Consider the following 72,089-nt stretch of genomic DNA (forward strand, 5'->3'; position numbering starts at 1 on the left):
GGTGGGATGTAGTTGGTGCAACGTGTTATTGGTGGCGGTCGGTGGTGAGATATAGTGGGTGATGTGGTGCACTAAAGGAGTTAATAATGAGAATGGAGATGAAGATTAGGGATAAAAGAGTTTTATGTTAATTTATTTGTGACATTCGTCAATTTCGGGTCTCGATTTGTATTCGTTTTGTAACCTTTTATTATGTAAACCGACCCGTTTTGTAAACTGAAGCTTATGATATATAAAATATTGGATTTTTTATGTTACTAAATCATCCTCCTTGGTTCAATTTGAAAAACCCCTTTAACGGATTCGAAAACACCTTTAAAACGATCAAATTACATCAAAAACGAACTTCCGAGACGCATAACGAACTACACAAGACGAGCTGGGCCAACCCCCACCCCCCCTGGCACGCCGCTCCGCGTGGCCAGGGCAAGGGGTGAGTTCGCGCGGCGCCTAGTGCTAGCTGAAGCATATTACGGATTTTCTTTGTTATTTTGTGCTTTGCTTGTTTGTTTAACCAACCTATTTGCATGTAAACATGAAAGAGAACCTTTCAAAGAAGCTTTGACCCTTACCCTATATATACACACCCATCTTCTTCACTTTAACACTTGCTCATACTCCAAATTCTCTCTCAATTCTTAAGATTCAAAGGTTGTTTTCATATTCTTGGTAGTTTGACTTCCCAAGTCAAACTAACCATAGTCTTTCATTTTAATTAACTTGCTAACTCTTATTAATACTTGAAGCTTATGGCACAACATATATATATATAACATACACCCCTTGTTACCTTTGGTAGTTGCTTCTCCGATTCCGGTCGGTGAGGTTTCGGACCTTGTAAGGCAAGGCTTCAGGGAGAACTTCATGTTCTTGATATATATATATATATATATATATATACTTATATAAATTGTTTATACATACTAACCATGCTTAACTTCTGCTCATTTTAGTTTATTTACAAGTTCCATGGTTATGGGTTTTAAGAGTCTGCTTCGGTTTAACCGTAAATAGCTTTAAACCGTAAACCGAACTTTGCTTACTAGTTATTGTTAGATACTTGTTTAAACATGTTTAGTGTTAGATGTCAGTTTATAAAATCATTTTTATAAGTTCTATGGTTATGGATTTGTGGATTCTAAACTCGGTCTTAACCCGAAACTAGATCCGAACCGAAAACCAAACTTTTGTTTAAAGACTTTATTGTTAACTTTTTGGTTGTAAAACTTAAGTATTTTCATTTGTACATTATTATACAAGTTCTTGGATATTTGGGCATGTGAAAACCATCTACGAACTTATTGGATATGGAAACCGAACCAAACCGAACTAAACCGATTTTCACTCGCTTAAGACACACAAGTATGTTTTTAGCTAACAAGACTTGTATATTTCTTTAAATATAGTTTACAAACTTATTTTAATTATTTTCTTAAGTACATGGAAATGTTGGATCCAACTAGATCTCATAACAAAGTTTGGACCGACAAAACCGAACACTCGCTTAACGTACATTGTTAGTTCTAAAACAATAGATCTACATACTTGGTTAAGTATTATTGGATTTTTATGAGTTATCTCATAACATTTAATATTTTGGAAAGTTGACTTTGGGTTTGACCAATTGTCAAGACCCGAACACTCGTTAAAACCCGTTTTAGTATCTTTATTCCAAAGGGACTTGCATTCTTGCATTTTACCCACCTTATTACTTAACATATGTTGAGTAAATATTAAGGTTATATACTTTAACCCGGTTTCGAGCAAACTTACATTTTTAAAGGGATATTATTATAAATTCTTAAATAGTTACATTTTAAACCTTGAACTTTAATTGTTTACATTTCTCAACATTTATTTTATTTAAAGACTTTCAAAACAACCTTTCTAAATCTGAGACTTCTTTCCTTGTAGGCATTGTTCGATAAATCCGTCGTTCCGGCAAATCTCCAAATTATCATCTTTCAAGTTTATTACTTGAACGTGAGTATTTTCATACCCCGTTTTTCTGTCTTTTGTTTTGGGGGTGACATTTCATACTTATTCACTAAATGCTTTATACTTGAATCTTAAACCGCAAACGTTATTGTATATTTTACTTGAATAATTGCTCTATTTAGTGTTCTATGATTATATGCCTGATGTACATAAAATTATACATCTTTTTAGCATCAAATAATCTCTAAAAACTGCAATTTCTATCAAATAACACAGCACATAAGGCTACTTATCATAATAAAATGTAATTTCATGTGAAACCAAGCCCCAAACGAAGAAACAAGCGAAAAGATGAAGAAAAACGAAAGAAAACACAAGAAAAACAAGAAACACGCCCCCATACCTCAAGAAACACGCCCTCATGCTTCTGAACATCAGAAAAGACAAAAATTTACAAGAAAAGACAAAACTTGGGAACAAAAGCACGGGGTCGTGCCCCTTGCCCACGGGGCCGTGGTCATACATAAGAAACGACAAAACAAATATGGTACATGTCATAATAAAAACACGGGGGCGTGCCTACGTAAGCACGGGGCCGTGCTTCTCACTCCAGATCGCCTATAAATAGTGGCTCATGTTGCACTCAATTGGTGTGCCTTGAAGAGAGTTGTATACGATTTTCACTTATAAAACACCCACTAACACTCACATTGAAGATCTAGTGAAGAGTTTGAAGGCTTAGAGGTCATCATCATCAACCATCATCATCATCCATCATCATCATCATCATCATCATTAAGAAGGAAGATTCATCCACATTTGGTTAGATTGTTCTAGTTTAATCATGTGGTTGTTATCATCATCCATTCTAATGTTCATAACTATGTTCATTATGAAATAAACTCCATCTAGCATCTAAAATCTATAAAGAAGCTTTATTTTACTTGATAATAATATAAAACATGTGGTTTAGTATAGTAAAGTACATGGTTATCTTGCAATTATCTTTTCATGAGAAATGTTTCACCATCTTAAATCAACAATTCAAAGTTGGTGATTGTCAATTCTGTTGGCAATCATTCATGATCGATTCATGTTCTTGAAAGATAGAAATACTTTGATAAATTATCGAAACATGGATCCTTATATTGTATTTAGAAATGATGAGATATAAGTTATGATCTATTTCTCTAAGTCTTGGTAATCCGAAAATGGCATCGCTAACGCAATTGCTTAGGATATCATGCTAGTTAAAGAAATCATATGTTAATGGAATGTGTAATTATAACCTACTTAAATCAACCAAGGGGAGTTTGTGTGACTAAACTACAACCACCCGAAGTTGTTAGAATTGGTATTTGAGAAATCAAAGTCAATCCTAATTTTTCTACTTTACGAAACTATTTGCCAACTTAAATTGACATTCTCGAGGTAGCATGACATTAGGAAAGGGTCGACTTTAAAATGTGCATGCTACTCCCTTTTTGTCATAGATGTTCGCTTAGAAATGAGGAGCTATCTATCATATATTGTTACGGCAAATTTTACCACATGTTTACATATTAATTATCAATGATGAAATGGAGTGGATTCTTGATATTAGATGGTAACCTTTATATAATTGAACTACTTGTTTAGAATCTCTCGTCTTGGTCACCTATATATTATATATAATTATTTATATTTTTAAAAAGTTCAAAAATTAACCCCAAAATGATTAAAACCTCCGATTAAAGTAAAACAACGATTCATTATTAGAAACATCTGTGTCCACGGATCGATACTTGGTTCTTACCAATACTATTCTACATATACGATAGGTACACTTGTCTATTTTGTGTGTGTCTAGTCTTTATAGAAATCACTTTTATAAATTTAAAACACGATCTTGTGCAAAAGATTAAATCACCCATCTATCATATTTTTACAAGCTACACACAGCACGCATCAATGTCTATGTGTTTATCGCTTTTGGTTGGTGGAACTATAAAATCCTAGACTATTTGGCATCCCCTTATAGCAAGGTGTCGTTAACGTAATGCAATTAACGATAACTATTAAATCCTAGACTATTTGGCATCCTCTTATAGCTATGTGTCGCTAACATAATTCTATTAGTGATTTTATCCAAATTATTGCTTTTATTTATCCTTTCGTATACGAGTTTTGTAGATTTTCTTATTATATACTTATATGCTCAAACTTATGAAATGTTCACCAACCTTTGTGTTGATAAACTTTATTTTATGAAACGTTACAGGTTTGCATCTTGGTTGAGTCGAGCTTGTGGAGAAAACGTGTCAAGACCTTTAGGATATTAGCAAAAATGAACACTATTTATTTGTTATATTATGTGATATCTTGTTATGAATATTTTGTTTGTGACATTTTCGATGTTGTGAAATGAAATGAGTTTGTTAAATATTGTCGTTTTAATTAGTGTCATGTTCTTATGGGCAATCGTTACACCTCGGCATGTTCCGCCGCCTTTGGTCGGGGTGTGACATTATTCAAAGACCAAATTTTAAGCTAATAACAGAAATAACCCCTCAAGAGATAAAAAGGTTAAGTTTCCCTCACATGAGGTGCACATGATTGGATTTAACGAGAAAAATTAACGGGGTTAGTGCCAAAAGACATAACATGATAGAGATTTGAAACATAATGTATGTTTTCTGTCATTTCTTTTGCTAAAGGATGTCTATTGAAAAAACGTTCAAACGTAAAGGACGTCTTTTGCTATTCTGTCTAAACAAAAATAATGATGCTTAGTTGTTCTAACCACATTCAATCATAACATAAATCATCTAATCTCTCACCTCCTTAATTCATGGGTCATGGGTGAAATAGTTTGACCCATGAGTTACACAATTTCAATATATTTGAAGATATTATGCACACATTAATAACCATTTACAACAATTTAGTATCTACAATATAAATATACCTTATGTATACCTTAGTTTTTATTAAAGAAGTCAACATTTTTTAACAATAAGGACATTTAATATCTACAATATAAATATACATTATGTATACCTTAGTTTTTATAAAAGAAGTCAACATTTTTTCACAATAAGGACTTGTGAATTTAGTTTGAATTATACAAAATTTCTCACTTCATATATGTATAAAGTTTTAATTATGCTAATTTAAATTTTCAATTATGTGATTATTTAATTTTGAATACTAATTTAACATTCTAAACATAATCATTTATAAAAGAACTTTTAAACATTAAAACCATGATTAATTATAACTAAAAAAATTGGAGTCCTACGATTCATGATTTTTATTGAAAGTTTATAAATCCAAGTTGAAAACCGTCAATTCCCCCCCCCCCCTTTTTTTACTTCATAAACACCTATCACATAATCAATTTCAACAAAAGAAATATGATCCCATATGTGACATTCGTCAGTTTCAGGTCACTTTTGTTATGTAAACCCGACCCGTTTGTAACCCGAACATTTCAAATATATAAAATATTGGATCTTGTCATTTAAAATATATAAAATATATTTTTTTTATATTATGCATTGTTTGACCATTTAAACATACCCATTTTTATGCAAACCATAAAAGAATCTTTATACCCAACCCTTCACTCCTTCCCTATATATACACACCCATCTTCTTCATTTTACTCTTGCTACATCTCCAAAAACTCTCTCAAACTCCATAGATTCAAGGTTGTTATTTCTTATGTATTCTTGAAGTTTTGACTTCTCATGTCAAACTAACTATAGTCTTTCATTCTAACTTGTTCATCTAACATTACTAACTCTTGAATATGGTGGTACAACATATATATAATACACACCCCTTGTTTCCTTTATTTGTTACTTCACCGACTTTGGTTGGTTAAGTTTCGAATGTCATAAGGCAAGGCTTCATGGAGGACTTCGTGTTCTTGATATATATTTACACACACATAACTTATTATACATATCACTTATGACTAACTTCTAACCCTTTAGTTTGTTCATCTTATTTACAAGTTCCATGGTGTGGGTTTGTATAAAACTAACCTCGGTTTAACCGAAACTAGTCCTAACCAGAAACCGAACTTTTGTTTACTAGTTTTGTTAAAATAGTTGTTTAAACATGTTTATTGCTAGATTTGAGTTTCAAAAATCATTTTTACAAGTTCTTTGATATTAAGCATATGGAATCCATCTATGAACTCGTTGGGAGATGGAAACCGAACTAAACCGAAACTTTTGCTTAAAAGACTTGTAGTTAACTTTTTTTGTTGTAAAATTTAAGTTTTCTTCATTTATAAACCAATATACAAGTTCTATGATATTTGGGCATGTAGAAACCATCTATGAACTATTTGTGAGATGGAGACCGAACTATACCGACTTTTACTCGCTTAAGACACACAAGTGTGTTTTTAGTTATCAAGACTTGTATATTTCTTTAAAAAAATAGTTTACAAACTGATTTTAATTGTTTTCTTAAGTACTTGGAATAGTTGGATCCAACTTGATCTCATAACATAGCTTGGACCGACAAAACCGAACACTCGCTTAACGTGCGTTGTTAGTTCTAAACAATAGATCTACATACTTGGTTAAGTGTTAGTATGTTTTAATGAGTTATCTCATAACAATTAATATTTTGGAAAGTTGACTTTGGGTTTGACCATTTGTCAAGACCCGAACCGACAACCCGAACACTCGTTAAAAACCCGTTTTAGTATCTTTAGCCTAATGGAACTTGCATTTTAGCATTTTCCCCACCTTATTACTTAACATTGGTTAAGTAAATATTAATGTTAGATACTTTAACCCGGTTTTGAGCAAAGTTATATTTTTTAAAAGGGTTATTATTATAAATTCTTAAATAGTTACATTTTAAACCTTGAACTTTAATTGATTAGTTTTTGCAACAATTATTTTATTTAAAGATCTTCAAGACAACCTTTCTAAATCCAAGACTTTCTTTTATTTAGGCTTCATACGTTAAACTCGTCGTTCCGGCAAATCTCCAAATAATCAATCTTTCAAGTTTATTACTTGAATGTGAGTAACTTCATACCCCGTTTTCTATCTTTTATTTTGGGGGTGACATTTCAACTTATCTAAACTAAATGTTTTATACTTGGGTCTTAAAACACAAACGTTGTTGTATACCTTACTTGAATAATTGCTCGATTTGGTGTTCTATGCTTATTTGACTATGTGTTTATCGCTTTTGGATTGTGGAACTAAAAATCCTAGACCATTTGGCAACCCCTCATGGCAAGGTGTCGTTAACGTAACGCAATTAACGATAACTATAAAATCCTAAACTATTTGGCAACCCCTTATAGTTGGGTGTCGCTAACTTGTTAGCGATAACTATTTATCCAAGTTTATAGCTATTATTTATGGTTTTGTATACTAGTTTTGTGGCTTTTCATACTATATATCTATTGTTCAAACTTATGAATTGCTCACAAACCTTTGTGTTGATAAACTTTATTTTATGAAATGTTACAGGTTTGCATCTAGGTTGATTATGGAGTTCGGTGAAAAAAACGTCACAAATACCGTTAGGATATTAGCAAAACTGAACAATATTTGATTTGCTATATTTTGTTATATTTTGTTGTATTTGAGTTATGAATATTTGGTTATGTGACATTTTCGATGATGTGAAATGAAATGAGTTTGTTAAATATTGTCGCTTTAAATAGTGTCATGCGCTTTTGAGCAATCGTTGCACCCCGGCATGTTCCGCCGCCTTTGGTCGGGGTGTGACAGATTGGTATCAGAGCCATGATAATTAAGATAGGTGGTTAGACGTAACGACCTAGAATTGTTATGCTTAGGGTCATATACGTGTGTTCATACGTGTTTACTCTATCTAATTGTTCATATCGCATGTTTATTTATTAACTTGTTTAAAATTCACCAATATCCAAAATGATCACATACACACACTTTCATAGTATTTCCAAGGTATCCTTACCTTAAAACACAAAAAAGTAGATTTTCATTGTGTTTTATGGATTACAAGATTAACTTGGATCCCGTTGTTTCAAATCCCTTAAAGGTTGCGTTTATTTCGGGTTTGTAGCCATCATTGGAAACGAGAAATTATAAAATGACCATTTGACAAAAAGATTCCAAGAATCGAAGGTGATTTACTTACCTGGGATGGTTGAGTTATAATGATCGTTTTCTAGGCCATAAATCGTGTTATAAATGTCAATGCTTTAAGTAGTCGAATGCGAGCGTTCCGGTCGCCATCCTAATTTTCGGTGTTAAAACAATAGAACTACGGTGATTTCGTGGACTAGTGTTTTGACATGACGTTGTATCTCGATTTATTTTGTTATTATCGTTATTTGAGTCGAAAACATGAAAAAGTTTCGGTGGTTCGTACACATGTTTAGACTCCAATATGTTGTTTTATAAAACTTTTTAGTGTTAGAATATCAAGTCATGGTGGTTCATGCACGATTTTTTCAACTCTATAAATCTCAAAATCTCAAATTTTTAAGCTTTAAATTCTCAAAAAAAAAAAAAACCATTTACTATTGTTTTCGGTTTTGTTATTTATAAACAAAGTTTTATATTTTATCTAACACTAACATCTTCTCCATACTAACTCTAGGATTCACAAATCAAAAATCGAAATCTTATTTTATTTTTATACACCTTTATATTCATTTCCTTTTTACCCAAAAACTTATCCCATTTTCTTTATAATTTTTTAGCATGCCTCGGCTAAGACGCCAACCGCGCAAGAACTCCACTCGACGTATGGCCGCCATCATCGCCAAGCAAATGACCGCTGTGATTCCCGAACTAATAACCCAAATACAAGCAAACCAACCCGCACCCGTTGTTGCACCTATTGAGCCCAAACCCGCATCCTACCTGCTTAAACAATTTACTAGTGCCAACCGGTCCGAATTCTATGGAACCAACTGTGCGACTACGTTGTTGCAGTGGTTCGAATCTGTGGAGAATGTGTTTTTACACAGCGAATGCCCCGAAGCGAAAAAGATAAACTTCGCTTCAAGCATGCTTAGGGGAACCGCCCTAACATGGTGGGGTAGTGTCATGCACCTCCAAGGTACGGATGTGGCCATGGCTCTTCCATGGGCCGAGCTCAAGGCGCTGATGAAGAAGAAATTCTGTCCTAAACACGAGCTCCAAAAGCTTGAGGTAGAATTTTGGGACCTAAAACAAGAAGGTGGTGATAACGCCGCTTACTTGCTCAGTTTCCACGAGCTAAGTGTTCTTGTACCTCACTTGGTCACCCCAACCGAACGTGAAATTGACAAATATATTGGGGGTTTACCGATGAAAATCCGGGACTCAGTCATGAGTAGCAAACCCGCGAACCTTGAGGAAGCCATCACGTTAGCCGGTTGGCTATCGGAAAATCACGTGAAGGAGGGTACCTTAACCCTCAAGAAAACAATCGAGAAAGCCAAAAACGAGCCAGCTCCCCAAGCCAAGATTGAACCCGCACCACAAGCTATAAACTACTCCAACTCCTCCCGACACAACAACAACAACAAGAAGAAACCCAAGACTAATTACCGAAACTTTGCCGTCACCCAACCTCAACCACCACAACAAGCCCAAACTTTTCCCCAAAACCGAAAACCTTATATTGGTAACTCCCCACTATGTAACACTTGCCAACTTCACCACCCAACGAACTCGCTGTGTCGCCATTGTACAATTTGTAACCGATTTGGTCACTTCTCCAACACATGCCGATCCACCCAACGAAACCAACCCAACCAACCTAACCCACCAACCCAACCAAGAAACTTTCCCCAAAATGCCCAAAACCGCTATGCACCATACCCATCAAACCAACCCCAACAACCCCGAGCTTGCTTTAATTGTGGTGATCCCAACCATTTCCGCCAAAATTGCCCACGTTTAGCTTTTGCCAACCAAGCTCAAACCGTAACCATACCATACTACCAAACACAAGCTTACCAAGTTCAAACTTACCAACCCCAAATTCCCCAACTCAATGCACCACTCATCCAACCCATCCAAACAATCCAAGCACCACCTCCACCTCCACAACAAGCACATCAAGTCAACCATGGTAATCAAGGGCGGGCGTTTATGATGAATGCAAATCAAGCTCAAGTGGCAAACGATGTTGTGAACGGTATGTTTTTGGTGAACTATCATTTGGCTTCTATTTTATTTGATACCGGTGCCGATAGAAGTTTTATTTCTTTGAAATTTGAGTCGAAACTTGCGATGCCTCGAACTAAGCTTTCCCGACCGTTCTCTGTTGAAGTCGCCAATGGAAATTCTATTACCATCAATTCCGTCGTCCGTTGCTCTCTTATTCTTTCTAAGCATAAATTCTCCATCGATCTCATCCCGATGCAAATGGGTAGCTTCGATGTCATAGTAGGCATGGATTGGTTGTCTTTGCACCGTGCCGAAGTCGTTTGTTTTGATAAATTCATTCGCATTCCGCTTGTCAACGGCAAGGTTCTTAAGGTCTTTGGAAACACAACGTCTCGAAGGCTAAATCTCATGTCATTTGCTCAATCGCAAAAGTACTTACGCCAAAAGTACGTTCCGTTTTTAGCTCTCTCGGTGACAAAAGACAAAAAGGAAAGGAAGATCCAAGATATTCCTATTGTTCGTGATTTCCTTGATGTCTTTCCCGATGATGTTACCGGTCTTCCTCCCGTTCGTCCGATTGAATTCCAAATCGATCTTGTGCCCGGCGCGATGCCCGTGGCCAAGGCTCCTTATCGTCTAGCCCCGTCGGAAATGCAAGAACTATCAAACCAACTCGAAGATCTTTCCGATAAAGGCTTCATTCGTCCAAGCTCTTCTCCTTGGGGCGCTCATGTTCTCTTCGTGAAAAAGAAGGATGGTTCGTTTCGTATGTGCATCGATTATCGAGAACTCAACAAACTTACTATTAAAAATCGTTATCCATTGCCACGTATCGACGACTTATTCGACCAACTTCAAGGCGCAACTTGTTTCTCCAAAATTGATCTTCGATCGGGTTATCATCAATTGCGTGTTCGCGAAGAAGACATTCCAAAAACCGCTTTCCGTACTCGATATGGACATTTTGAATTTTTGGTTATGCCCTTCGGGTTAACAAATGCACCCGCGGTGTTTATGGACCTCATGAACCGCGTTTGTAAACCATTCCTTGATAAATTCGTTATTGTCTTTATTGATGACATCCTTATCTTCTCTAAATCCAAAGCCGAACATGAACATCATTTGCGTTCCATTCTCGAGCTCCTTAGAAACGAACAACTCTATGCCAAATTCTCCAAATGTGAATTTTGGCTCGAGGAAGTTCAAATTTTGGGACATATCGTAAACGACAAAAGTATTCATGTTGATCCCGCTAAAATTGAGGCTGTTAAGGATTGGAAAACTCCAACGACTCCCACGGAAATTCAATCCTTCCTCGGTTTGGCCAGATATTATCGGCGTTTTATTCGGAATTTTTTCAAGATCTCTTTGCCTCTTACATCTCTCTCCCATAAGGGACAACCCTTCGATTGGGGTTCGAAGCAAGAGGAAGCCTTTTGTACTCTTAAGGACATGCTTTGCAATGCTCCTATTCTAACTCTTCCCGATGGAAACGACGATTTTGTTGTATTTTGTGATGCATCCCATCAAGGACTTGGTTGTGTTCTCATGCAACGAGGTCAAGTCATCGCATACGCATCAAGGCAACTTAAGGTCAACGAGAAGAACTATACGACTCACGATCTCGAACTTGGTGTCGTCGTTTTCGCTCTCAAAATATGGAGACATTACCTTTATGGAACAAAATGTGTGGTTTTTACCGATCATAAAAGCCTTCAACACATTTTTGACCAAAAAGATCTCAACATGAGACAACGACGATGGGCCGAATTACTTAGTGATTACGACTGCGAGATTCGCTACCACCCCGGTAAAGCGAATGTTGTCGCCGACGCCCTAAGTCGAAAGGTTAATATTAAATCCGTTCTGCTTCTAAGTGTCATTGTTCAAACCGATCTTCAAATTCGTATCTTTTAAGCTCAACGCACCTCCGTTGAAGAAGGTAACATGTATGACGAAATGTCATGTGGAGCTGAACTTCAACTCGAAACCAAACCCGATGGTCTTTTGTATTTTCTCAATCGTTTGTGGGTTCCCGATCGCGATGACCTTCGTACTTGTATTCTCGATGAAGCTCATAATTCGCACTATTCCGTTCATCCCGGTGCGGATAAGATGTACTTCGATCTTCGTGCTACCTTTTGGTGGCCGGGTATGAAAAAGGACGTAGCGTTGTTTGTATCTAAATGTCTTACTTGCTTGAAAGTCAAAGCCGAACATCAAATACCTTTTGGTCTACTCGAGCAACCACCGATTCCCGTTTGGAAATGGGAAGACATTGCTATGGACTTTATCACCAAATTACCCAAAACCCAAAAAGGCAACGATAGCATTTGGGTGATCATCGATCGATTAACCAAATCTGCTCATTTCATTCCGATCCGCGAGAAGTATTCTGTCGAGCAGCTTGCTCAAATCTATGTTCGGGAAATCGTGTGCCGACACGGTTTGCCATTGTCTATCATCTCCGACCGCGATGCCCGTTTTACCTCTCATTTTTGGCGTTCACTTCAAGAAGCTTTGGGAACACGTCTCGATCTTAGCACCGCTTATCATCCTCAAACGGACGGTCAATCCGAACGTACAATCCAAACACTCGAGGATATACTACGAGCATGTGTTCTTGATTTCGGTGGGAATTGGGATTCTCATCTTCCGTTCATCGAATTCTCCTACAACAATAGCTACCACTCTAGCATTGATGTGGCTCCTTTTCAAGCTCTTTACGGTTGTAAATGTCGTTCCCCGATTTGTTGGAACGAAATCGATGAAGCTCAAATCACGGGACCCGAAATGGTCCAAGAAGCCACCGACGTCATTGATCAAATCCGTAAAAATCTCCTAACCGCTAGAAATCGTCAAAAGAGTTACGCCGACAAACGGCGAAAACCGATCGAATTTAATGTTGACGATCTTGTCCTTCTAAAAGTATCTCCTTGGAAGGGGGTAGTCCGTTTTGGAAAGAAGGGTAAACTAGCTCCTCGTTTCGTTGGTCCTTTTAAAATTCTTGAGCGTGTTGGGAAAGTAGCGTATCGACTTGAACTACCGCAAGAACTTGCCGGTGTTCATCCGACATTTCATGTTTCGAATCTCAAAAAGTGCCTAGCCGAGGGTAATCTTCATATACCCCTCGATGAAGTTCATGTTGATGAGTCTATGATTATGGTTGAACGACCCGTTGAGATTATGGATCGCAACGAGAAGAAAACCAAGCGTAGTCGTATTCGGTTAGTAAAAGTTCGTTCGGAATCACGGCGTGGCGCGGAGTTTACTTGGGAACGAGAAGACACAATGAAAGAGAAGTATCCACATTTGTTTGCATCGTCGTCTTCATCTTAATTTCGGGACGAAATTTCCTAAAGTAGGGAATACTGTGACATTCGTCAATTTCGGGTCACTTTTGTTATGTAAACCCAACCCGTTTGTAACCCGAACATTTCAAATATATAAAATATTGGATCTTGTCATTTAAAATATATAAAATATATATTTTTTATATTATGCATTGTTTGACCATTTAAACATACCCATTTTTATGCAAACCATAAAAGAATCTTTATACCCAACCCTTCACTCCTTCCGTATATATACACACCCATCTTCTTCATTTTACTCTTGCTACATCTCCAAAAACTATCTCAAACTCCATAGATTCAAGGTTGTTATTTCTTATGTATTCTTGAAGTTTTGACTTCTCAAGTCAAACTAACTATAGTCTTTCATTCTAACTTGTTCATCTAACATTACTAACTCTTGAATATGGTGGTACAACATATATATAATACACACCCCTTGTTTCCTTTATTTGTTACTTCACCGACTTTGGTTGGTTAAGTTTCGAATGTCATAAGGCAAGGCTTCATGGAGAACTTCGTGTTCTTGATATATATTTACACACACATAACTTATTATACATATCACTTATGACTAACTTCTAACCCTTTAGTTTGTTCATCTTATTTACAAGTTCCATGGTGTGGGTTTGTATAAGACAAACCTCGGTTTAACCGAAACTAGTCAAAACCGGAAACCAAACTTTTGTTTACTAGTTTTGTTAAAAGAGTTGTTTAAACATGTTTATTGCTAGATTTGAGTTTCAAAAATCATTTTTACAAGTTCTTTGATATTAAGCATATGGAATCCATCTATGAACTCGTTGGGAGATGGAAACCGAACTAAACTGAAACTTTTGCTTAAAAGACTTGTAGTTAACTTTTTTTGTTGTAAAATTTAAGTTTTCTTCATTTATAAACCAATATACAAGTTCTATGATATTTGGGCATGTAGAAACCATCTATGAACTATTTGTGAGATGGAGACCGAACTATACCGACTTTTACTCGCTTAAGACACACAAGTGTGTTTTTAGTTATCAAGACTTGTATATTTCTTTAAAAAAATAGTTTACAAACTGATTTTAATTGTTTTCTTAAGTACTTGGAATAGTTGGATCCAACTTGATCTCATAACATAGCTTGGACCGACAAAACCGAACACTCGCTTAACGTGCGTTGTTAGTTCTAAACAATAGATCTACATACTTGGTTAAGTGTTAGTATGTTTTAATGAGTTATCTCATAACAATTAATATTTTGGAAAGTTGACTTTGGGTTTGACCATTTGTCAAGACCCGAACCGACAACCCGAACACTCGTTAAAAACCCGTTTTAGTATCTTTAGCCTAATGGAACTTGCATTTTAGCATTTTCCCCACCTTATTACTTAACATTGGTTAAGTAAATATTAAGGTTAGATACTTTAACCCGGTTTTGAGCAAAGTTACATTTTTTAAAAGGGTTATTATTATAAATTCTTAAATAGTTACATTTTAAACCTTGAACTTTAATTGATTAGTTTTTGCAACAATTATTTTATTTAAAGATCTTCAAGACAACCTTTCTAAATCCAAGACTTTCTTTTATTTAGGCTTCATACGTTAAACTCGTCGTTCCGGCAAATCTCCAAATAATCAATCTTTCAAGTTTATTACTTGAATGTGAGTAACTTCATACCCCGTTTTCTAACTTTTATTTTGGGGGTGACATTTCAACTTATCTAAACTAAATGTTTTATACTTGGGTCTTAAACCACAAACGTTGTTGTATAACTTACTTGAATAATTGCTCGATTTGGTGTTCTATGCTTATTTGACTATGTGTTTATCGCTTTTGGATGGTGGAACTATAAATCCTAGACCATTTGGCAACCCCTCATGGCAAGGTGTCGTTAACGTAACGCAATTAACGATAACTATAAAATCCTAAACTATTTGGTAACCCCTTATAGTTGGGTGTCGCTAACTTGTTAGCGATAACTATTTATCCAAGTTTATAGCTATTATTTATGGTTTTGTATACTAGTTTTGTGGCTTTTCATACTATATATCTATTGTTCAAACTTATGAATTGCTCACCAACCTTTGTGTTGATAAACTTTATTTTATGAAATGTTACAGGTTTGCATCTAGGTTGATTATGGAGTTCGGTGAAGAAAACGTCACAAATACCGTTAGGATATTAGCGAAACTGAACAATATTTGATTTGCTATATTTTGTTATATTTTGTTGTATTTGAGTTATGAATATTTGGTTATGTGACATTTTCGATGATGTGAAATGAAATGAGTTTGTTAAATATTGTCGCTTTAAATAGTGTCATGCGCTTTTGAGCAATCGTTGCACCCCGGCATGTTTAGCCGCCTTTGGTCGGGGTGTGACACCATACAAAAACAACTTTAATCGATGATGAAGAAACATGGAATGGATCCGGGTCGGATCCATGTAGATGTTCCCCATGGCTAAGAGTTTTCCTCTTGTTTACAGACACAAAAATATGTTGGAGGCCAAGGGTCCAAGAGAATATCCTTCAAATGAATGATGAAGGCTCCTTATATAGGAACTTCATGGCTATCATCATGAAACCCTAACATTTATTGGGCCAGACCCGGTTAGAGCTCCCCCCTAGCCCAATGGGCCTAGTTAGTAGACAATAATAATGTGATCTTAACTTTTGTTTATGTTGTCAAGAGCGATTACGATAGCATAATCACTCTAAATTTACACTTGATGTTCACTCGACTTCTTTTTCTATAAAACGACAAATGAGTAAAGCCCGGTTATATCCGCGGTAACCCAATGGAAAACAGCAACATCATATACCCGCAATTGCAGACAACGCTGAGTAACCGAAGCCACCATCTCCTGTTCTGGGGAAAACCCACCACCTAAAGGGCTACTGCGGTAAACTCAGTTGAGATCGGATTTGAACTTAAGACCTTGCGGACTTTAGACAAAATCGTCACTTCCCCTCCAATGTCATGTGAGCTAAAGCTTATTGGCCACTCAATTTCCTTCACAATAATAATTATGAATTAAATGGAAAAACCTACTTGTTAAATATTGTCGCTTTAAATAGTGTCATGCGCTTTTGAGCAATCGTTGCACCCCGGCATGTTTAGCCGCCTTTGGTCGGGGTGTGACACCATACAAAAACAACTTTAATCGATGATGAAGAAACATGGAATGGATCCGGGTCGGATCCATGTAGATGTTCCCCATGGCTAAGAGTTTTCCTCTTGTTTACAGACACAAAAATATGTTGGAGGCCAAGGGTCCAAGAGAATATCCTTCAAATGAATGATGAAGGCTCCTTATATAGGAACTTCATGGCTATCATCATGAAACCCTAACATTTATTGGGCCAGACCCGGTTAGAGCTCCCCCCTAGCCCAATGGGCCTAGTTAGTAGACAATAATAATGTGATCTTAACTTTTGTTTATGTTGTCAAGAGCGATTACGATAGCATAATCACTCTAAATTTACACTTGATGTTCACTCGACTTCTTTTTCTATAAAACGACAAATGAGTAAAGCCCGGTTATATCCGCGGTAACCCAATGGAAAACAGCAACATCATATACCCGCAATTGCAGACAACGCTGAGTAACCGAAGCCACCATCTCCTGTTCTGGGGAAAACCCACCACCTAAAGGGCTACTGCGGTAAACTCAGTTGAGATCGGATTTGAACTTAAGACCTTGCGGACTTTAGACAAAATCGTCACTTCCCCTCCAATGTCATGTGAGCTAAAGCTTATTGGCCACTCAATTTCCTTCACAATAATAATTATGAATTAAATGGAAAAACCTACTTGTTAAATATTGTCGCTTTAAATAGTGTCATGCGCTTTTGAGCAATCGTTGCACCCCGGCATGTTTAGCCGCCTTTGGTCGGGGTGTGACACCATACAAAAACAACTTTAATCGATGATGAAGAAACATGGAATGGATCCGGGTCGGATCCATGTAGATGTTCCCCATGGCTAAGAGTTTTCCTCTTGTTTACAGACACAAAAATATGTTGGAGGCCAAGGGTCCAAGAGAATATCCTTCAAATGAATGATGAAGGCTCCTTATATAGGAACTTCATGGCTATCATCATGAAACCCTAACATTTATTGGGCCAGACCCGGTTAGAGCTCCCCCCTAGCCCAATGGGCCTAGTTAGTAGACAATAATAATGTGATCTTAACTTTTGTTTATGTTGTCAAGAGCGATTACGATAGCATAATCACTCTAAATTTACACTTGATGTTCACTCGACTTCTTTTTCTATAAAACGACAAATGAGTAAAGCCCGGTTATATCCGCGGTAACCCAATGGAAAACAGCAACCTCATATACCCGCAATTGCAGACAACGCTGAGTAACCGAAGCCACCATCTCCTGTTCTGGGGAAAACCCACCACCTAAAGGGCTACTGCGGTAAACTCAGTTGAGATCGGATTTGAACTTAAGACCTTGCGGACTTTAGACAAAATCGTCACTTCCCCTCCAATGTCATGTGAGCTAAAGCTTATTGGCCACTCAATTTCCTTCACAATAATAATTATGAATTAAATGGAAAAACCTACTTGTAAAATCGAATATAAACCATATGTAAATTGAGTGTAAAATATATGATGATTATGTTATCAGGATTGTTCTTGGCTACAAAATAAAAATTGAAATTATCATTGATCAACTCGTAACTATAAATTATTATCGACGAATAAGTAGTCGCTTGAAATATTAAAATTCATTTTTCAATAGAAATAGTTGTAAACATTTAAAAACATTTTTTCTCAAGGAGAAAAAGTGTGAGTTTATTAGAAGTCTTGGACAAATTTGTTAGAGGGTGTTTGGCCTAACTTTTATTTTTTGGTTTTTGCTTATATTTTTACACAAATAAGTTTTTTTAAATAAGCTGAAAAATCATCGTCAAACAAGCTTCTTCAAATTAATCTATATAAGCTAATAAGCTTAAACTTAAAAAAAAAAACTAAACTAAACACCAAATTAAACTTATTTTATGAAAAAAAAAACTATAAGTTTTGTTAAAAAACAAACACCCACCTAACATATTTTTTTAAGGGTATTGGTTTATAATACTCCTAACTTTCTCTCGTTGGTAGATAACACTTCCAACTTTCACTTTGTCTCCCACCACTCCCAACTTTCAACCTATTTGTTTTTATCACTCCCCCGTTAAGTTAAGGCTAACGCCGTTAACTGAGACGCTGGCGTGGCTTTGTTTATAATATTTTGTTATTTTACTCATCTGATGTGTCGGCATACGTGACTTTCATGAGCCACCAACATGACTTAGCCGCCATTCCGGTGACGGCCGCCGAAAAACCGCATGCCGGAGTTCACGGCCGCCAGCCACATCGATCATCTTCACCCAAGTCATCGGCAACCTACATCTTCATATACCTATTCATCACAGATTCGATACCCTACACATCACAACCATGATTCCGGCAACCTGAAAAACGCACGGCAAAATGACCTCCAGTAAGGCTGCCAGGAAAACGTCTTCTGGCCAACGGAGCACCCTCTAACATCATACACACAGTCACCGCTGCCACCCACACACCACACCATCCTCGGTCATTAATCTTTCACTTTATTATCGGCCACCGAAAAACAAATTTCGGTGACCACCGCCGTGCGCCGCCGTCACCACCACCCATGGTCACCGGCAGTGGTGTACCCCCAAAGCCTTCAGCACCAAACAATGACCGGAAAAGCAAGCACCGACCGACACCGTGGTTCAATCACCGGATAAACTTACACTACCGTCATAAGTGTTGTGTATGATCGATGTGGCCGGCGGCAGTGAACTCCGGCATTCGGTTTTTTCGGCGACCGTCACCGAAATGGCGGCTAGGTCTTGTTGGTGGCTCATGAGTTAAGTTTGAAGCCACGTAAGCTGACACAACAGCTGAGTAAAATAACAAAATATTATAAACAAAGTCACGTCAGCGTCTCAGTTAACGACTTAACCTTAACTTAACTGGGGAGTGATAAAAAAAATAGTTTGAAAGTTGAGAGTAACGAGAGACAAAATGAAAGTTGGGAGTAACCAATGAAAACTTGGGAGTATTATAAACGGATACTCCTTTTTTAATTTCTTTTTGGCATCCAAATCCAATCAATCGGAGAGTAAAAAAAACCCCCAAATCCAATTTCCGATCATCGCCGGCGATCATGTCAATGAATACGAGCTTCGCCGTCGGCATCGTCGCAATTACGATGCTATTACATGCTGCTTACTCAACTGTTCAATGTAAATAACTCTTAAATCTTCCTTATTATTATTAATCAATTGTAGCTGTAATTGTAATCAATAAAAAAACCTAATTTTTGTTCTGATGATAATTAGACAGAGCTATGCTCAAGATCACTGAGGACAAGTTTACCGGGCCTCCTTATGAAGTAACATCTATCTGTTTCTATGTGATTTGTTCATGTATGTAGTTTAGGGTTTTTATCAGTCTAATTTGGTATATAAGATATGATTTGCAGGTGCTGGTTGAGTTGGTGTTAGTATTGGTTTTGAGTCTGTTTGCTGGATTAACCGTGCCCGGGAATTTCCGTTCCATCCTCCCGGATTCGGACGAGAATAGGTAATTCTAAATAAATGCAGCTTATGATATTAACTTACATGAATTCAAGGCTTCAATTATATATCGCAATTGTTTACTCACGTGTAACACGCGCGTTATTTGATTAGCTAGTGTATTAAGCTAATGCTTAAGCTAAAGATGTGATTAAATAGGCTACTGCTATTGTAAATACACATCGACTAATTGATTGTAAAGTTTAAAGGCAAACAAAATGTTAGATCTTAATAAAATCTGCTTGCAGTTATCTGTTTTGACTAGCGTACATCTTAACAAGGTTTTCATTAGCAACATTATGCTTATGACTAGCATATGTCTAAAGTCTAAACAGTTTGCGCGTGAAAGGTGCGCTATCAGATGATGCTTTTGTGAAACCAAATGTTATTGTCAACTGTCTTATAAGCTGCTTACTTTGTAGATGTCAATTAATTTGGAATCACTCGTCCTTACAATATGTTTTCGTTTGGGCTTGTTTTTCCACTTGTATTCTCTACTGATCAAGTGTGATAGCCTAGTTCTTTTGGTATTATTGATGCTTCAATGGTGTTTGTTGTTTTCTGATTATGACATCTAGTGTTAATTTCTTTGCTTTTTTAAGTTACTGCTTACAAAATAATAATGTAAAAATGGTGCCAACCTTGATAACATTCACTTAACCGCACATTGTATGATATTGGGCATAATATGCACATGATATTCAGAAACATTGTATTTGTGAAATAAGTGAGATGTTTTTCTAAATTATATAATATATTTGGAATGCAGGGTGGTGTCTGTACCATCGAACATGAACTTTATGATCTTTAATCATCGAGGAAAGGCTTTTCCTGCAGAAACGGGCTTGAAGCTCAACTGAAAGAACCTGATATGTTCTTTTAACGGAACTCATCTTTTGTAGTATTCATTTTATCAACCATATTGGATTTAAGTAGATCATTGTGCTAGGCATACATTAGCTTAAAAATGTTTCATCATTTGTTGACATTTTTTAGATCTTTCTTTTTGGTTATTTATTTATAATAAGACACACATTCCAGTCGATTAGTGAAGAATACGACATAACAATTACCTGAAGGTAGACCATTGTGCTAGACATGTAATAGCTTGTAAATGTTTTTTATTTGTTGATGTTTTTGAACTCACCCATTTCGGCTATTTATTTATAATAACAAGACACATAAAAGTCAATGACAATGAAGGAAGTCTACGACATACAATAACAAGAAGGTATGGGTCAGAACTCAGAATTCATAGCACGTCTCAACGGTATTGCGATTGCTACTCCTCTAGTTGCCCCCGGTATGTTACCGCTTGGTGTCGTTTAAGGGTTCATGGAACTAAACCTTTTGAATTAGTCGTCTAGTTCAGTTTTTCATATCTTAGATATTTGATACATCAATTTCATGTTTTCTATTTATTTTTGTTTTGAACGGTAGACTTATGTTAGAAAACGGTCAGGAACAGCAAGGGGCTAACCAGACAAAAACACCACATTACAATGATCTAAATCAAAAAACAATAGTGTTATTAGATTTATGTAAATAAAAAACAATTAACTTCCCAAACATTTGAACTGAAGTAGCCTCTATAAGCTTAGAGCATCTGTGGTAGGAACATCGACCACAGTAAACACGGATGAGGAGAGGGTTGAAGGTTGATGCTGATGTGAAAAAGAGAGGAAGAGACGTAGTTCATTGCAGCATGTCTTCTTTGTGGGGAGTCCTTGCTAATTATAATTGATCAAAACAATTTAATTGACATAACAGCTTGGCTTACCATGTAAAAAGATGATCTACTATTAAAGTTAGAGAAATCCTTAAGATAAAATAAAAATGATTAAATAGTAAGCCAATCAAACAACTGTTCTCACTTAATAGGAAGTTATGCATCTGGCAAAACAGGTGAATCTGGTCATAATATTACTGCAAAATGGGTGAATCTGGTAACATTACAAAATAGATTGATAAGCATTTTTGAACAAAGCGGATTGATACGCCGTAACGCTAACATACTTTACTTTTGGGTTGATACATAAACTTTTTTTGTTCATTTTTATAAACATAATACACTTAATACAATTAAAGTCTGAAGGTTGTACACATTAAAATTGTACTTTGTACAACTTCCAACCCATTAGGCCCGTTTAACAATTTAACCTGCTAGGGTACCCATAAACCAATATGATATAAGTAACCAGGTCAAAAACTCAAAATTTTGATAGTAAACAATGATGCAGCACAATGCTCCAGCATAATTATCTGCACCCCACTTTAAAAACTAAGTATCCATTATGGCATTATGTCAGCTGAACCAGCTTCATGAAGAATTATGAGCTAAAATACAATATTATATACACAAGAAAATGAGAAATACATAAACTCAACATCAAGACACAAGTTACAACATTATATATAGCTATCACAAGCTTCATGCACAGAAAAATAAACATTTAACAACTCGTGTAAGCTGTAAAGTACAAACAGAAACAATAGTCATACTTCACAAGAATCGAAAATTATGAAAAACAACAAGATAATCACATAAATGACTTGTTCAATTGTCTAAATCATTTCTTTTCATGATAAAGCTACAATTCTATAACAAACATTAAAAAAACCTGATCGAGTTTCAAACCCTTGAAGAAACTGCTATCAAGATTCACACTGAGCACCTATATTGATCTAATTTTCACAAAGCTTCATACTTTATGAAAAAAGTTATATGTGTGCCATTAAGGGCGATTCAGTAATTTCATCTACAATTGAGGGAGATCCGTCGGGTTCTCCATAGATTGTCTTAAAATATACTGAGCTCTCCTCTTCTTGTCATCCATGACATCATCACGCCCAAACCAAGATGAAATTATACCCGTACCCCTGTTCCATAGCCTCAAATCCAAGGAATCACCAATCATTTTTCTACCATTATTGAAATTCAACCGAACCGAAGGCCTCCTATCTAAATAATCCCGTTCTCCATTCTCACCCGACTCTGAAACCCTACCATTCAGAGATTCTATAACGGGTCTAAAAGTCTCCAATATAGAAACATGATTTTCCGTATTGGTATCACTCAAAGCATGTTTGACCACCTTCTCGTCTTCTGTTGACTGTTTGCCCGTTTGACCATCACTAACCGCAAGAAACCTGCTTTTTTTACTAACTTCAGAAGTGGATGTTACATCCGAGCCACCAGACAATAACCGTTTTGTTAAGTTTAACAACGAGCTTTCCGCTTTCCTTCTTTGTCTAGCGAGTTCTACTTTATCCGACCGAGGGTCCGATGTCCTCTCGTTCCAAACAGGCGAGTAAATATACGTATGAGGATCTGGAAACGCAGGCAGCCATTCGGGCACGTGCTTAAACTCAGGCGTTTCACCCATTTGCACAAAACTGGGTGTCAGTTTCCTATCTCTAACAACTGGAAAGCTAGCAACCGGTTGAGCAAAAGGCACTTCCTCAATCACTTCAGCATACTCCATTATCTCCTTAACCGCACCCGACCCTAATAAGCTAGTGCACGGTTCTGACCCACCCGGAAACCCGACAGATGAGCCCAAATCCTCCAAGCTCTGAATTATATCAAACACATTGCATTCGGTTCTATTGGCTACATTAGCATAAAACTTTGCAGTTTTACCCAAATCCCTAATATACCTAACAACAATATCCGAAAGAGCCTCTAAAGCAGAATCATTAGAGCTATGAAAACCTACCCCTTCGCATATCTGACCGATGGCTACTTTCGCTATTGACCTACCGAATTCATCAGCTGCTACCCTATTATTAATAATATTATTACTTGCCTCGAATTCATCGTCATCTAGTCTACCTCCATTGCTCATATTCAAACCCTTGGATCATTAAGGCTTTCTCAATAACAAAATTGAACTCATTCGAATCAATTGTTCGAATAACTGAAACCCTAATATCGCAATTTGTTATGTACAGAACAAAAATGAATGTTACAGCGTACCGTTTGGTTCGTGTGAAATTGAAATGAAATTGACGGTGGATCTGTATAAAGTTGAGGTTGAATTCGTGAATTGTGATGGAATTAGCGTGTTGAAGATCTTATAATGAGCGATTTGGTACCGTCATTCATGCGTTTGATTGATTTTGAATGTTGTGATAAACCCTAGAATGACCCGAGTCGGATTGATCAACAACCCGGATGGGTGGTATTTATAGAGGGGGAGAAATTACGAGTAAGGGTAAGAAATGACAATACAACCCTTGCACACTTCGAGATTTCACGTTACTTGCAGTATTTTTTATTTTTTTTTAGATTTTACTAAAATAAAACAACGGGTCGGGCTAGCAAGAAGCGCGACCATAATATCAATTACCCCCTACTAGAGCTGTAATCGAGTCGAGTTGAGCCAGGGTGTGCTGGAGCTCGAACTTAATCAAGTTAGCTCTAGCTCGACTTGTTTTCTTTATCGAGCTGAAACACCGAGCTTTAGCTCGGCTCGTTTAAAGCTCGAGCTTGTCGATCCGGGCTCCTTCAGTTTTTTTTTTAAATTTGTATTTATTGTTTTTTTGTATTTTTTATTTTGCAAATTTTGATATATAAAAGACAAAATTTAAAATTTTAACATACATATTTTATAAAATTTATAAAGTAGAGAATTTATAACTTATATGTTTTACTTTTGTTTTTTATAAGGTTTTAAGGATCAAGTGACATAATATATGTATAATTTTATTTATTATTTTTTGGTATGCTATGATTATATATAAATATTAAAATTTAGGGTTTAATCTAAACAAGCCGAGCCAAGACCGAGCCATGAGCTGAGTTGACCCAGGCTCAAGCTAGGCTCGTTTAGAAGCCGAGTCGAGCTCATTAAGAATCAAGCTTTTTTTGAGCGATCTTCAAGCAAGTCGCGGACTTTTTGAACAACCCTACCCCCTACAACCAATTACAACAATTCGAAGTTAAAATTACACCACCTTTCCCACGAAACACCCACTTGTTTCGATCTACTTCAGCAGGGCCGGACCAAGGGCCGTGCAGCCCGTGCAACCGCACAAGGCCCAAAAATTTTTAGGGCTAAAATTAAAGAATTCAGTATATGCAATAGATAAATTAGATACAAACAAAAATTAACTAAAAATGTCTTGTAGCTCAAATGGTATACTCCATTGTTTGCATGGTTGATGTTGGACTCAGGTTCAATACCCGTAACTGCACTCTTTTTTCTAGTTTTTCCATAACTTGTATAACATATTTTATAGGCTACAATATTATTTTCTTTTCTTTTTATTGTTTGGGTCAATTTCTTTGGTTGTATTAAGATCTTTTATCTTATTTGCATATCTAATAATAGCTTTTTAAGGCAAAAGCCCATAACTAGAGTTATAAAATTCCAATTTCGTGTAATTCAAAGAACAAAAAGTATTAGTCTTTTTTTCAATAGACTAATCCGAGCATTTTTTGGTTTATCTTCAAAAATAATTTCAATATATAGGGGCTAATATTTTTTCCTTGCAAGGGCCCTTGAGGTACCCTGCATCCTCAGAGACGGCACTGTACTTCAGACCCATAAAAAGCTTACGCTTTGAGTTTTATACCACACCAAACAACATGCAGGTTTATTTTTTTAATACCACTAAATTCCGTGTATTTCATATATATCATATTGTTGTTAAAGAAATTGCATGAAAAACTTTCGCTTCGTTAAATGGCAAGGCGGTATACTGATACAACTCTAATACGTTGCGAACCGAAAATGCAAAAACCCCGCCACTCTTTCCAAAATTGCATGTGATAAACACGTATTCCGTGTTAGGTTAATTCGTATCCATCTCCACAAGTTGGGTAAATAACCGAGTCTACCGATATGCTTCCGCCTCGCAAGTGACACAAGTGACGGAATTCTTTTCATTTTCGCCCTCCAAACAAGAATACTCACCCTTCTTTTAAACATAATGATTCTATCTAAACTGATAATTTGCTTCATAGTTTTGGCCTTCTTTCAACCTGACTTTTATACTAATGACCTACCCCCCCCCCTTAAATTTTAATATATATATATATAGAGTATCATTACAGAACTCTTAAATTATTTAAGAACTTGAAGGAACATTTAAAAATTAACCTTTTTTATGTTATTATTAATTGAGTGTAGTTTTATCATTTTTTACATCTATATTTACAATTAGATTTATGAAAATTAGTTTTTACACATATATAAACTTTTTTCTGCACATATGTAAATTTGTTATTACATAAATTTTACACATATGTAAACTTGTGATTTATATATGTAAAAAAAATTTATATATATAATATGGTAAAACTAGTCTCAAACAATGTTAATATATGAAAAAATTAAAAAATATTTGTTTTTTATGAGTTTCTAGAAGTTCTTAACTTTTTTGGAGTTCTCATTTGATATTAACCATATATATATATACATACATATATATATACATACATATATATATATATAAGTAAAAATTTAGTTTTTTTACTTATATCTTAAATATATATAAACGAAATCTTCCTAAATTCTCTCAAGCCACCAGATTACTTTATTTGTAAATGAAGACTTCTCGTGCATTTGACCCAAATTCACGGATATGGGTCTCACCAAACCCATATAGTCCTTAAACGGGTTATAACATCTCATTATATTAAAATTTAATTTCATAAAAAAAATCCTATAAATGGGGATATAATAAAGATTAATAAATGTTTTTTAAGATATTATTTATAATTATGGAACAATTTTATAGTAAAATAAAAGCGGGTCATGAGTCTCACCAAACCCATATAGCTTTTAAACATAGTTATAACAACTCATTTATTTGTGCAATCTTTCCATCATCAAATCTTAAGAATATTATTAACTTCATTCAATAAATAAAATTAAAATCCTAAAATATATATAAATATTATACGAATAATGTAAAACAGTCCCGTAATACGAGACATAAAAGCTAGTTATATATATAAAAGTCTAAATATACAGTTTTTTTTCCCTTTCCTATCGAGATGTACAACATTATTTATGTTTAATATAACTTAGTTTGCAATGAAACTTATAACAAAAATATGAACACCACCACAATTGTTTGATTTATATTAAGTAGTGTAGATCATTATTTGAAAACTAATCTATATGTTAAAAAAAACATGTATTCTAAATGGATAAAATCATAAGATAGTAATCAAGTATAACTTTTTTTTTTGGATAAATTATGTTTTTTTACTAAAAAATTCACATAAGTTCTAGTGTTGTTTGACATTTCTGCTTAAGTTGAATTGGCTAAATGAACTAGTTATGAAACTTGTTAGTATTCAATAACCTTAATTTTTTCACAATTTCCTCTTAATTTAAATAAACTTTAAAAAAAAATAATTAATTCTAGTCGGGTCATTTAATTAGAATTCGAAATGAAGATCACATTGTTAGATGACCGATCTCATTACTAATCAAGCGTAATCAATTTGTTGTTTTATTTGGCTTAAACTATGCGATCAGTCATTTCCCGGTCATCACAAATTCACAATAGTTTCCTAATTGTAGAAGTGATTGAATCTATCAATAAGTTTTTTTTATGGCATTAGTGTCAGAAACACGTAATCAAAAGCTTCTTCCAATAATCAAACAAAAAGAAATTCATACAGATTATAAGATGATCCTAAGAAGTAACAATAAAAGACAAAAGACTAGAGAGACTACATCGTTGATTGTTGTGTTTGTTAAATCATTGATGCTTTTAACAAGCATGATGTGAAGGGTAATTTATACGTGACTCGACTTCAAGGAGCGTCCTCTAGCAACGATAATTATCAATCACTAGTGCGAGTAAATAAGGCAATGATCAATCAACCAATTAGCAGTCGCACACTCCAAGGGATTCATTCCATCTTTAACAAGAATCGTATTGGAAATAAGATACATAATTTAACAATTACTTTTGATTACTTTATGGTACGTGTTAACAACTAAAAGAGACTAACCATTGAACTATATGATGTTCCTGCTTTATGTTTAATGAACTTCACCTCTAGTTTTAACATTGTTTGTTTACATTTCAATGCTCTGTTTTTAGTTGGCATGATCATGCGATGTTTGAGCAATACCGTTAGAAGAAGGCATTGTGGAAGAAACAATAATACAAAAATTCTCGGTACGTTTGGAGGGACACACACATAGAGGGTCGTTCATTGTTCAATACAAAATCAATAGAAAGTATAACTGTGAGAACCACAAAAACATTTATTGTTTTACTGTGATATACAAAATGGTTATGTAACCGTATAACTGCTAATAAGAAGTGTGTACAACTACTTATGCGGTTCTATACTGCAAATTGGTTTGTATTAAGCGTGTTTGTATAAATATGTATGTTGATACGCACATGTGTGTATTTATGACTATTTTGGTGGCTTTTGATTATTTTTGGTTGGCTATAGTTAAATAATATATAGTTGATAGATGTAACAGAGCAGCACGTGATTTGTATTACAATTTACCATTGATACATACAACCACAGGTGAAAAAAAAATGTTCCATGAAAATTTAATTTTGAAAACTTACAATTTTAAAGTTTGTGATTAACTAATAAAATGTTGAACTAATTTACTATTTCGTGTTTAAAATATGTAACTTGAAATAAATAAAATATAGAAGATAAAAAATGTGTCTTGTAATATTTCTTATAAGAGAAAAAAAAGTAGCTAAACTAGAAAAAAAATCTAATTATGAAATAAAAATTGAAATAAATAATATTGAAATCCAGTTCAATCATCTACTTGACTTTTTGGTTTTCTAAACAAAGATGGTACAAATGAGGTTAAGTAAACTGGTTATGTAACATGTTCAAGCTCAGACCATCTCGTTAGGTTTGATTATAAATATCGTGGTCGATTGTATGAATACACAAAATGCTATAATTTGATATGTTTGCTATAATATATGTGGTATAGTTTCTTTATGCATGGTAGTCACATTATAGATTTCAATTAGTTAACTGGTATGGAAATTTTAATAGGGTGGAAAATATAGAAATGAGAGAGGATAAGGACATGAGGTGGCTTGTAAGAGTTGAGTAGCATACATCTATTTTTGGCTGGTATTATATATTTGTAACACATGAATTTTCATCCTATTTGCCTGTTGTCAGCATGTCACATTGAACAATCTTATCAAGTAGGTGATAAGGAACATGCATATTTTCATACAATTAGACGTGGATAGAGCCTTACGGAGACGTTTGCGTCATATGATGTCAAATCACCATAGGGATATTTTACAACAAAATTGCATCATGTGATCTGATTATTATTTTTATTTTTAACTTTTTTTTATTAAAACTAAACCAAATAAAGCCACCCGCCAATCATTGACCAAGATCCTTCCCCATCCGGCATTTTGTAGAAGGCACCACCCACCCATCCACTAGAAGTTAAAACGTGATAACTTAAGTTGCTTATTAATTATAATAAGATAACGTATGCATGTATTGTAACCATATCCGCATTTACATTTAAAAATTTTAAATACAAATTAATACAGAAAAGAATGGGTCGTTGTTGATAGCATACAAAGTATTTCGGTACAATTTAGGATTAATACCTAACTAGTCATTCTTGATAGTATACACACTGTTTTGTATATAATTACTGACCTACTTATCGCTCGTAAAAATGGTTAAATCATCAATATAATCCATGATATTTACGTGGACAAATGAATATAAATGAATGAGAATAATATTAACTGAATAGACGTAACACACTTTCTTTAAAGTTATTTATAACATCAAGCCTTCGGTTTGTCTGTTGTTCCGTAACCATGGTTAAGGGATTCACTCATTGAAAATTTTTTCTCATAGCCTAACAATATCAAAAAGTGTAAAAAAATTACTTAAATAAACCGAATCAAACCAAACGAAACCAATTTAAGAGGTTAATTTTTTTTCTATTTTTTTTTTTCATTCCTAAAATCACAAATCAATATCTTAACTTGTCCTGGCCATGTCAGCTATCTTCCTCTTCGTCTCCTATTTAAGGCATAGGCTGCATACTTTCTCAAAATCGCAGCAACAAACTTGTGTTGTGATATCCGTGATGATGTTCATCGAACTGGTGGTACTGCTTGTGGTTCTTTTGGTGAAGATCACCGATTCTAGCAGCAATTGGTAAAGATATCTCTTATTAATCACCATTCATATGTTCATTTATATTACTTTTTAATTCACATTTTCATTCTATTCAGACCAATCACTATCCATATCTTACTACTCTAATCGTCTTAACACATCCTCTCTTTTTAGGGCTTCTGCTTTCAATTTTGTTTTCCCCAATTTTTAGACTCTCAGTTATAACCTAATTAAACTATAATTATATTATTATACACTTTATTTTATTATAATATACATAGATAGCCTGCCTACAACTTTATTCAGGAAACACACTCATTAGTTTGGGGCGGATATACCGACATGTCCACCCCCTACAACAAAGAAAGCACATGATTGCAGTAACAGATATACATACATATTATCCTTCCCATATATCATGTCATAGCAAGCTATATACGCCAGGCACAGTCCCATTATCAACTCCGCAAAGTGAAGCCTGTTTGTCATTTCAAATTGTTATCATTTTTATTATTATTATTAAAACGTAATCAAGGTCTGTTCATAGTGACTTAATTACCTTTTCTCCAAGACGTGACCGAGCTGTTCTGGTAGTAGTACTAGGTGGTGGTCTGCTGATACTGCTTTGAGATTTAGTTGAATTTCCAAGTTTTTCGGTCACGACCCCATTCGTCGACTCGGTTGGCGCCTAGAAGTCCTATAATTGCTGCTTTGGACCGATGAAACGAGCTCCTTTAGGCTCAAGCTCTGCTCGTTTAACTTATTAGAACTTGAGATTGGCTCGTTTCGAACTCTATCTAGTGCTTGAGTTTGGTTTGTGAGTGGTTTTCAAGTTCGAGCTCAGCTCGTTTAATTTTTATTAATTAATTTATATACATTTTTTAACTATATATATATGTGTGTGTGTGTGTATTTATAACATAATATATATTATTTTGTTATTTTTATCATAAGTTTATATATCATTATAATTATTATATAAACATATATTTAATATATTTAATAAAATATATATAAAAAAAGGCTTGTTTAGGCTCGCGAGCCAGAAGCTCGGGCTTTTTTTTTATTAAACATGCTTGCTTTTAGGCTCGAGCTCGTTTAAGCCTGGATCGATTTGAGCTTTTAGCAAGCCAATCTCAGATATCTCACGAGGCATATGGCTCGTTTGCACCCCTATGTGTAAGCCGACTTCGGAATTCTGTCTTACCATTGAAGCTGAAAAAATGACAAGTTGAAGAGCCCACTTCTTGCTCAACAGCAAAATGATAGGAGAGTGACATCTCTTGGAGCCGAGTCATGATTCATTCATTAGCATTTACTAAACAAAACATGTGTTAGTTATAGTATAATCTAAAATAACCGTGATAAGTGAGTGTATATCCCAATTGGGTAGGGGTAAAATAGGGAATATGAGGAATTAGTAAAGCTTTACCGAATTTTTATCTTGCCTGTACCAAAGCCAGTTCTGGATTTTCAAGATAAGGTACACTTCTCCAAAGAAAATCTTTATCTGGTTCGAAATCTGCATCGAATATGACTGCAAATTCGCACTCGGTCACATAATCTATATTTAAACCTTCACAAAGAGCACCGGCTTTGTATCCATTTCTGTTGTTTCTGGTTTCATATTTCACATTCACTCCTCTCTCTATCCACCTTTTGCATTCTGATTCCACCATTTTCTGCATATAATTACTAATTCACTTAGCAAATAGATAATTTCATCTTTCAGTGTTATTAAGTGTAGAGAGGGGGAGGGTACTCTTAGGAATTGACTGGTGGAGTCATCAAGAACCTGAACAATGAGACGATTTGATGGCCATGTAAGTGAACACACAGATCCGATGGAGAGTTTGTAGACCTGATAAGAATGTAAGTTAGACGGTGTATTGGAAGGAAGTAAGCTAAATCTTATTATTAAGATATTTTTCACAAACATAAAAATATTAACTGTAAATAACAGTATATTATGTAGTGCTTTTTAGGGGAATTCTAGATATTCATTGCTAAGCCATCTTTCTTATGTTGTTTGCCACTGTCAAAATCATCCATAAAGCATTTTACAATAAAATGATGACATAATTTCCTGCCTTTTGATTTCTCTTATTATTCTATGAAGTATATGCACCGAGCAGACATAATCCAGATATTAAATTAAATATGTGTACCTCTTTTTCATTGTACACCAGTATTTGAACCAGACCCATGGGGTAACGTTAACGTCCGTTCTGCTCTAAATCTTCTTTCAGGGCTTCCAACTTATACCGAGTGTATCTTTTCTTGCCCATGATTTTAACCAACATAACCACAACAGTCATGTAGACTCGCTCGATGAACATCATTACGAACATCACCACACAAATATAGAGAGCAACCGTCAATGGTGGAATTACCATCGAAACCCTCATATCTCGCCATATATCAGTGAAACTTCCTGCAAAGTTATCGATCGATTTAACCTTAGGCATGACCAGAAACCAGTTTCTCATGGTGAAGTGTAAAGGAAGAGTTCAGGGGAGGATACTCAGGTACATTGAAGCTATGGCTTATATAGGAATATGGTGAGCTTTAGCTGAAGATTCTGACGTGGCTCTAGGTGGTGGAAGACAGTGGTGCATTTAATGATCTGCTAAAATGAGCCTCTGGCAAACCCACCGACAATGCCGTCTCAGTTATTTCTGATTAAGGTAATCTCTTTTATCAATTGATTTTTCAATTCCATATTTTTGTTAATACAGTATATTTCCTTTGTGCATGGTAGTCACATAGATTTTAATTAGTTTAATGGTGTGTTAAATGGTAATATTACTGAAGTGGAAAATCATGAAAGGGAAGAGGGATATGATGCTGACTCTGAGAGTGAAATATAATTACAAAAGCTTAAAATGATTTGCTGTAATTTTATCGTAATTGCAAAGTTTGTTGCACTATTTCAACGCTCACATAAGGGGTGAGTTGAATACATCTATTTTTGTTTGATATTAATGCGTAACACATGATTATTTTGCGTTCACATTGTAAAACGCCATCAAAGGTTTGATTTTTCATCTTGTTTGCCAGCTGTCTCGTTGAGTAATGCGATCGTTAACGTCTTAGACACGTAAGTGTTTTTGAATATGTTCTAGTGTTTTTGAATTTTTCATTATGCAAGTGTTAGTCAAAGTACTGGAAGCAAGTACTTTTAAATAGAAGATCTGCAAGGCATCTTAACTAGCAATAGTAAAAGAGCCTTTGTTTCTCAAAGTATTAGGTCTCTTCCTCATGTTTGACTTAGTTTTGTTTAAATCTACTTCTTTAGGAACATTCCTTCTGAATTTTGAATTTTCTTTGTTTATTTATATAAACATGTTTTGAGTTCTTTTAAAAAAACCGTTAGTTGTTTCTAAAATCTTTTATGAGCTTTTATATATTAATCAAGAGTGACTAATTACTTTTGTGATACCCTTGAACTTTTCTTGGTTTTTTCATATCTTGAATGCTGCTTGACAAGGAGAGTCTTACCTATTCATAGGGGACTTTGAATACCAATGATGCACTAACTAATCCTCACAAATACTAATAAACTAACTAATAGTAGTTCTGTTGCATCAACTGTAATCTTCTGTCCATGTTTCCCAATTTATTTATTTTTTTGAATGTTGTTGATTGGAGGATTTGATTATGAACATATGTGCATTTAACACATTTAACATTGTTGCTATTATTAAAATATGGATAGTGTTTCCAACACTATTTTGTGGACAGTCTATGAAAAACATTGTTACAATTTCTACGTGATAAAGAGAGGATTATAGTAAATCTACAAAAATAACAAGATTACTATTTGTTTCTCTTCTTAAAGAGAGGTGATTGCGATGAAAGGAAGTGTTTATAAAATCGCATGTTTAATCTTAAAAAAAGATGCTTTTGACATTGGTGATAACTATTTGACCCATTTTCTTATTAGCTAGGTATTTGAGCTCCACTTCAGTGACAAAACATAACCCAACCCACTTTTGTGAATATCTAATAAACAAGACTGAGGTCAATTGACTCGCTAAAAGCTAGATATTTATCCAGATTTGACTTTCTAAAAGCTTGAATCAAGAAACTGGAGCGTATCTAATAAACGAGATTGACTAGGCTTGCAAGTCTACATTAGCCTTTATATATATAAATGTAGTAATTTTATACATCTAATTACATAAAATTATAACAAAAATAACTAAGTAATATATATTTTATTATATGATTATATCCATACATTTTGAATATGTGTTTTACATATTTGGGTTTAGCCTCTTCAGAAATGAGTATGAAATGAGAAATATATACCCCTAAGGATTTACTGGGTACGGTTGTTGTAGAAATGAGTATGAAATGAGAAAAATGAGGCAGGCATGTACTGATTATTCAGTTATCCTGTTTATCTGTGTTAAGTTGGGTAACGGGTAAAATGGTTTATTTTGTGCAGAGTTGACCCAAAACTCATCTGAGTTTCATGTGAAACATGGAATACCACTGAGACTTGGGCACACTGTTAATCAGGTGATTAAGTTAACTGTAGTTTTTCTTTTTTGTGACAACTGAGGTCGGCAGGAACTTCTGTATTATATTACTGTGTAATTCTTGGAATTGCAGTGATACAGGAGTATCCGGCTCACTAAGTTGACCCGACCCGAATGACGACCCGTTGAAGAAACGACCCAACTGACGGCCTCGAGTAGGAATCCTTGGAGTATGGACCACGGTAGGTAATTTAAATTCAAATTCAAATTCAGATTGTGTCTATTTTTTATTATTATTATTTCAAATTTCATATTTCAATTTCCTACTTTAAATGTTTCCTAAGTTTGGGTATTTAGGATCTTTTGTACAAAGTGATGGGAAGTTAGATAGTGAAGTAGCCCACTGCATCCAAGCTGGCTGGTGTAAGTGAAAGCAGCCTCTGGGTTTTGTGTGACAAGAGATTTCCAACAAAATTAAAGGGAAAGTTTTATAGGGCCGCAGTTAGACCGGCTATACTATATGGGATACTCACTGGGATAGACTGTTGAGCCATCAAGAAGACATAAGCACGCAAGATGGAGGTAGCAGAGGTGAGGATGCTAAGGTGGATGTGTGGGAACACAATGTTACACAGGATAAGAACTAATGTTTTTAGGGAAAGGCTAGGAGTGGCTAGTATATCAGATAAGATTAAAGAGGTGAGATTGAGATCGTTTGGGCATGTGAGGAGGCAGACTGATGCAGGAGCATTTATTTTTAGTTAGAATGTTTTATTTTGTTAGTTTATATTCTATTATTTTGTGTTTATCTTGTTTCTAAGTTTATCTCTTTTTCATTTAGTATAAATAGGATGTTAGGGTTTATTGTTTAGACAGTTTTAGATTGAATTTTAGTTCTTAGAACATTTGGTTCGATTTTATGGTCTTTGTTAATCATGAGTTTCTTGAGCCATTGATCGCTTTTGTAGCTGTAACACAGACAATAAATCCCGTTAGAGTAGTGGAAACCCTTACTGTGGAGGGGAGGAGGAAGAATAAAGGCAGACCCAAATTGACTTGGATGAGCGGATTCGACATGACTTAGTAGATTTGCACCTCTCTGAGGATATGGTCCAAGATAGGGGTTCGTGGAGGCATAGGATTAAGGTCAACAACTTTTCAGAGAGGGTATAGGTATGTTTTAGCTAGGACTTAGAGGCTTTGTTTTATTTATTTAATTATTTATTTTCTAGATTTTATATGGACTTTACGTGCGATTGCGTGCTTGTATTTATGTCTAGCGTGTGTGATTCCCTATTTTATAATTTATTTTATTTTAAATGTTTTCTCCTTCACTTATTTCTTTTATTGGTAGCTTTTTGTTTATATATTTTGGTTCTTGGCCTGTTGTGTTTTTCTTTTTTATTTTTTTTGAGCTAAGGGTCTTTCTGGAAGCAGTCTCTCTATCCTCATGATAGAGGCTCGCCTACATCCCACCCTCCCTAGACCTTATCAATAGCTAGCTATTGGTGAGATTTACCAGGTATGGTTGTTGTCTTGTTCATCTATTTGGAAGCAGCCTGTCTATTCCTACGGGGTAGAGGTAAGGCTGTCTACATCTTACCCTCATACCCTACCATAACTTTGCTATTGGTGGGATATAATGAGTACGATGATGATGATTTCATTGTCAGGTAGACTTTTATTTTGATCAAACAATTTTAATCGAGATCCTTGAGGCTCAAGACAGCTAACATCCGGCCGGAACCATTTGGTACGGCTATCCCTTTCAATAGCCATTGATATGCTCATTAGTGTTACTTTAATTCACATTTTGGTTGTATTCAGAGCAATTACTATCCATACCTTACTCTAATCTGACCTAATTAATCCAACTTATGCTACTTCTAGGGCAATAATCCTCATAACACATCTGTTTTTAGGGCTTCTTCTTTGAATTTAGTTTCTGTGTTTTGTTTTCCCCAATTATTAGACTCTGAATTATAACCTAATTAAACTATAATGTTATACACTTTTTTGATAAAATACATAATTAGTTTGGGGTGGATATACCTACATATCCAACTCCTACAACAAAGAAAGCACACGATTGCAGTAACAGATATATAAACATATTATCCTTCCCAAATATCATATCATAGCAAGCTATATATGCCAGGCACAGTCCCATTATCAGCTCCGCAAAGTGAAGCCTGTTTGTCATTACAAATTGTTAGCATTATTATTATTATTATTATTATTATTATTATTATTAAAACGCTATCAAGGTTTGTTGATAGTGACTTAATTACCTTTCTCCAAGACGTGACCGAGTTCTAGTTGTACCAGGCGGTGGTCTGCTGATACCGCTTTGTGGTTTACTTGAATTTCCAAGCTTTTCAGTCACGACCCATTCGTTCACTCGGTTGGCGCCTAGAAGTCCTATAATTGCTGCTTTGGATCGATGAAAGGACATCACGTTTTCAAACAGGATCCAGGGGACAATAAGATGCAATGACCTTATGGTGCACACCGAGTTCAGGATGGTGATTGTGGCGGGAATATATATAGCTATCGGTTTTGGAAGTTTGACTTCCGGGACCATGATGGTTATTGGGATGACCACACAGTAAAAGAAAAAGGTGACCCAGTGTGCTATTATCTTCCTTACAAAGAAAAATGCGTACAGGACATGAAACTTCTTATATAAGGACACTCTCTGCATAATAGAGTAGACACATTTAATCATTTTTAAATGCTATTAGGAAAAAGAAAAGGTTCATTAATTAGTTATATGATTATACCTCACACAAGATGATTTCTTTGAACATTTTTTTGAACAGATTAGCAGGTCCACATGACCAACGATGCTGTTGATATCGGTAGGCTTTGAAGGTACTTGGGAGCTTTTTTTGACCTATAGATTAGAATATTAGTTTGAAGAAAATAGTTTCATATTCGACACCACAACTCACCTCTAGGTCTCCAACAAAGAGAAACTTCCACCCCTTGAGGCTGGCCCGAACTGCAAGATCCATGTCCTCCACAGTGGTTCTATCTTTCCAGCTACCAGCATCTTCAATTGCTTTTATACGCCATACACCAGCTGTCCCTAATGTCATATAAATTCCATTTACGTCCTTAAAAGAATCTCTTAGAATCTATTTGAGTAGGGGTGTTAGGTGTAAACAAGCTAAGTCGGGTCGAGCTTGAGCTTGGCTCATTTCGAGCTTTGTTTCTAAAGCTCGAGCTTGACTCGTGAGTAGCTTTTAAGCTTGAACTCGGCTCGTGAGTAGTTTTCAAGCTTGAGCTCGAATCGTTTATTATTTTTTATTTAGCGTATACACTTGTGTATTTATTTTATGTGTATATATATGTATTTATTTATAGTTAAAATTTTTTTACATAACAAAATATGTTATTTAGTTATTTTTATAACAGTTTTTTTTCTATAATAATTATCATTATATAAATTTATATTAAATAAAAACTGTATAAAAAAAGGTTTGTTTAGGCTTGTGAGCCAGCTCTAGCTTGATAAGTGAAGCTCGGGCTCACTTATTTTTAGGATTGAGCTCGATAAATTCTTAGAATCAATGTGTGTAGGCCAATAGGGGTGTAAGTTTTAGGTGTGAACGAGCCAAGCCGAGCCGAGCCAAGCGTGAGCTTGGCTTGTTTTGAGCTCCATTTCTAAAGCTTGAGTTCGACTTGTGAGTAGTTTTCAAGCTCGAGCTTGTCTCGTCTTTGTTAATTAATTAATTTATATAAATATTTATTTCTTTATGTATATTTATTGTTTTATTTAGTTTAGTTTTATTTTTATCATACTTTTATATATAATAATTAATATTGTATAAAAATATATTTGATTAATTTAATAAATTTATATAATATAGGGATGTATAGGCTCGCGAGCCAGCTCGAGCTTGTTAAGCGAAGCTTCGGCTCGTTTATTAAACATGCTTATTTTTAGGCTTGAGCTCGTCTCGATTTGAGCTTTTAGCAAGCCAATCTCGACTAATTCACGTGCGTCTTGGCTTATATACATCCCTGTATGTGAGCAAACTTTCAAATTCTGTCTTACCATTGAAACCGAAAAATTGGCAAGTTGAAGATCCCACTTCTTGCTCAACAGCAAAATGATAGGCGAGTGACATCTCTTGGAGGCGAGTCATGATGCATTCATTAGCATTTACTAAAAAAAACATGAGTTAGTTAAAGTATAATCTAAAATAACTGTGAACTTTTGGGTAGGGGTAAAACAGTGTATATGAGAGAAATGAGTAGGCTTTACCGAATTTCCATCTTGCTTGTACCAAAGCCAGTTCTTGATTTTCAAGAAGATAAGGCACACTTCTCCAAAGAAAGTCTTCATCCGGTTGGAAATCTGCATCAAATATGACTACGAATTCGCAGTCGGTCACATAATCTTTTTTTAGACCTTCACGAAGAGCACCAGCTTTGTATCCGTTTTTGTTGTTTCTGGTTTCATATTTCACATTCACTCCTCTCTCTATCCACCTTTTGCACTCTGTTTCCACCATTTTCTGCATATAAGTACTGATTTACTTAGTATATATATCATTTATTTTTGAGTTTTTAAGTGTGTGTGTGTGGTGGGGGTACCCTTAGGTACTGGTTGGTGGAGTCATCAAGAACTTGAACAACAAGGCGGTCGGATGGCCATGTAAGGGAACACACGGATCCAATAGAGAGTTTGTAGACCTGATAAGAATGTAAGTTAGTATATTTCACAAACATAAAACATTTACTGTAAGTATTTGTGTGTTTTGTAGTACTTAATATGGGATTTCTAGATATTCATTTAATTTCTCCAATTATGATATGAAGTATATGCACCGAGCAGATATTAAACTAAACATGTGTACCTCTTTTTCATTAAACATAGGTATCTGGACCAACACCATGGGGTGACGTCTGTTTTGCTCCAGGTCTTCTTTCAGGGCTTCCAACTTATACTGAGTGTATCTCTTCCTACCCGTAATCTTCACCAAAATGACCACAACTGTCATGTACACCCGTTCTATGAACATCATAATAGACATCGCTACACATGTATAGTGCAGCGGTCAGTGGTGGAATCACCATTTTAAACCTTATTTCTCGCCACATATCTGTGAAACTCCCTGCAAAATCATTGACCGACTTCACCTCAGGCTCGGCTAGAAACCAGTTTCTCATGGTGAAAGTGTACAGAAAGAGTTGAGATGAGGATACTCAGATACATTGAAGCCATGCCTTAAATAGAAGGTGGAAGCTTTAGGTGAAGATGCTGACGTGGCTTTAGCGGTGGAAGATAGTGGTGCATGAATTGAACTCGCTAAAAAACGGGCCACTTGGCAATTCGACCGACAACGAAGTTGACGACATTCAAACCACTTATTTCTGATTAAGGTAATAAATCTTGAATCTCTTTTACTAATTGATTTTTAAATACATATTTTTGGTAATGTAATATTGTTTCTTGTGTATGCTAGTCACATATAGATTTTAATCAGGTTAATGGTGTGTTAATACTAATGGTGATGAATCTGAGAGTCAGATTTTAATAGAAATGTTTAAAATGACTCGCTGGAATCTTGTCATAATTGACAAGTTTCATTGCGTTTTTTCAACGCTCACGTAAGGGGTGAGTAACATACATCTATTTTTGGGTGATATTATTAATTAATGGACATATTGGATTTTACTAATCCCACCTTTTTGTAGTTGGCCGGTAATAATCCCACCTCAAAAAATTCTTGCCACAAGTCCCATCTTTCGCCATATTTTTTCTCATGGGACCCCGTTAAAAAAAACTTAACCCCGTCATGTTTTTTTTTGAATTTCAAACCGATGTTTTAGGGCTTTTGATCGGAAGGAGGATATGTGTCGATTGTTGTATAAGTTACCTCGAAATAGTGCTCTAAACGACGAGCCGGTGCTTCAATTAAGGTGTTTAAACTTCCAATTATCAAAAATCAAACCGCTTGGAGCACCGTTTTGAGATAAGTTTACATGAATCCACTTGTATCCTCCTTATCAAAAGTTTTTGAGGTGGGATTATTAAAATCATAATGGAGTTGAGTTTTTTTGAGGTGGGATTATTATCGGCCAACTACAAAAAGGTGGGATTATTAAAATCTAATTTACCTTTGTAACACATGAATTTTGCGTTCACGTTGTATAACACCATCAAAGGTTTGATTTTTCATATTGTTTGCCAGTTGTCACTTCGAGCGATCTTATCATCAACGACTTAGACACGTAAGTAGGTGATAAGGAATGCTACATAAATCTCTCTCATACCATCAGAAATTTTATGTAATTATGGGACTATGTGTATGCTTGATACTGGAATGTGAACCATTTTTCTAATGAATATGTACTTAATAGATATTCTTCATGATTAATAGTAGACATAAATAGATTCATACTAAAAAGATTGTAAATTCAAATTATATATGAATTTAAGTTGTTTCAGTCTACTTTCTACACCTCTGCTCGTTTGAATATAATTTTATGTAAAGCTTCCATCTTTTTGGGTAATTTCATACTTTTGTTTCCTTGAGCCTTTTCTCTTTGCTGTTTGATATTGGTTTAGGTTCCTTCTATATGTTCTTTATTCTACGCAGAATTTTATTGTATGATTTTCACTTAGTATAATAACATACTTTGATGTGAATTAGATTTTTTAAAAGCATCTCAATGGTTACCTTGTGGACTAACTGACTAAGATCAATCCCGTTAGCAAACAGGCAACATTAGCTTGATAAACTAAAAAATACATCTGATTGGGTTAAATAATTGCTTAAATGTGTATGGTTAATGATTGACGTTATTAGTAACATGAGCTTAAAAGTGCCCAAATAAAAAAAAGTATTGCTATCCGTAGGAATAGGGGGTAAATGGGTTGAGTTGACGGAAACTTATATCAAGATTTTGCTTGATTGCTTAATGTTTGATGTTTGCCATAAAGCTAAGGTACAATTTACTATTCCATACTGCTTGAAACATGTCAGGTTATTTAATATATTTAATGTGCTAAATATGTTTAAGAAAACTCTATTATCATGATACTCAATTATTCGTCCAACTTTATGTATCAGAACACGTTAGGAAGGTTATATGCAGTTGAGATCATTCGAGATGTTCAATACTTCAATTCACTCGGCTCATTTTCTCTTTAGCTAGAAATTTTTTTATGCCTAACTTATTAGTGATGAAACATAACCCAACCTATTTTTGTGTAATCGGGTTGCAATTTACAAATACTTTGGTAGTTTAGCTTTGGCAAAGAAGGTGGAGTAATGTTGCCACTGGTGTGCCAAAACATTAGATAACATTTCTCTAATGTTGTTATCTGTTACACTCACTTTTTCAATATACTGCTGCAGCGTTGCTTCAACAGACCATTTTGTTATCATATCATATACAGTTGCTCTAAGGATGTAAATGAGTCAAGCCACTTGTGAACTAATTGAGGTAAACTCACTAAAAGCTCAAATCGTGCCAAGCTTAAATGAGCCCGAGCCTGAGCATCAAATATTGAGCTTGACTGGTATCGCGAGTGTAAACAAATCTTTATTTAATATATATAAATATAAATATAGTATTTCTTTATATAATTACATGAAATTATGATAAAAATAACTAAATATATATTATGTAACATATAAATTTATATAAAAATAATATATACGACTATACGTATATAAATTAATTTATTAATTATATAATAAACGAGGTCGATTTTTAGGCATGAACCTTGGAATGAATCGAGCTAAAGCTCGAACTCTCAGCTCAGCTTGGCTCGTATGCATCCCTATGTTGTCCCGGTGTACTATCTGCTTATGTTTTAACAATGTTTATAGTGGTAGCCAACCTTTATAAGATATTGTAGGTTCCTGGACGGATCGTACACGGGATATTCTCTAACAACGCAGGTGCGGAATCCCTGCGTAGGTAGGTTACGAGTGTAGATATAGAAGAACACGAGCAATGAATCAAACACGTTATATTAATAACCAAACACGTGACTCGTAGTCACTAATACAGACTCTGGAACTAGCAAACACGTCTGCTTAAACTCGAACACTTGACTGAAACCCTAAACGAACAACTTCTTTGCGTTTCGGCTGAAACAGTGAATATATACACGACAACTTCGCCACAGGCGAAGTTGTCTGTAACTTCGCATATTCAACAAGTTCGCCTGAGCGAACTTGTTGACAACTTCGCTTGTTCAACAAGTTCGCCTGAGCAAACTTGTTGACAACTTTGCTAGTTACACAATCTAAAACATAATCAAATACACAATTACAATACAGACTCGATTACAATTACAAGACTATGAACTACTGACAAACATGCACCAACAGACTCCCCCTTGGCAGTAGCTTCATATCTTGATCTTCAAATCTCGAATCTTGTAATCTGCATCTCTAAGCGTGCGCCCCTTCTCTCACACATACTGTCACTACACTTTGATATCTCCTAGCTTGATCCTTCCAAGCAGGAATGTAGAAGATCTTCTTGTTGTTGAGTACTTCCAGATCAGCTTGCGACAGGTTAACAAGATGCATCGGGTCGTAAACCCGAAGCAGTTCTTGTTCATCCTCGTCCTCCATTACTGCCTCTGCAGTCTCACAATCCACAAACCACCATTTCAAATCTTTCAGCACATCTCGAGGCATAGCTTTCATGGGTACCTCCTTGATACATCGGACTGGTTTGTACTTCATTACCATCCACGGTTTACCATCTGCTCTCATACCTCTCTCTGTATCCTTCACTAATTTTCCCTTTTGTGGCTTTAGCAACTCAAACTTCTTTTCTTTTACTCCTTCTTTCCACATTATCTTCTCAATCATTCTAGCCATATTGTCGTTGTTTCGGTTTATCAGGCCCAACCTGGCCAAATCTTTTACTTCGCATTCAGGCAATGTGTTGAACGATCTCAACATCTTCTTGAAATATTGAACGCCATCATAACGCTTCACCACAAACAACTTGAGCTGTGCATCATAGATCCAACAAATAATCCCCTTTTTCGCCTCTGCATACCCTTTAATATTGTAGCTCTTTCTGAACATGGTTGGAACAGCAGGCTTCTTGGTCTTGACAAACCAATGAGCATATTCTTCCTTCCATCTAGGCTGCTCTTCCCACATCGTCTCATCCAACACCGTTTCATCACCAACACCCGACTTTTCCACTTCGGGAATGTCATGCTCAACATCATCATCCATTATCTCACCTTCTTCTAACACATTTTCCACATTAATCTTTTCCCCAATCCTCTCTATCTCATCCACGGGCAACACGTCGTCATCATCCATAAACTCATCGTCTTCCTCATCATCCAACTCCTTTAAAGCATCGATAACGTCCTCAACATCAGCATCATCACCCATACCAACAACAACATCACCAGCTACATCTGTAGACTCCCCCTCAGTTGTGGAAGCCCCAAGAGCCTGAGAGGTTCTTGGCAGCTCACCACCTGCACCCGAAGGTGCATTGGGATCATCGTCATGATCTTCTCGTCTTTTCGTTCTCAACTCATCGCCCCTACACGTCTTCTCCCCCTGAGATGCCAAGTAATCCTTGAAGGCATCAATTATTCGGCCATGTTCTACCAGGAGGGCAGCTTGTAGTCGATTGGATTCCACTAGGCGTTCAATAGTCTTAGTCTGTTCGGCAACAATACGCTCTAGTGATGTAATCCGTTCAGCATCTGAAGTAGGCAATGGAGTTGGTGGAACATCAGTAGCAGAAGTGACCGCAGGTGGTACACTTGGTAACCCTGCAGTTGTTGTGATAGTCGAATCAACGAAGCGTGCGACTACCACCGGTGGATCAAACGGTTGTGGTGGTAGAGACACCACTGCTGGAGCTGACGCTTCGACAGTCGTAACCTGTGCAGTAGTAGGAAGCAGTGACATACCTGACAAGACAGGCGGAGCAAAACGTACATGCCTTGAAGTCTCCCCCGCTCCAGTAGCCATACCTAGTTGTTCTCGTCGCGAACGTCTCATCACAAGTTGTACCGCTTCTTCCTCATCTCCTTCCTCTTCCTCAACTCTCGGCCTCTTACCCGAAATCCTTTCACGAGTCACCATTAGCCGTCTGGCCTCAGCAAACGTTTCATCTAACTCGGATTCAGCTACCGAAGTAGCTGCTGTTGAAGCATCCATAACTTGAGGACCCGAGATTTCCATATCAAACAAACCGTGTCCACTGAAAGCAGCATCCAGATCAACGTTTTCAGCCGTGGACATAGTCTGTGCAATAGTAGCTGGCACAGCAGCAGAAGATACAACAGGCGCAGCTGATACAGCATGAGGTGCTGCCGCCTGATGTGGTTGGGGATCCCTGAACTCGTCCCCTCCTGCAGGAACATACTCCGGGTTGATGAGATACCCGAAAAGTGGAGTATGCCTTGGACAGCGTTCAGGGTTGCTACGAGTGCTCGACGTCCTACATTGAGCAAAAATACGCTTTGTAACACACTCAACATATCGAATAGGACGCCGTTGCGGTAGAGACGGAGCGACATGATTAATAATCATTTGAAGAAATCGCGGATACATGATAAATCGTTCTCGCGCCGTCGCCCGTCTCTGACGATCAATCTCATAGAAAATCATCTGACTAAAAGAGTAACGACGATTGTAAGTCAGGGCCGTCATGGCAGATTGCATCGTCGCACCCATCCCGTCTGTTCCTGCTTTCCTGCCGGACATGCACACAATTAACACGTGCATCAGAAAACGCCATTGGTCCAGCAGAAAGCCTTTCCTCCTCTGCGAGTCCCCCAGCGGACCCGAATAACCCATTCTCAAGTATGCTCCGTCACGGAAAGGAGCTACGAACTCCGTTGGGTCGTCTCGTGTCTCATTGCCGAACTGCAGAGCCAACCGAATGTCTTCCGAAGAAAACTGTATGTTTTGACCATTGACGGTTGCTCGCATCACCGGAGGCTCAGGTCTGCAATCATAATACACCGTCTGCCAGAAATCTTGTATGTTAGGCAGAGATATGGGTAGTGTATTAGTGATCGCGTGAAACACCCTTGATCTCTGGAGAAAAGTGATAATCTCCCTGTAGTCGTCAACGCCTCGTGCGTCAGGATCCAAAGTAATGTATTGGTTATGAGCTGGAAAGAATTGTCGTTGCTCATCACCATCATCACCACCAGTTCCTCCAACTGCAGCCATATCTGCACAGAACAAATCAAGTTAGAGACGTTTTATGTAACTCACAAGTTCGCAGTGTAGCAAGTGCGAAGTTGTGATGTAAGATACACAGGCGAAATTAAAGTTGAGGCGAAGTTGGGAACAACTTCGCTTCATCAGTAAATTCGTCTACAAAACAGTTAAAATAAAAGGATATAGGCGAAGATAAGGATAACTTCGCCAAGGCGAAGTTACAGTTAAGTTCGCCAAGGCGAAGTTGTGGATAACTTCGCCAAGGCGAAGTTGATGATAACTTCGCCACGGCGAAGTTGTGGTTAACTTCGCCAGGCGAAGTTGTGGATAACTTCGGCCTAGGCGAACTTAAGCGTCTGGCGAAGTTGAGATTAACTTCGCCAAAACCATAACTTCGCCTGAAACAGAATCGGCGACTGTTCGGATTCAGAGGTCGAAATCCGATGTTTTCGGACCGATTTGACGATATAAACATGAAGAACAACATATTTCAATGGTGTATGGACGAAAAGGTCGTCCATGAACACGTAACGTGAGGTCGAAAACCTTGGTTTCGAGGATTCTTCGAGTGTTCGACGACCCGAAGTAAAAATATAAAGAGAATGAAAGGATGAAATCGACAACACATACCACTCAGTATAGTAGAAACAAAGAACAAAAGATCGAAATCGAAAGTGTATATAAGAGATGTTAACCGGAATTAAGGTTAAGTTCGCCGGAAAAAGTTAATAATAAAAAATTTACTGTTTAAAACCCCTTTTATAGGGCTGAGTTGGTTCAGGCGAAGTTATTCTTAACTTCGCCTAAGCGAAGTTAAGTACAACTTCGCCGATTCAACAACTTCGCCCGATATTTACAAAAACAGCCCTTTCAGTTTGAAAAATCTTGAATATATCCTTATAAGTTACCAAAAAAAGTTAAACAAAAATGATCAAGACCCAGTAACCAACAATAAAAATATAACTACAAAAACAGAAAATACTTATAAAATTTTAACGAAATAAGGGATCAAATTTCAGTCTAGCCAGGGACCACTACGTTTTAGAAAAGATCCGAACAGGAATCATACTAACTATGTGACTGTCACTTGGATCCGTGTTTGGCTGTATTATGACATAGAGAAACAGGTTATAAGCATGTAATAACTTAAATGGTTTTCATTGTTTCTGTGATACGGATTAAGGTTCAGTTAAGCTCAAAAATTTAAGTTGGCAACAACTCAGAGGTAATGATGCCTTCTATCTATTCTCAAAGCGTATTTGGCTATACCCAAGTCACCCCGAATTGACTTCGACCCATAGTGTCTGATTAACTTGTAGATACTCGTTGTCTGCTTCCCGTTTTCTTCTTACTCCAAACTTGAGAAATCTTGAGACGTTTTGGTTCTCGTGTTTATTGTCACTATTTCTCATAAGTACAAAAATTATACATGTATTTTTTTTTTTTTTTTTTTTTTTTTTTTTTTTTTTTTTTTGAATCAAACATAAGAATTTTCATCGGAGTACTAAACTACTGCAAGTCCCGAATCTGGATCACTGCAGTGTCTTGAAATGCTTTCTTCACGGGAATCAGAACACTCACGGGCTCGTGTATGACTGGGTAGTCGCTTTTCTGCCTATCCTTCGAAAAGATATGTATGAAGACATACAAAACTCTTAAGGAGTTTCCACGTAAATTCGAGTAAAATATAAGTTAGTATCACATCTACTTTTACGCACCATTAAAATTACCATGACATACAATGACTGTTCTAAAGCCTTTTAAGCTTAATAACTTCACTAGTTAGGCACACATAGTCAGTATATATATCATTTTTCAAGGTTGGATCAATTTTCTTTTAAACACAGCAAAGAACTTCTTACGAAGTAATAGACTTGAAAAGTAATTTCATTTCCCGAAATAAAGTTTTGAATTCAATTGCCCCAATCATGTCAAAGTCATCAGGTAAACGGCTATCCTGAAGATCCATTGGATCAGCTGGACCGACCACATGCAAGTATGTGTCCTTCTTACTAAGAATGACCGACTAATTTTCAGCAACTGAAAGAAAAACATGTCAACACTGCCCCAGTTACTTTCAGTCTTCCGGTTAATGGCTATCCTCATTTCCTAAGTCGAAAACAAGGACCAAAACATATCCGAGGAGATGTCCATCAAACCGAGGTAACCGACTAATTTTAAGCAATAAAGACTCATTTTTTTTTTTTTTTTTTTTTTTTTTTTTTTTTTTTTTTTAAATCAAAAACAAAGACATGGTTACTCGGGATTGATCATCCCATTTAGCTCAATTAGGTTTTGAAATCTGGATTTATCAAACGCTTTTGTAAACAAGTCAGCAAAATTTTCAAGTGTATCAACTTTTTCGATCTTGATCAGTTTCTTCTCAGCACAATCCCGTATGAAGTGATGACGAATGTCAATATGCTTAGTTTTACTGTGCTTCACGGGATTGTTAATTACTGAGATGGCGGCAGTGTTATCAATTAAAATAGGAGTGAGTAAGAAATTCAGACCATAGTCGCGCAATTGTTGCTGAATCCATAAAACCTGAGAGCAGCAGTTGGATGCTGCCATGTATTCAGCTTCGCAAGTTGAAATTGCAACTGATGTCTGTTTCTTGCACTGCCAGGAAACTAATCTTCCTCCAAGAAACTGACAGCCTCCTGTTGTTGACTTCCGACTCTGATTACAACCTCCATAATCAGAATCAGTATATGCCACCAGTTCAACGTCTCCTCCCTTTGGGTACCACAATCCTAGTTTCGGCTTGCCCTTGAGATACCGCAAAATCCTCTTCACACCTTTCATGTGAGATTCCTTTGGGTTTGCCTGAAAGCGAGCACAAAGACAAACAGAAAACATTATATCAGGCCTAGAAGCAGTTAAATACATTAAAGAACCTATTATCGCCCGATACAGAGTAGGGTCCACATCTGCGTCACCATCTGATTCAGCTCCCAATTTGTGATTGACGCAGATTGGAGTGTCATATGGAGAACTGTCCTCCATCTTGAATCTTTTCAGCACATCATGAACATACTTTGTTTGATGAATGAACATCCCATCTTTCTTCTGATCAACCTGCAATCCTAGAAAGAAAGTTAGTTCACCCATAGCACTCATCTCGAAACGTTTCTTCATGACAGCCTCAAAATCTTGACACATGGATACTCTTGATGCAGCAAAAATGATGTCATCCACGTAGACTTGAACCAGTAAGAAGTCACATCCTTCTCTCTTCACAAACAGCGTACTGTCGATCAAACCCCTTTCAAAACCATTTTCCAGCAAGTAGTCCGATAACGTTGAATACCAGGCACGAGGTGCCTGATGTAAACCATATAACGCCTTGCTCAACCTGTATACATGATCAGGAAAGTCTGGGTCAGGAAAACCCGGTGGTTGCTCAACATACACAACCTCGTCAACTTTCCCGTTAAGAAACGCACTCTTTACATCCAACTGAAACACCTTCATCTTTTTGAAAGCAGCAAACGCCAAAAACAATCGAATCGCTTCTAACCGGGCAACAGGAGCGAAAACCTCATTGTAGTCAATACCCTCTTGCTGATTAAAACCTTTAACAACCAGCCTCGCCTTATTTCTCACAATAATCCCTTTTTCATCTCTCTTGCACTTGAACACCCATTTCGTGCCTATAGCATGCACATTCTTTGGTTTTTCGACCAAAGTCCAAACTTCCATTTTCTCGAACTGAGCCAACTCTTCTTGCATAGCTTCGACCCACGAGCTGTCCTTCAAAGCCATTTGATAATTCTTTGGTTCAATTTGGCTTATGAAGCAAGAGTACAGACATTCATTCATAATACCTGTATCTTTAATGCTTGTATAAACACAGGTGTGCTCATTCAAACTACTTCTGGTTTGTACACTAGAGGACACATCACCTATAACATTCTCCAAAGGGTGATCTTTGTGAATTCTCGTGGTCGGAACAGCACCGACATGTAAATTGTCTTCCAAGTTTGAAGAGATCTCATCTATGGTAGTTTCAGGCCGAGAGTGAAAAGGATTAATAAACTCATCTTCAGTTGAGGCCGCAGAGGTATCGATAGGGTTTGATGTGGAAGGTTGAGATTTTTCTATCATCTGATGTTGCACTAGCTCCTCTTCCTCATCAAATATCATCTTCGTCACAACTCTTTCGTCTTCTTCAGCAATTTCCAAATTAGGTACGTTAAACGACTTAAACAGTTTAACATAGTCAAAAAGCTCAGCAGGTCCATTGCTTGGTTTTGGCGGTTGATAACTAGTAATGTCGGTGTTACAAACCACCTCCACCTTGCAAGTTGTCGTATTGAAGACCCGTCTGTTGGGAGTCCCAACAACATAACCGACTAGGATTCCCTCATCGGCTACTTCACCAAATTTCGAGTTAGTCTTCAAAATCGAACAAGGAGACCCAAAAGGTTCAAGACCGCACAAGTTGGGCTTCCTTCCATGCATAAGCTCGTAACAAGTTTTTCCAAGTCTCTTAACTGTTAACACCCGATTCAGAACATAGCAGGCTGTAGCAACTGCTTCAGCCCAGAACATCACAGGAAGCTTTGAGTCGGCCAGCATAGTTCTGGCTCCTTCAATCAACGTTCGGTTCTTCCTTTCAGCTACTCCGTTCTGTTGTGGAGTATACGGAGCGCTATATTGATGCTCAATACCCTTCTGAAGACAAAAGATTTCCATCTCAAAGTTCTTGAACTCTGTCCCATTGTCGCTTCTGATGAATTTAACTGATTTACTCATGACGTTCTCGACTTTTGTAATGAGATTCTTTACCATCTGAGTCGTCTCGTCTTTCGTTTTCAGAAAATATACCCACGAGTATCGCGAGTAATCATCAGTTATCACCAAGCAGTAAGAAGTACCGCCTAAACTTTGTACATTCACCGGACCGAAGAGATCCATATGAAGTAGTTCTAGAGTACCATCAATTGAGTTGATCGTCTTGGTGAGATGGCTTTTCTTGTGTTGTTTTCCCTTCTTGCACGCTATGCATTTATCTTCAAAGTTAAAACTCTTTAAGGGAACGCCCATCACAAGCCCATTTTTGACAATGAAGTTCATCTTACGAAGATGAATATGTCCCATTCTCCTGTGCCATAACTCTGATTCTGATTCGCTTGCCTTTGTCATTAAACATGATTCTCTGGTGGCCATTTCAGTAGACCTCATATCCATCACGTATGTATTCGTTTCACGTGGAGCTTTCATTACTATCCATTCTTCTGGTATATGAAAACCAGGCTTCAATACAATCGCTTCATTCTTAGTGAAATGGACAGTGTATTCTTTATCACAGATCTGCGACACACTCAGCAGATTGTGCTTTAATTCCTCCACAAAGTTTACATTTTCAAGTGTCATTCTCCCATTTGACACAGTTCCTCTCCCAGTTATTCTTCCTCCGCTTTCACCAGCAAAACTAACTCTAGCTCCCTGAACAGGTTTTAAATCTTGCAACAAGTGTTTGTTGCCAGTCATGTGCCGGGAACAGCCGCTATCTACAATCCACAGATTGTTGGCAGCCCTGTTCAACTGTTCCTGCACAATAAAACAATGAGTTAGAATCTTGGGACCCAAGACCAATTGGTCTTGGATCGATACATCCCGTATCCTGGCTTTCTCAAGTTAGCATCAGGATAATTTCTGTACGTCCTGTTAGGGAATCTCCCTGCAGATTGAGTGTAATGCCTTCCAAACCTTTGAGAATAGAAAGTGTTATTTCTTGTGGTTTGGTTGTAAAAATGAGGTTGGTTTTTATGAAAACTTGAATTCGTTACATTTTGGCATTTTTTAAAGTTTTCATTTTTAGCAGGAACAAAATGACGCTTATCCTCATTTTTATTTGGCTTCACATCTCTAAATCTCGGTTTCAAAGGACAATCTGCAACAAGATGTCCTAACTTGTTACATCTAAAGCAACATCTACCCTCCATTTTCTTGTCAAATGTTGGTTTGGATGTAGAGGCAGTGTTACCAGCCGTTCGTCTCACATAAGGTGGGACGTACGGATTGAGTGGAGAACTCTTTTTAGAAACTTCATTTTTATCTCCATCGGTGGGTAAACCTACCTTCTCTTTTGTCTGACCAGATTCGGACAACATATCCGAATCTGATGAGACTGGACTTGATACAGAAATATTCACACTAGAAACAGGCGTACTTGTTTCGCCACAGCTAACATTTGGTTTTGTAATCTTGATTGGAGTTGTCTGAGGAACTTCGAAATCGACAGATTTCTGAACACTCGGATTATAAGTATAGTTGTGGTTAAAGGGTGGTGGAACTTCATTATATCCGATTCCTCCCCTCTTTGCAGAGGTACCTGGATCACTCACGAGGTGATCAAGGATGGCTGAGGAATTCCTGAACTGCTCAAGTTTGCGGTTCAGTTCCACCACCTTTACCTGGTGGTCAGCAATCTGTTTATCCCGATCAGCAATCACTTTAGTTTTTTCCTCCAAAACTTCATAACTAAGATCAATTATTTCAATTTTCTCAGCAAGTTTAATTTTTAAGCTTTGAACGTCTTTTTCACATGCTTTTATTTTAATTTTATAACTCGTTTCTCTTGCTTTCGTAAAATGGTGATCTTCTTTAACAGTTTTAAAGTCAGCATCTAAATGGACATACTGATCAGTTATTGTTTTAAGTTGCTCAGACAAATTCTCACAACTAGTACAAATAGTTTTAGGACTTACCTCGGAGCGATTATCTTTGTCATTTGCCATGAAGGCGGTTTCTTCTTCATTCGCTTTCTCTGTTTCTTCAACCTTCTCACATTCTTCAGCTTCAGTCTCAGCCATGTTAGCCTGTTCACCAGAACCACTTGGGCGTTGATTCCAGTTGTACTCTCCTGCCTCTCTGGTCAACATGGCATTTATCTCTCTGTTAACTCCTGAGTGTTGTGTAGGTCGACCTTGTCCACGTTCAACCCTCTCATTTCTGCATTCCTTGGCAAAGTGCCCGTACTGTTGACAATTGTAGCACCTTACCTTGGACTTGTCGAACCCGGGCCGACCACCAACGAACTTTCTCCCCGTTTTATTCATGAAACGCTTGACTCGCCTTACTATCATGGCCATTTGCCATTGCAAGTCCATCTCCTCCAGATCATCAGCATCGATCTGGTCATAATCCTCATCCAGAACAGCAGGGTCCACAATCTTCCCCTGGATGTAGTTTTCGTAGGAAGCAATAAATGAAGCATAGACTGCAAACTGCTCTTCAGCAGATTTTACACTCATAGGCATCTTGGTATAATTATTGCTTGATGCATTTACAGAAAAACTACTTGTGGATGCTTGAGGCTTTGAAGTACTAGATCCTCCAGCAACGAAACATACATCACCATTCGTGTTTACAGAAACGTTTCCATCATGAGGAGAGTCGGGACCTGACTCCCCTTTTGAGTAAAAAGCTGCAGATTCAGGTCTCGAGCTTGAGCCTGAGTTAATCTTTGCACCATACATACCAGGGTCTTGTATCTGGTCTGTTGGTGTTTCTTTTCGAACCATATTGAGCTCATAAGTTCTGAGCTTGTTTACTGCAGTTTCCAAATCACAGTTAGGAAAGTCTCTGTCTTCCCTCATAAGGACGGTGTACATTTCCCACTTCGGTGGGAGAGCATCGAGAAGCTTTTCGACGATCTCTTCTTCTCGGTAGGCAATCGAATAATTGCTAAGCTCTGTCATTAGATGATAGTATCTGGTGATAATATCATCCAAAGATTCATTCTTCAAATATTTGAAGACGGAGAACTGGGTCTTCAAGAGTTTAATCTTTGAGGCACGGATACCTACGTTCCCCTCGAATCTGTTTTCCAGAGCATCCCAAAGCTCTCTTGCAGAAGTGTACTTTCGGAACGTATGGAGAACTTCTTGAGGAAGTGCCATTGTTATCGCTGCATGGGCCTTGCTCTCGGCCTCATACATTTTCTTTTCTTCGTCCTCCATTTTACTGTACTTCTTCACCACGTCACGTCCTTCGTATTGCGCAGTTGGAGGGATATATCCATCCTGGATGCACACCCACATTTTGGCATCCTGATATTTGATGTATTGGATGAATCTGTCCTTCCATGCCACGAAGTCTGTTCCCTTCATCAACCTCGGAGCCTTAGTGGCTGACCCTGCCTCAACTTCCATCTTGACCAAATCGGAGATGTTGATAGACGACATCCTTGTAAAAACCTGAAAAACCTGAAAAAAAAAAGAAAATATTAAAACAGCTCAGTAGGCGAAGTTAAGGATAACTTCGCTTGAAGGTCAACTTCGCTGAATAGAGAACTTCGCTGAGGTCTTTAATTCGCTGAGGTCTTAACTTCGCTTCGCTCAGGCGAACTTATGAGTTGAGCGAACTTGGGTAGTAAGCGAAGTTGTGGATAACTTCGCTAAGGCGAACTTATGAAATCTGCGAACTTAAGTGTGAAGCGAAGTTGCGGATAACTTCGCTAAGGCGAACTTATGAGTTGAGCGAAGTTGTGGTTAACTTCGCCAAACCTTATATCTTCGCCAAAAACCCTAACTCCAGTGACGGCAACTTCGCCAGAATTTAACAACTTCGCCTGAATATCAGCAAGTTCGCCCGATGAACCTGGAAGTTTTTCCAGATCTGTTTTCTTCAAACCAGAAGCTCCCGATCAATGCTAAGGCTTGAAAATGACTGTCAAGCACTATTAGAACACAATCCCAACAAAAATACGTCTCGCGAATAGGTCAAACGAGACGAAACTACACTCGCGTGAAATCCCGAACCTCACAATCGAGCCAATCGGCTCTGATACCAATTGTAGGTTCCTGGACGGATCGTACACGGGATATTCTCTAACAACGCAGGTGCGGAATCCCTGCGTAGGTAGGTTACGAGTGTAGATATAGAAGAACACGAGCAATGAATCAAACACGTTATATTAATAACCAAACACGTGACTCGTAGTCACTAATACAGACTCTGGAACTAGCAAACACGTCTGCTTAAACTCGAACACTTGACTGAAACCCTAAACGAACAACTTCTTTGCGTTTCGGCTGAAACAGTGAATATATACACGACAACTTCGCCACAGGCGAAGTTGTCTGTAACTTCGCATATTCAACAAGTTCGCCTGAGCGAACTTGTTGACAACTTCGCTTGTTCAACAAGTTCGCCTGAGCAAACTTGTTGACAACTTTGCTAGTTACACAATCTAAAACATAATCAAATACACAATTACAATACAGACTCGATTACAATTACAAGACTATGAACTACTGACAAACATGCACCAACAGATATCTGTTCTTATTTCTGCATGCATGTTGATGAAATTTATCTATTTCGCCTTTGGAAACACTTAATTACCACTCGCGATTGACGAGAGGCCACATTTGTTTCTCATGCATCTTTTAATGGTCTAGCAAACTCCCTTGATTTTTTAGAGGATTTACAAACTCCCTTCATTTATTTGGGCTCTTTTCAGTTTTGTAATCCATTGTTTAACCTTGTTTCTTGTCTTTGCATATCGGGCCGTCGAGTTCTGGACTTCAACGCTTCATGGATGGGCTACCACTTGTTTGATCAACCCGTTACTCTTCCCTCAATCGAAGGAACTTATTTGGATACAACTGTCAAGCCATGTCTTCCTCATCTCGTCCCCTTCATCCACGGCTCCTCAATTGGCACCATGTCTGATTGACTCGGCACTAAAATGGAACTTATTTGTATACCGTTGTCGCCTGCCTGTATATAGTCGGCTCCTCCTAGGTTCATCATCACCGTTCATCACAATCGAATTTATTCTTCTTGTTCGTATTCATCGTTAATCAGTCCGTTGAGAGTCGTCTACTCGTCTATGATTATATGTAATGTACTTCTATTTCGAGTAGTTTGTAATCTTTTGGTTTGTTTTTATCAGTTCAATCATTTGATTTTTCTTCAATGAATTGATCCTTAGAATAAAATCAAATACCACGTTTTCTGACACATTCCTATGACCATGTTTTGCGTAAATGATGGTGTTTTGCAGTTTTATGTTTTCTGATATTCCTTAAGATCTGAGTCTAGATCTTCTCTAGTTCGGGTTTGTGTGTGCGCCCGTGTGGTATCAGATATAAGCAAATAAGACGCATTCAAAGGTTGATTGATAAGTGTGTTCGAAGTTGGTTGCTAAATGAAATAAGAGGTCATTCCATTAGTTTATGTTTGTAAAATGATTTTATTTTATATATTAATTAGTGTTTTCACCGGCACGTTACGCCGGGGAGGTTGGTAAAACTCGGGCGGTGGTAAAACCCAAACGTTGATAGGGTAAGTCGACACGAATTCAGTCGATTTCGGTTACGTGCGTTATTGTATCGGAACTAACGCAAAAATAAAACCAAAAAATGCTAAAAAACGGGGTGGCCAATGGCGTGGCGTCGGTCGGTCGGTAAAACTCGATCCATCTGTAATCGATCCCGGACGTTGAAGCGGTTGAGTCTACGCGAATTCAGTCGGTTTTTTTTTCATGTTCGTTACGATACTGGAACTAAAAAAAAGCAAAAATAAACATTCGGTCTGTTTTCGTTACAATACTAGAACTAAAACAAAATGCGGTGAGTTTACGCGAATTCGGTCGATTTCCGTCTCGTTCGGCACAATACCGTAACTAAAACAAAATAATAAAAAAACAATAAAGATAAAATTCACATTCGTTAGATTTTCATTACGGGCCCAACTAAAACAAACAAAACAAAACAAACAAAAAAATAACAAACCTACCAATAGGGTGTCGCAAAGTGGCCCAATAGGGGCTTTGTGACACCAAACTTGTAAATTATTATATATAATAATAATAATAGTGTAGTATTTTCTTTATCTATCACCTTTTTCAATTTACCGTCGATGCATACAACCGCATATGACATGACAGACTTTTCCATGAATAATTTAATTTATAATGTTAAAGTTTGCGTCTAAGGAATAATTTAATTTTTAATGTTAAAGTTTGCGTCTAAGTAATTAAATGCTGAACTGATTTATAATTTTGTGTATAAAATACGTAACTTGAAATAAATAAAATATAGAAGAAATTGAGCCTTGTAATAATTCTTGTTAGAAAAACAAAAGAATTAGGAAATTAAGTTTTGAAATAAATAATATTGAAATCCAGTTCAATCATTTACTTGATTTTTCGGTTTTCTAAACGAAGATGGTTCAAATGGGGTTAGGTAAACCGGTTATGTAAACCAGCTCATCAGGTTCGATTATAAGAATTGTCGTTGATTGTAATATGTATGGTATGGTTTCTTTAAGTATGCTAATCACATTATAGATTTTAATTAGTTAAATGGTGTGCTAATTTTAATTGAGTGGAGAATATCAAAATATAGAAAAGGAAGAGGGATAAGGACATGAGGTGGCTTGCTGGAACCTTGTTGTAATTGAGAAGTTTGTTATAATATTTCAACGCTCACGTAAGGGGGTGAATAACATACGTCTATTTTTAGTTAACATACGTCTATTTTTAGTTAACATACATCTATTTTTGGTTGGTATATTAATGTGTAACACATGAATTTTCATCTTGTTTGCCAACTGTCTCATCAAGCTATCTTATCATCGTCTTAGATGAATGCTACATGCATCTTTCTCACACAATATTTTAACCTTTGGGAAACTAATATGCAGTGGCGACCATGAGAATTCACGTGTTTCGGTTGAGCAAGAAAAAACATGCCTCTTAAAACTTAATGAATTAAATAATATATATATATATATATATATATATATATATATATATATTCTTTTAAATAATGATTAAAGAGCAATAAACATAACTATTAGCAAAATCATGGTATTATAATGAGTTTATGACATATCGAATAGCAATAACCCGACCCATTTTAAATTTTCGATATGATTCAGTTAATTATACATAAACCCATATGTTACATATTTCATACGTAACAATTTTTCGTTCCTAAAGTTATTTAATAATATTAATTATTACTAATATATATATAAATAAAAATTATAACACTCATGGTTTTTTTATTCAAATAGCACATAAATAACATTATTGATGCATAACCAAAGTACATCATTTTAATTTAGTTATGTCACATTTATTTTTGTCATATTTATTTTTACCTAAAGTTATTTATTTTAAAAGATGAAAAATATCTTCCTACACCATTTAAGTTTTGGTTAAACCTCATTCCCCAAAGCACTCTCCTAATCAATTTTTTTCATTAAAATATTCTTAAGAGTAACCTCCTCATTTTAGTATAAATACAAACTCACTCCCACCCCTTTCATTCTTGCACCACTCTTTGAAAAGTTTAAGAAAAATATTTTTTTATTTTTTTATTTCAAATATAGGATTTAAATTATTCAAGTCTTTTTTATTTTATTTCTATTTATTTTAATTAATTCTTGTTCATACTAGTTGATCAAATGGTCACATGAACATAACACAATCATGTCTAGGAATCCACGTAATCCATACACCAGGGTGTATAGGGTTGATGAGACAAAGAACACAAGGAGATGATCGATTACACGAAGGTCACAGTTGAAACGTTCTTACATATTTATTTATCTGTTTTGAATCTTTATTTTTTTTATTCAAAGGTCCCAAAGAATTTTGATGATAAAAAGACACAATGATGTATTTTTTGTTTTAATTTTTATTTAACAAATTCATACACGCATATTAAAGATAAAAAACTCTTGTTTTTATGGTGATTTTTTTATTAAAAAATATATCGTAAGAAATATTATAGAAGTTTAAAAATGATGGGATAATTGTCACGTGATTTGTATGTGGAGAGAGAAAATATATATACTATTACGTTTATACTCTTTTCTCTTTGGTCCCCAATTAATACATGTTAATTAATTATGGTTTTACACATTTTTATTTTTGTTAGCTTTTGTAGAATAACTCAACCATATATATAGATTTTAATTAGTTTAATGGTGTGTTAATTTTAATTGAGTGAAAATATCAAAATATTAGAAGGAAATAGGGATAAGAACATGAGGTGGCTTGCTGGAACCTTGTTGTAATTGAGAAGTTTGTTGCATTATTTCAACCCTCACGTAAGGGATGGATAACATACCTCTATTTTTGGGTAACATACATCTACTTTTGGTTGGTATATAATGTAATTAATTTGTAATAAATGAATTTTTCATCTTGTTTGCCAAATGTCTCATCAAGCTATCTTATCATCGTCTTAGATGCGTAAATAGGGGATAAGGAATGCTACGTGCATCTTTCACATAAATTATTTTAGCCTTTAGGAAACTAATATGCATTGGTGTCAAGCAAGAAAAATCATGCCTTTTAAAACTTAATAAATTAAATAATATAAAAATAATTTCTTTGAAATAATGATTAAAGAGCAATAAACATAACAATTAGCAAAATCATGGTATTATAATGATTTAATGACATAATGAGTAACAATAAGCATAAGAGTTCGGATATCCTAAATATACATATTTATATAATATCAGGAATTTTAAAAAATTATATGCCCTAAAAAATGTGCATGGCCAAGCGCCCGCTCTGCTCACCCTCAGAGCGCCTCCCCTGAGTGATATGTAACAATGTTTGTATATGTCGTGTTGCGATGATACATATCATGCATTTGGTTGGTATAAGTTAAGTTCGTTACGATACCGAATTGAAACAAACCAAACAAAGCATACGTACAATATATTGGCTTTTTTAAGGTTTATTGGATTTTAATAATCCCTATTGAATGTATTAGCCGATAATAATCCCTATTCATTTTATAACCACCGACGGTCCCAAATTTTAAAAAGTTGGCCTCCAGTGATCTCCCGCTAAAAAGGACTTAACGATGTTATACTTTTTTTCCGAATTTCAAACTAATATTTTTTTATTACGGGACAGCTCATAATGTTCATATCGATCTATTATGCGCCTCTGCATCTATGGCTGAGTAGACCTCATACAATAACTGTTCTGGCTCTACCGTATCTTTTGTTTCATTTCTTCTGCAATAATCACAAAAACTTCTTTTGTTATGGATCTACTACCAGAAATTCAATGTGTAATCTCAGCATTCAATGTATATTCCTGAATAATCTCATTTTTCAATTATTGAATCATTTCATTTGACCAAGTTCAATGTTAGCGAGATCAGTCAACATTTTTATGTTTCGATGCAACAAGATTTTATTTGAGTTTCTAATAATTCATGAAATGAATTAGAATATTACCGCAAATGTAAGTAAATTTGAGCTTTGTTATTTATAGTTGTATAAGCGCTTTTTGTTGAAATCCTTTTTTATCTTTTAAGGAATTGGTTAGTCGTTCAGTACAAGGAATAATAGGAAAATTTCTTCGATAAACGAAAAAGAACAACGAATGAAATAATTGGAATCACTAATGCATGCATTGTTGTATTAGATCGAAATATGAAATTTGAAGGTTCTTTTTTGACCTAACTATAAAGAGGCGGATTTCTAATAGGAAAGATACAAACTAAAACTTATAAAGCAAAAGAGAATAGAAATGACTAGTCTTATAATATAGTTGAACCACAACACCTATTTTTTTTCGAGTGATCGTGCAATCACTTTTTGTTCTCATTCATTCAAGATATTATATGAGTGAACCTATTACGAAATCTAATTAGTGAAAATGAAAGTAAAAGTTTTATAAGATTACTGTTCGCTTTAAAATTGAAAATAGATTCGATAAAAAAAATAGTAATAATTTTATAATTTGATTCCATAATGATTCGAAAAGAGTTTCGTTTTAAAACGAAATTACACGACCTAATTCTAATTATTAATTTTACACTTTTGGTAACATATACATAGATAGCCTACAACTTTATTCAGGGAAACACACACACATAGGGATGACAATGGGCCGGGTTTGGGTATTCCCAAACCCATACCCGGTTATGAAAGTTCGTCCCAAACTTGTCGGGTTTTAATCGGGTAATTACCCATCGGGTTTCGGGTTTTTCTATCGGGTTTCTTATCGGATTTTGATAAAATACCCGTCGGGTATACTCGGCTCAATACCCGCTAGGTTTTTACCGGGTTTTGACAAAATATAACTAATAGATTACAAAGATGGTTACCATAGAGATAAAATGTCTCAAATAATTGACATAAACAAGGTACGAAAAATAATATATTTGGAATATAGTATATATATATATATATATATTATATAATAAGTAATATCGGTACATTGGGTATATAATCGGGTAAATGGGTTTATGTTATAGGGTAATCGTGTCGGGTAATCGGGTATATTAGATATCTCAAACCCGTCCCAAACCCGTGAAAAATTTCAAAACTATTCCCAAACCCGTCCCCAACCATAATGGGTCAGGTATTACCCGTCCCATTTATGTCGGGTTTCGGGTTTTCCCATCGGGTTCGGGTTTCATTGACATCCCACACTCATTAGTTTGGGGCGGATATACAGACATATCCGACCCCTACAACAAAGAAAGCACATGATTGCAGTAACAGATATTATATACATACTAGGGTATAGCCCATGTTACACACGGGGGAAAAACATATCAACAAATCATATAATTTATAAATTTATCAACAAAACCTTGTCACTTTTCATAATCTACATATATAATATGCAAGTAAAACATAAAAGTAACATTTATAGATGTATCTAACAGAACAACGTAATTGGTATATATTCATTCATTCCTATGTTTATATAGAAATTGTTGGTTATAAACTTTGTATTAAACTCATTTTTGTTTGATTAATTTTTTGCTTTCACATGGAGCTAATGTTCATATATATTTATCAAATAATTGTATTTGTAAAACAAAGAAAGTGTTATGGTCAAAGACGTCATAACTAATAAATTAATTAGTGGTCAACATATATTGCAAAAACTTAAATTCAAACTATTTACATATATAAAAAGTATAATTTGTTTTGAAGTTGGCAAAATATAATATCATTAATTATGATTATATCATTTTGGTCAAATGATAGTTAGTTATCACAATATTTGGATTCATTCTTAAAATACATAAATCTTTGTAACAATATTATTAGTGTAATTAAAATAAATTTGAGTTTAAATAATTTAATTTGACTTTCATAATTACTCGGGTCTTTTGGAAAGCATTAATAATTTAATTTAACTTCTAAAATTAAATAATTTAATTTGACTTCCACAATTAAGTAAATGGAAATCAAATTGTAAATTAATTAATTACCTTAAATATTTTTTAAACAAAAATCAACTGTCATAAATTGAATTAAAGGTAATTAATTTGCAATGATTTACGTGAACTAAAATGTTGGTTATTACGTTTTTAATTTAATAATGGTTACTATACCAAGAAACTAACCAAATAAAAACTAATACTTAAGAAACGATTATATTAATAAAATACATTTAATATTAATCAGAAATAATATATAGATAATATCAAATTGTAAAACAACAAAGGAACTTAACTCAATACAAGAAACTTTTGAAGAAACTTTTAAATAGAATTTGACCAATAATGAAAATAATGAAAATGTGAAAATAAGTAAAAATCATGGAAACTTTATTATTGTATTTATGTAATTAAAATCATGAAAATACTTTGAATATAGAAAATATAATGTAAATGCTTATTACAATAAATTATTATATTGCAAATATTGTAATTAAAATCATGGAAACTTTATAACTTATTTATTGGGTTTTCCATATATAACGTAATTGGTTATATATAGAAAATACAATGTATCTTACAATATAATAACAAAATAATGTTTAAGTCAAAGATATTGAAATATAAAAATGGTAAGGTGTAAATGTTATTATTTCTTTCAAAATAAGATATAACAACTAATTAGAAAAGGTAATATTAATAATAACAAAATTACTAAACTTATAATAATTATTATAAATTATAGAAATTATCATTAATAAATAGATAAATATAAGATACAAATAAATTTTTCTTTAATACATCGGTTCTGATTAAAATATATTAAACGGACTTTGACCAACAACAATATATGATTGATTATATAAAAATCAAATAAATTACATGAATTGTGAAAAATACATAAATACATTAATAATAACAAAAATATACATCAATATTAAACAAAAAATAAGATATCTTATCAACAAGTCTTCAACCCACTAAATTAGCTATATCATGTTGGTAACATAACCTGAAATGAGAAAATTAAATATTAATATTAATAACACATAATAAACAAATTACCAATTAGGGAATATTTGAATTATGTAAACAAATGTAAAATTGATGTTCTAATTGATAACCGGAATATTTGAATCGCGTTACTGGAAAACGAAATAGGGAAAATCTCTATTGTATCTTCGATTTTGTTATAGAACCTAAAGAGATTATAAGAAAATCATATAATAATTAATATAAATACAAACAAAAACAATTGTAAATGAAATAAGGAATAATATGATAATCGGACATTAGAGTAGCAAATAAAACTTTACCGGAAAACCATAATAACTTCAAAATATCAATTCAATCTTGGACTTTGATATACAACCTAAAGAGATTGTTACAAAATCATATAACAATTAAAATAAATATAAAACCTTAACGGAAAAAGATATATAACATTGTCGGAAAATCATATAACATTGTTGGCCATTAGAGTATAATGTGTAACCTTACCGGAAAATGATTAATCCCGATCTACATTTTCGGAAGATAGAAGATGGTGGAGTTAATAAGCCGAGAGAGAGAGATTAAAATGATTAGGGTTGGAAAATCTTAAGGTTTAAATATAGTGTATGAAATATAGTGTATGAGATGATTTGCCAATAATAAGAAAGGAAATATGTGACTTGGCAATGATATATGTGGCATTGATGTGGACAACCTAGTTGAGTGATATGTGGACCATATGTATTGCTTTAATAAGTAAAAAAAATGAATTATATAAGCATGGCAAAAAAACATATACCTTACAAAGAAACAAATACGATTTTGCTAAATCCGGTGTGATGGTGTGAGAATTATTGTGTGAAGGTCAGATTATATGTAGTGAATGTTTGAATTTTTGAATAGTTGAATAAAAAGAGAAAGTATAAATGTAAGTTATTTACATCATAAAATTATGAATTTTGAAATAACTTGAAATATGGAAGAAAATTAGAAAATATAGTAATTGAGTTTTAATGTTTTGTTTTTAACACATTTAATTAGAATTTAATTTGATTTGAATGGAGAATAATATAAATTAACTAATAGAAATTAATAATCATTTAATAGTGATGAGTTGTCTAGTATTTTAATTTATTTTATTCACATGAAAAATAGATAAGTGGTAAATAAAAATGGAAATGCTAAGAATATACCAATAAGAAAAAGACCATGTTAACTTAAACTCTATTGTTTTAACAGTATAATCCGATTAAAAAGGTGTATGAGTTTGTTCTATTTTTAAATAAAATAAGTGATGCATCACCTAACTTAATAACTTGTTTCACACCTAAAAAGGCTAATATCACAAGCACTATCCTTTGTCAGTGCACCGCTAGAAGCAGCATCTTCCTCCTATTTAAGGCATAATATAATAGCTTCAATGCATATACATTCTCAATCAAAATCAGTAGAAACTATCGTTGGTGAATGATTGCGGGCAAGAACAGATACACTCAGTATAATATAATATAATATAATATAATATAATATAATATAATATAATGAATCACAGCCTTTGGAGTCCACTAATCACCGATTCCTGCAGCAACCGGTCGGTAAGGATCATATTCCTTTCAATCACCATTCATATGTTCATTGATATTACTTTATTTCACATTTTGATTTTATTCACAGCAATTACTATCCATACCTTACCACTCTAATTTGACCTAATTAATTCATCCTACTTATTAGAGCTATCATAATAATCCTCGTAACACGTCTCTTTTAATTTTTGTTTCCCCAATTTTTAGATTCTTCCTCTCGTTTAATTTTTATAAATTAATTTATATACATTATATATATATATATATATGGGATATTACTGCGAGAAATGCGATAAATAATATGGGCCACTAGTTTTATTTTAGGTTTTAAAAACTTTAAGATTAATTAAGAAACTATAAATATATCTCTCTTTTTAATTAATATATCTATTAAATTAATATAACTAATCAAATTACTATAATTAAAAAAAATTAAGAATTCATTTATGTTCTATCCAAAATAACAATTTATCCTACACATGTACAATTTATTCATACGAAAAAATTTCTTTTTTATCAAATTTCTTCCAACTCAATATATAGTATAATCTAAACTAACCGTGATAAGTGAGTGCATATCTCGATTGGGTTGGGGTAAAATAGGGAATATGAGAGGGATTAGTAAGCTTTACCGAATTTCCATCTCGCCTGTACCAAAGCCAGTTCTGATTTTCAAGAAGATAAGATATACTTCTCCAAAGAAAATCTTTATCTGGTTGGAAATCTTTTATGAGCTTAGCAAACAGATAATTACTAATTCACTTAGCAAACAGATAATTTCATCTTTCAGTGTTATTAAGTGTAGAGAGGGGGAGGGTACTCTTAGGAATTGATTGGTGGGTCATCAAGAACTTGAATAATGAGACGGTCGGATGGCCATGTTAGTGAACACACAGATCCGATAGAGAGTTTGTAGACCTGATCAGAATGTATGTTAGATGGTGTATTGGATGGAAGTAAGCTAAATCTTATAATTATGATATTTTTCACAAACATAAAAATATTAACTGTAAATAATAGTATATTTTGTAGTGCTTTTTTTTGGAATTCTAGATATTCATTGCTAAGCCATCTTTCATTATTTCTTATGTTGTTTGTCACTGTCAAAATCATCCGTAAAGCTTTTAACAATAAAATGATGACTTGATTTCTCTAATTATTATATGAAGTATATGCACCAAGCAGACATAATCCAGATATTAAATTAAAAATGTGTACCTGTTTTTCATTGTACATCGGTATTTGAACCAGAACCATGGGGTAACGTCTGTTCTGCTCTAAATCTTCTTTCAGGGCTTCCAACTTATACCGAGTGTATCTTTTCTTGCCCATAATTTTGACCAACATAACCACAACAGCCATGTGGACTCGCTCGATGAACATCATTATTGACATCACCACACAAATATAGAGAGCAACCGTCAATGGTGGAATTACCATCAAAATCCTCATATCTCGCAATATATCAGTGAAACTTCCTGCAAAGTTATCGATAGACTCGGCCAGAAACCAGTTTCTCATGGTGAAGTGTAAAGGAAAAGTTCAGGGGAGGATACTCAGATACATCGAATCTATGGCTTATGTAGGAAAAGGGTGAGCTTTAGCTGAAGATCTGACGTGGCTCTAGGCGGTGGAAGACAGTGGTGCATTTAATGATCTGCTAAATGAGCCTCTGGCAAACCCACCGACAATGCCGTCTCAGTTATTTCTGATTAAGGTAATCTCTTTATCAATTGATTTTTCAATTCCATATTAGTATATTTTCTTTGTGCATGCTAGTCACATAGATTTTAATTAGTTTAATGGTGTGTTAAATGGTAATATTACTGAAGTGGAAAATCATGAAAGGGTAGAGGGATATGATGCTGAATCTGAGAGTGAAATATAATTACAAAAGCTTAAAATGATTTGCTGTAATTTTATCGTAATTGCGAAGTTTGTTGCACTATTTCAACGCTCACGTAAGGGGTGAGTTGAATACATCTATTTTTGGTTGATATTAATGCGTAACACATGATTATTTTGCGTTCACATTGTATAACGCCATCTAAGGTTTGATTTTTCATCTTGTTTGCCAGCTATCTCGTTGAGTAATGTGATTGAAGAAACGTGGATCTACTCACTGGTAGCAGATCTACTTTCCTCGGGTGTGATTATACTATTTCACCGATGGTTCTTCTGGATCAGTGTTCTTCCACCTACAAAATGAACAGCGCCGTTACTTACCCCTCAGAAAGGGACAGAGGGGTCCTCTTTGGGGTAACCCTCCGGCGTGAGAATAAGTATGTGTAGGAGAAAATAATAATCTGAGAGTAAGGGAATTGGGAGAGTATTGCTTAATAGCTGAATACTCTTCTGTTACTCTGTATGATTGTGTGATTGAATATGCTTCAATATGAATCAATGTGTCTGTAACTGTCAATGATTGAGTATGAATGTGTCCCCATCAAAGTGGAGTTGATGCTGTATTTATAGTGCTAGGGTTTCCACTGATTAGGCTCAACCTCGTTGGCCTCCTCCAATCGCACTGCGCCACGTGTCCTCTGGGACACCTGGCGCTTTCTCGTTGGTTGTAATCAAGTGGTAGCACATGTGTCATGCTGAGTTGTCGACCTTTCATTTGGCAGCTGTCAACATCAGCATATTCTTATTCCTTAAAAAGATGCCTTCTGGAAGGTTGTCTGACGTGCACAATCAAGGTTGCCCTAATCCTGATTTGGATAAGGGCGAGGTCGATTATGTGCATGTGTGATATGCGCCCATCCTGAGGATGCGCGAGGTCTTCTCTTTATTCTCACGCGCAGATATTTCATGCGCAGATGTGATATGCACGAGCATGTGATATGCGCCGCGCGCTGGTGCGCCGCGCGCATATGTGATGCGTGAGCATATGTGTGCCTGGGCAGATGTGATATGCACGAGCATGTGATATGCGCCGCGCGCATATGTGATGCGCGAGCATCCTGAGCATGTTTTGTATGCGCCATGCGCATAGGTTTTGGCTTTGTGCCTTCATAATGTGTTTATCTTGTGGGTTGACCCGCCTTGCTCGGTGTTGAGGCGGGTACATACCTCTTCAAGCCCCCCCAGTCTAATGTGTGTCTTATCTCGCGCGAGCGCGGTAAGATAGATATTAGACTTACTGATTTGGTCTTTTAAAGGGGTTTTGTCGTTTTCTTGGTTGTTTTCATCGTTGCGCGAAGTTCTATCCATTTGGTTGAAACGAAGGGTCCAAACACGTGGTTGGTTGGTGGAGTCGTGCGCCGTAAACGTGTCAGACGTTTCGTGTGCTCGAGGTGCTACTGTTGCCTTTCATGTCCCCTCGCACAGCTGTCTGGAACACGTGTCGCGCTCTCATTGGTTTGCACCTGCGAGTGGGGGCGCGTCTCTGCTCCGTGGCAGGTCCGTTACGTTTTTATGTCCCCTCAACAGTGTTTGGGACACGTGCCGCGCCCTCGTTGGCTTACACCTGCGAGTGGGGGCGCGTGAAATCCCATCAGTTACCACTTTTCTCTCTCCTGGGCCTATAAAAGCAGGTCCTTAGGAAATTTTTTATCTTCATCTTCATTGTTACTAATTTTCGAATTTCTGTCTTTCATATTCTGAATTGAGTGTTTTCATCGTTTCGAAACTTCGATTATCTGCTGCTGCAGTTGTATGTCTGATAGTTCAGACTCGTCTAGCCCCTCAATCACCTCTATTGCCTCTCGAAGACGCCGTGTGAAATCTGTGGTAATGTCGACATTGAAGCAAAAGGGGAAGGAGAAGAGGGTTGTTGAGACCACATCGGAGGAAGTAGGGAGGACTAAGGCCACCAAAAGGTGGAATGAAATCCCCTGCAAATTGAGGCAGGTCGATCTCGACAGCCTCATCTCGTCGCAGGGCTTTCCCGCCCTGTTTGGCTGCATGTTGCCTGGGGCCGGGCAAACGGCGGCGGACCCGCCTCCCGGCTATATTTCGCTGTACACCCATTTTTTCACCCACTGCAACCTTCGTCTTCCGATGACAAGGTTTGTAGGCGCGGTGTTACGGTTTTTCGGGATTCATATATCCCAAGTCCATCCGTTTGGACTTGTGCGCATGACTCATTTCGAGTTCATGTGCAAATCACAGCGCGAGGAGCCCACCCCTCGGCGCTTTCAATTTTTTTACAAGCCCAAGATCCAAGATTCTTGGATCTCCTTTATTCCTCGCAGTCAGAAGGTTAAGTGCTCCACTGTTTCATTCAAGAGCCTTCATGACTGGTCTGAGAGGTTCTTCTACATTAGGGCTGGTGTGATACCCATCCGTATGACCATGCGCTCCATCTCTTCTGCGCCTGCGGATGTGGGTGTCCTCAAGAACCCAACTGGCGCCTGGGTTAAGAAGCTGTCCACTGAACCATCCCCCGCCAAGAGCATTCGTGAGGAGGCGCTGGTGGGGGTTGGTATGAGCAAGAGGTGGGCGGACAGCTCGCTTGAGCCCGTTATCCAAGTCGACGGGTTGTGTAAGTTTATTTCATTGCTTCTTTTTTTTTCTTTTTCTGCGCGAACATAATTCTTTTTGCTGATATCACTTGACTTGTTTTTGCGCAGTCACCAATGATTATATCCACGCCGCTTATGATGATCAAGTGGAAGGTGGCTCCGTCGCGCTTGGCGCTGGGGAGGTGGGCTTCCCAGATCGCTTCGATGACATGTTCATCCCTGTCGATCTGGCATTTGACTTTGATAGCGACGCGCCTGGTAAGCCTTCGCACTTATGCTTATTCCTCTAGAATACCAAAGTTTATTAACAGTTCTGTTGCATGTATTGTAGATGCGCTGGAGAACTACGAGCTGGAGCTCGCGGAGGAGGAGGAGGAGGAGGAAGAGGAGGCGCCCCTACTAAATCGCAAAGCTAAGGGGAAATCTGGCGCAGGGGGCAGTAAGAGACAAAAGAAAGATGACACCCCTGTCGCTCATCCCCATGCTCAAACGAAGGGACCTGCGGAAACCGAGGTGTTTACCACCAAGGTTTCTTTAGCTTCCCTGCCTGTGAAAGTGGGCAGACCTCCTGTCCACTTGAGGTATGGTGGCGTCACCTCCTCCGGTCGCGCGGCTGAAGAGAGAAGCAGTGCCGCGCCTGCGACAGGTATACTTTGCTTATCTTCATCTGATTGAATTATTATTAAACCTTTGCTCCTTTGAATGTTCGCAGGACCGGCGACGGTCGCAGATCAGCCGCAGGCACCACAAGGTGCTGAGGCTGTGCCGGGGACTGCTTCGAAGTCCCCTATTCTACCCTCTGAAAAGGGTAGAATGAACTTTATGGCGATGTTCGCCGCGCGAACAGAATTGCGCCAAGGTATGTTTAGCACATTTGTCTCCTGAATTTTTTCTTTTGGATCCAGTCGTAAACCAATTTTCCTTGTTGATTTGTTCATAGGAGTTGTAGCTGGCGTACAAGTTGCTGGCGACACTCCTGGCGCCGTTGCCGGCGCCGCTGGTTCTGGTCCTGCTCCTGCTAGTGCTGAGTCTCCCCTTATTGGGATTACAAAGGAGCAGGAAACCGTATTGCGCACCGAATTGGCGGCGTCGAGACCTCCCTCGCCTCCTCCTACACGCAGCCCTCCCCGCGATACTAGTTTGGAGCCCTCCAGGTCGCAGGAGAAGAGGCCTATTGAAGAAGATGAGGAGGCTGAGGGGGCCCAAGCTGAGGACTCCTTGGGAGACCGCGCCAGCCCTGCGATGGCACAAGAATTCGCAGCGCAGACTTCTGGTGGGGTTGGCGCTGACTTTTCTGCTTCATCCCCGCAGGTATGTTTTAATTTGTTGCTCCGCTGCGCGTACCTCCATATAAGTATGTTTTATGACTTAGAACATTTCTTGTTTTTTGCAGGAAGGTGACCACGTTTACCGCCCGAGATGGAATATTAATGAAGACAGTTCCTTCCAATCCATGGGCGTATGCGAGGACTTCTGGGCTCATGCCGTGCCTCCTACTGAAAAGAGGTATCAGGAGGAGCGCACCCGCGCTGACTTGCTCAACGATCACATTTTCGCTGGGTCAGCTTTCTTTGCTGCCTCCCAAGAGCTTCATCGCGATTATATTAAAGTACGCGATGCTCTTGTGGCAGCCCAGCAAGAGGCTAAGGTGGCTGCCTGGAACCTTTCTGATGCTTGCGCACGAGCTGAGAAACTCCAGGCGGAGCTCAGCGAAAATAGAGCAAGTGCCAACACCGCCTTTATTAAGCGCGGGCATGAGCTCCAGGCTGCGCGGGAGAAGTAGCAGGTGGCGGAGGCCGAAGTTGCCAAGTACGCGCGGAGAGTGCGTGTCTTGGAACAGCAGGCTGAGGCGCGTGACCAAGCTATCGTCCAGAGTATCACTGAGAAATCATCACTGGAGAGTGAGGTCGCGCGCCTGAAGAAGGAGTTGGCGGCCGCGCAGGCCGATAGAGATGAGGCCTTGGCGACGGCAGCGTCCAGCCAGGAAGCACTTGATGCTGCGCAGGCGGAGAAAGAAAAAATATTGGCGGCAGCAGCGTCTGATAAAGAGGAGCTAAAAAAGACCAAGGAAACTGTTGAGTTATTAAACTCACAGGTTCCTGCCCTCGAGACGTCTGTTGCTGGCCTCGCGCAGGATCGCCAATGGCTGGTGTCACAGGGCATGACTCGTTGCGCTTTGGCGATGAAATATTCCGCCGAGTTTCAGGCCCTTGTGATGGACTGCAATGCTGCCGCTCGCTTGGTGGGTCGAGCTGAAGGGTTTACGGATGGGTACGAATATGGTATGTTGAAGAAGAATCCATCCGAGTACCCTTACAAGAGCGACGCGGCCTGCGCGGACATGGCCGCTGTGGGGGAGAAGTATATGAGTACTCCCATCCCCATCCTTGTTCAGGTACCTTGACCTTAATGAGTTTTTCTTGATTAATTTTCCAAGTGTTTTGTACTCAATACTTTTCTATTGATTTGCAGATTGCTGCGCTTGCTGACCAGCCCGACCTCGGCGCGCTAAAGAAGTTGCTCGATGAATGCGAGGGGGCTGGTGGCGATGATGGTGGCGCGGGGGATGTTGCCCTTGCCAGCGGTTCTGGCGCGGCGAAAGAATCTGCTCCTGACACCGTCGTGATAGAAGACTCCAATGAGGAGGAAGAACTTGACTATGGTCAGTTTGGAGATGAAGAGGAGCAGGCTGCGCCAGATGCCGAGGGCGATGATGAGGATGATGAAGAGGCTAATGTCAACGTGGAGACTTGAGAAGCCCTTCATGTTTTTATTTTTATTTGTAATTTGTAACTCATCATACTTGTAAAATTCAACGCTATGGAATGAAATTTGTTTTCCCTTTTTCACATCTTGCGCATTTCCATTCCTCTCTTCATGTTTGCTTGTATAGATATTAGATATGCTTGCACGTTAAAATAAGAACAAGGTTGTAAGGAAATTATTCACTTAACCATAGTCCTATTTTGTAAGTGGTTTCGCAGTATCTTGTTTATGCTGACACGCTCGATGACTTTTCACTATTCCTTTTTTGCGCCTCGTTGTCGCGCGTTTTTTATATGGAAGTATG

At 36.5% G+C, this 72,089-nt stretch overlaps 1 protein-coding gene, 1 long non-coding RNA gene and 2 pseudogenes across 3 annotated transcripts; 2 read left to right on the plus strand and 2 right to left on the minus strand.

Moving 5' to 3' along the window:
* Positions 1-19,510: 19,510 nt before the first annotated feature.
* On the plus strand, positions 19,511-21,078 carry LOC143533195 (membrane magnesium transporter-like). Its single transcript, XM_077028048.1, has 4 exons — positions 19,511-19,658; positions 19,755-19,807; positions 19,898-19,998; positions 20,761-21,078. The coding sequence occupies exons 1-4, from the start codon at positions 19,580-19,582 to the stop codon at positions 20,849-20,851; spliced, it is 324 nt and encodes a 107-aa protein (XP_076884163.1). The 5' UTR covers positions 19,511-19,579; the 3' UTR covers positions 20,852-21,078.
* Positions 21,079-22,321: 1,243 nt separating this feature from the next.
* Positions 22,322-24,138, minus strand: LOC143533203 (transcription initiation factor TFIID subunit 8 pseudogene; annotated as a pseudogene).
* A 5,896-nt stretch (positions 24,139-30,034) lies between these two features.
* On the plus strand, positions 30,035-39,605 carry LOC143533205 (uncharacterized). Its single transcript, XR_013135311.1, has 3 exons — positions 30,035-30,153; positions 32,364-32,801; positions 39,490-39,605. It is a non-coding gene; the product is annotated as an uncharacterized LOC143533205 (long non-coding RNA).
* Positions 36,292-39,799, minus strand: LOC143533204 (glucomannan 4-beta-mannosyltransferase 1-like; annotated as a pseudogene). The gene is made up of 8 exons (XR_013135310.1): positions 39,470-39,799; positions 39,207-39,305; positions 38,875-39,127; positions 38,665-38,775; positions 37,544-37,692; positions 37,385-37,486; positions 36,893-37,299; positions 36,292-36,793 (listed from the first exon to the last, which is right to left on the minus strand). The product of XR_013135310.1 is annotated as a glucomannan 4-beta-mannosyltransferase 1-like (transcript).
* Between the last annotated feature and the right edge of the window lie 32,290 nt (positions 39,800-72,089).

The sequence above is a fragment of the Bidens hawaiensis genome, unplaced genomic scaffold (genome assembly GCF_021521415.1).
Source record: "Bidens hawaiensis isolate Kalapana, Puna unplaced genomic scaffold, B.hawaiensis_p1.1 tig00009623_1, whole genome shotgun sequence".
In the NCBI taxonomy this organism is placed as follows: domain Eukaryota; kingdom Viridiplantae; phylum Streptophyta; class Magnoliopsida; order Asterales; family Asteraceae; genus Bidens; species Bidens hawaiensis.

What these genes read in the sequence shown, in the direction of transcription:
- LOC143533195 (XM_077028048.1), top strand. Translation starts at nt 19,580, where the DNA reads ATGTCAATGAATACGAGCTTCGCCGTCGGCATCGTCGCAATTACGATG. An exon ending in TGCTTACTCAACTGTTCAAT is followed by an intron (nt 19,659 to 19,754) that starts GTAAATAACTCT and finishes GATGATAATTAG; the next exon opens with ACAGAGCTATGCTCAAGATC. An exon ending in TTACCGGGCCTCCTTATGAA is followed by an intron (nt 19,808 to 19,897) that starts GTAACATCTATC and finishes TATGATTTGCAG; the next exon opens with GTGCTGGTTGAGTTGGTGTT.